Consider the following 72,089-nt stretch of genomic DNA (forward strand, 5'->3'; position numbering starts at 1 on the left):
GGATGCCCTACCTGAATCTAGCTATTAATCTAGGCTTACCTGTAGGACCAGGTGGTCTCTAAGGGCTTACAACCACTTTAAATGGGCAACATTTTATTTACAAAGTCCAATATCATCCAAATGCGTCGGTCTTGTTGATTCTTCTCTTGTCCCTCCCTCCTCTCTATGGCCCCGCTCACACATCTGTGTGTGTTTTTTGCTGTTGTGTGACATCATAGGGCAGCCCGTTTATTTGAATTGTCCTTTCTGCACGCCAAAGTAGCTCCCGCACCTTTATTTGGGCAGCGATCGCGTCTCCTCGCTCTGTTTGGGGTGTGACGATGCCACCAAAAAAACGCGGTGAGCAGTTTCTCATGTGTATCCGGGAATGCGTTTTGCGTGCATTCCTAGAGCGCACAGAGGTGTGATTGGGCCCTGTGGGTCCAAAATGTGTTATTGTGATCTGAACAGGCGGACCCCTCCACTTAGGGTTGCCACCTCATCCCTTTAAACCTGAACACATAGTAATTTCACAGGTTCTGGGGCTAATTTAATGTCGATAAGGCACCAAGTGAGTTTAATTAGCACCTTAATCAGCCAGAGAAACTGTGTAATTAATATGTTTTCGGTTTTAAAGGGATGAGGTGGCAACCCTACCTCCGCTGGCAAACACCATCTGAAAAGTGACCCACTGCAGATTGTTTTTCGGAGGGTAATGCTGAAATAAATGAGCCCTGACCCAGTTCATTCCAAGGCTGGTGGTTCGTTCTGGCGACACGCAAACCGGGGCGGTTGTATGCGGCCTGTCACAGAGCAATGCTGTGTCCGGCGGCGGAGTTTAGCCCGCCTCGGGTCAGACCACCACAGCGATACAATGCACGCCACATAGGCCTCAGCCCCTCCTCAGCTGTACACAGACCCTGGGAAATGTTTTTCAAACACTGAACACCCGGACACCTCCATGCCCTTCACTTCAGTTCAATAATTAAAAAAAAAAATCTCCTCAGAGACTTTCTACTGTCAACATGGCTGCCACAACCAAGATGGTGCCCGTTCTCCGCTGTCCACGTCTAGTCCACAGCCAGGCTCCATTGCAGTGGGCTGGTAGACCTAAGCAGGGACAAATATATCCTGTAATAGGAGAACGTTTCCGGTATAACACCCGAGACAGCGAGGATTTCAACATATAGTTTGCCACAACCAAGATGGCGGCCAGCGGCGGGACGCCGTGTGTGACTTCTGGAGGTTACCTGACATGAGATCTCGCGAGGACAGTCACATTCAGCTCCCATTGTTTTTTTACAACACCGGGTCACATGACCCGAATTTGCGCCGCACTGTACGTCCTGACGTTGGTGTCACGCTAGTGACGTACAGGGAAGCGGGAAAGCACGGAGTGTCTCCTGTCTTCTCCTCACACACGGAGAGATGGACCCCCGGATGTTTTCCGCCCGATCCGGGGCCGTCCTGAAGGTCCGCCCGGGGAAGAGCCGATCCCAGCGGGCTCGGCATGCCGGAGCGAAGAGAAGGAAAAAGATGAGCGGCGAGTCCCGGCCGTCCACCTCCCAGGAGAGCCCAATCCCCCCTATGTCCGCCGTGCTGGCCGAGGAGGGAGTGTGTGTCCTGCTACTGGGGCCCGGACAGGTGTGTGACTACAAGTCCCAACATCCCCCCTCCCTGGAGGACTACAAGTCCCAACATGCACCTCCCTGGAGGACTACAAGTCCCAACATCCCCCTCCCTGGAAGACTACAAGTCCCAACATCCCCCTCCCTGGAGGACTACAAGTCCCAACACCCCCCCCTCCCTGGAGGACTACAAGTCCCAACATCCCCCCCTCCCTGGAGGACTACAAGTCCCAACATCCCCCCCTCCCTGGAGGACTACAAGTCCCAACATCTCCCCCCTCCCTGGAGGACTACAAGTCCCAACATCTCCCCCCTCCCTGGAGGACTACAAGTCCCAACATCTCCCCCCTCCCTGGAGGACTACAAGTCCCAACATCTCCCCCCCCCCTGGAGGACTACAAGTCCCAACATCTCCCCCCTCCCTGGAGGACTACAAGTCCCAACATCTCCCCCCTCCCTGGAGGACTACAAGTCCCAACATCTCCCCCCTCCCTGGAGGACTACAAGTCCCAACATCTCCCCCCTCCCTGGAGGACTACAAGTCCCAACATCTCCCCCCTCCCTGGAGGACTACAAGTCCCAACATCTCCCCCCTCCCTGGAGGACTACAAGTCCCAACATCTCCCCCCTCCCTGGAGGACTACAAGTCCCAACATCTCCCCCCTCCCTGGAGGACTACAAGTCCCAACATCTCCCCCCTCCCTGGAGGACTACAAGTCCCAACATCTCCCCCCTCCCTGGAGGACTACAAGTCCCAACATCTCCCCCCTCCCTGGAGGACTACAAGTCCCAACATCTCCCCCCTCCCTGGAGGACTACAAGTCCCACCATCCCCCCCACTGGAGGACTACAAGTCCCAACATCTCCCCCCCTCCCTCCACAGGAGGACTACAAGTCCCAACATCTCCGCCTCCCTGGAGGACTACAAGTCCCAACATCTCCGCCTCCCTGGAGGACTACAAGTCCCAACATCTCCCCCTCCACAGGAGGACTACAAGTCCCAACATCTCCCCCTCCACAGGAGGACTACAAGTCCCAACATCTCCCCCTCCACAGGAGGACTACAAGTCCCAACATCTCCCCCTCCACAGGAGGACTACAAGTCCCAACATCTCCCCCTCCACAGGAGGACTACAAGTCCCAACATCTCCCCCTCCACAGGAGGACTACAAGTCCCAACATCTCCCCCTCCACAGGAGGACTACAAGTCCCAACATCCCCCCCCCTCCACAGGAGGACTACAAGTCCCAACATCCCCCCCCCCTCCACAGGAGGACTACAAGTCCCAACATCCCCCCCCCTCCACAGGAGGACTACAAGTCCCAACATCCCCCCCCTCCCTGGAGGACTACAAGTCCCAACATCTCCGCCTCCCTGGAGGACTACAAGTCCCAACATCTCCGCCTCCCTGGAGGACTACAAGTCCCAACATCTCCGCCTCCCTGGAGGACTACAAGTCCCAACATCTCCGCCTCCCTGGAGGACTACAAGTCCCAACATCTCCGCCTCCCTGGAGGACTACAAGTCCCAACATCTCCGCCTCCACAGGAGGACTACAAGTCCCAACATCTCCGCCTCCACAGGAGGACTACAAGTCCCAACATCTCCGCCTCCACAGGAGGACTACAAGTCCCAACATCTCCGCCTCCACAGGAGGACTACAAGTCCCAACATCTCCGCCTCCACAGGAGGACTACAAGTCCCAACATCTCCGCCTCCACAGGAGGACTACAAGTCCCAACATCCCTCCGCCTCCACAGGAGGACTACAAGTCCCAACATCCCCCCCCTCCACAGGAGGACTACAAGTCCCAACATCCCCCCCCCTCCACAGGAGGACTACAAGTCCCAACATCCCCCCCCCTCCACAGGAGGACTACAAGTCCCAACATCCCCCCCCCCCTCCACAGGAGGACTACAAGTCCCAACATCCCCCCCCCCCTCCCCAGGAGGACTACAAGTCCCAACATCCCCCCCCCCTCCACAGGAGGACTACAAGTCCCAACATCCCCCCCCCTCCACAGGAGGACTACAAGTCCCAACATCCCCCCCCCCTCCACAGGAGGACTACAAGTCCCAACATCCCCCCCCCCCCCTCCACAGGAGGACTACAAGTCCCAACATCCCCCTCTCCACAGGAGGACTACAAGTCCCAACATCTCCCCCTCCCTGGAGGACTACAAGTCCCAACATCTCCCCCTCCCTGGAGGACTACAAGTCCCAACATCTCCCCCTCCCTGGAGGACTACAAGTCCCAACATCTCCCCCTCCCTGGAGGACTACAAGTCCCAACATCTCCCCCTCCCTGGAGGACTACAAGTCCCAACATCTCCCCCTCCCTGGAGGACTACAAGTCCCAACATCTCCCCCTCCCTGGAGGACTACAAGTCCCAACATCTCCCCCTCCCTGGAGGACTACAAGTCCCAACATCTCCCCCTCCCTGGAGGACTACAAGTCCCAACATCTCCCCCCTCCCTGGAGGACTACAACCTTCCCCACCGGAGGCCAACGAGTCCCAGCCTTCCCCACCGGAGGACTACAAGTCCCATCCTGCTCCAACTACAACTCCCAGCATTGCCCCCCTCCTCACCGGAGGACTACAAGTCCCAGCATTCCTCACCGGAGGACTACAACTCCCAGCATTGCACTGCCCCCCCCTCCCCACCGGAAGACTACAAGTCCCCAGCATTCCCCAGCATCCCCCCAACTACAAGTCCTAACACCTTCTCCCGACTGAGTCCCGGCATCCAACCCCCCCACTATGATTGTGTGAGAGTTGTTTTATTTTGTGTTGTAGAAGCTGACCTTCTCCGGGAAGTGCCTGGTGACGTGTCTGTATGGAAGTGTTGAAGTCCTCGGCCTGACCATCAATTCTAATGAGACCCCATATGAAGTGTTCTCCCCGAATACTCACTCTCCGCTCACCATCACAGCGCTGCGACCAAAGAAAACGCACAAGACTCGCAAGGAGAACCGCAGGGAGGCCGTCGTGTCACTGCGAGGATATCTCTCTCTGGGTAATGGAAACAACCAGTCATACTACTTACCCTCCGGGAAGTGACCAGAAGTCCTCATTCCCTCCTAGTTGTGTCACCATTCACCTCTCCACCTTCCAGGAACGTGCGTTTTCTATTCTATGTGTATATATATAATCCTTTGACACCCCCACATCAGGTCACATAATGTCTGTACATAGACAGCCCTCTGGGGGGGAAATATATGGGTTATGGGGGGTGATGATCTCAGAGCTGTAGAAATATTTGGTGTCTAGTAGTATTTTTAGCATCCATTTATTTTTTTCTCCTTCCAGAACGCAGACGCGCGGTGATGACCAACTTTAAATCTTCATGTTCTATTCTACTGATGGAGCGTTTAGAAGAACCGACCACCAGCTATATTCAGACTCATCCGGAGTACGCCAAGATCTTTTCTGCCAAGCCGGTATGTGAGTGTGGATGGGGTGTATACAGGCGCCTAAGGCCGTGTGTGTGTATATATAATATATATCTTTTTTTAGAAACTCGAGAGAATAAAATGACGGTCGTTGCAATACTTTGTCACACTGTATTTACGCAGCGGTCTTACAAACACAATTTTTTTTTTTTTTTGGGTGGGAATAAAAAAAAATAAGAAAACGGTAGTTTTCTTTTATAATGTAATGTGAAAGATAATGTTGCGCCAAGTAAATTGATACTCGCCATATCCTACTTCAAAATTGCGCCCGCTCATGGAATAGTGACAAACTTTGACTGTTAAAAATCTCCATAGACGACGTTTAAAAATGTCTACAGGGTACCAGTTTTGAATTAGAGGAGGTCTGAGTGAGTGAGTAACTTGTATAGCGCAACAAATGCGAACTAAATCGCCTCAAGGTGCTTTGCATCCAGTGTTGTCCTGATCCATTAGAAGAGGTGGGGCTTTAATTTTTTCCTAAAAGCCCAATGGTTTTCTTCCAAGCGGATGGTCGTGGGTAGAGCGTTCCAGAGCCGGGGTCCTTGAACTGCAAATTGACCTTCTCCCTTAGATTTGTAGCGGGATTTAGGGATTTGGAGAAGGTTTTGGTTGGTTGATCGGAGCACGCGCTTGGTGACGTAAGGTTTTATTTTCTCGCTTAAGTATCGAGGAGCGTTTCCTTGTGTACATTTGTGGGTGAGGCAGAGCGTCTTGAAAGATTTAGGGCTAGAATTATCGCTCTAACGGTTGCGGTGATACCTCACGTGTGTGGTTTGAACAACATATACATACGCTGGTGTTACTTGCGTATGCTTCTGCGCGCGAGCTTGGTGGGACGGGGTGCTTTAAAAACTTTTTTTTATTTATTTTTTTAAACTGCCTTTAAAAAAAAAAAAAAAAAAAAAAAAATCCATCACTTTTATACCTATTACAAATAGGGTTGTACTGATACTAGTATCGGGACCGATACTGAGCATTTGCGCGAGTACTGGTCCCGATGCTTCACCGATACTTTTTTTTCCCCCTTCCTCTGAGAGGGGGCGGAGAGTGGTCTGAGAGGAGATTGGGAGGAAGGCGGAGAGCAGAGCAGTCTTCGGGTATGTAAAACATGCCACTGGAGGAGAGGAGAGCTGCTGTCGCTGCCGCTGTCTAGTTGATCGGCGCTCAGGGAACATAACCGCTTTCATTTGAATTGCCGTGTGTTCCCCCCTGCGCGTTGTCATATATAGCCCCTCCCCCTTGTCCAGGCACTTTGATAGACAGATCACCCATCCCAGGATTGGACGGGTGATCTGTCTATCAAAGTGCCCGGACAAGGGGGAGGGGCTATATGTGACGACGCACGGCAGGGAACACACAGCTATTCAAATAAAGGCTGTTATGTTCCCTGAGCGCCGATCAACTAGACGGCGGGGGGGATACCTACACAAGGCTGCATTTGGGGGAGACGCAAGTCTGCATTTGGGGGGGAGACACACAGCTGCATTTTTTCAAAAAAGTATCAGTATCGGCGAGTACATGAAAAAATGTATCGGTACTTGTACTCGGTCCTAAAAAAGTGGTATCGGGGACAACCCTAATTACAAAGAATGTAAACATCCCTTGTAATTGGGGGAAAAAAAGCATTAGAGGTCCTCTTTAGGCTTGGTTCACACTAGTGCAATATCGCATGTTATCCGCACCACAATTCACATGCGATGTCCATAAAATGCTATTTCGGCCATACAGATAGTATGGCTGATATCGCACCGCATTCGGACCAACGCGCACAGGACTCTTCTTTTTTTTTTTTTTTGTCTGCACCAGAATCGGATCGCATGGGTGTTTATATCCGATTCCTGTCCGAACTGTCAGTTCTCAGTGCAACTCCACACATTAATGCAAGGCTTTCTCCCTGGTGTGGAGTGTTGTGTGAGCTGAAATGGGGGTGATGTTAACGTATGACACTCCCCAGCAGTTCGCATATGGCAGTGTTAACTGGCGTGTGAGTTGGGCGCGATGCGCGAACCCGCAGTGGATTCACAGGGTTCCCACATCGCATCAGTGTAAACCTGACCTGACTGTGAGATCGGGGGTCAAAAAGACCTAAAATCTCACATTTACACTTGAATCCAATAAAAAAAGTGTCCCTTTTTAAGGCCGTTGGGCAAAAATTGATGTTTGACGTTGCTTCCATCATCACTGAGTCAGGTGGGGGGGGGGGGGGGGGCATCTTTTCCTCTCTCAACTCAGTGCCTCTATCTAATTTGTCTCTGCCGCTGCCGACGGCTCTGGTAAGCTGCAGTGACTACCAGAATGCGGCGGAAGGGGGAACACCGGGCGCCGATAAAAGTGATCTTGCATCGAATCTGCCGCATAGACCACTTTTATCGTAAAGCGGACCACCCACCGTTTAAGAAAATACCTGGGTTATGGCAGCTATTTGCTGCCATAACAACGGTATTTAACATCAAAGTACCGGCGTAGAATGACGGCTGGCGGTCCAGAAGTGGTTAAACATAAAATGAGTCCTAGCGTTTAAAGGGGTTGTAAAGGTACAATTTTTTCATTTATTTTTTTCCCCCTAAATAGCTTCATTTACCTTAGTGCCGTCCTCCTTCACTTACCTCATCCTTCCATTTTGCTTTTAAATGTCCTTATTTCTTCTGAGAAATCCTCACTTCCTGTTCTTCTGTCTGTAACTCCACACAGTAATGCAAGGCTTTCTCCCTGGTGTGGAGTGTCTTGCTCGCCCCCTCCCTTGGACTACAGGAGAGTTAGGATGCCCACTAACACACAGCTCATTTCTCTATCTGCAATGTAGAGCGTCCTGACTCTCCTGTAGTCCAAGGGAGGGGGTGAGCACGACACTCCACACCAGGGAGAAAGCCTTGCATTACTGTGTGGAGTTACAGACAGAAGAACAGGAAGTGAGGATTTCTCAGAAGAAATAAGGACATTTAATAGCGAAATGGAAGGATGAGGTAAGTGAAGGAGGACTGCACTAAGGTAAAGGAAGATATTAAGGGAAAAAAAATTGTACCTTTTACAACCCCTTTAAGATCAATAAATGTATATGCATTTAGGAATGCATGCAGTCGCATGTCTGTGAGTGAGGTGTAAGTTTGTACAGCTGAAAAGATGCAGATGAGGCAACCAAGGTAATGCATGTCGGTGATCTAATCTCCATGTTTCTTCAGAGTGACAAATACTCCTCCATATTGGATGACTCGGTCCTGCTGTCTGCTGGAATCGAGAATCGTGATCCTGATTCCGCGATTGTCATGCCGGAAAAAGCCGCGTCGGCAGCACAGACATTGGTTGACGCTTGCCTTGGTAAGTCTAAAGCTGCCTTTTTATTACCACTTCAGCCCCGGAAGATTTTACTCAAATCCGGAAAGGTTCCCGTGCTATTTTTTATTTTTTTATTTATTATTTTTTTTTTTCATTGCGACTTGCATTGACTTCTGTTAAATGAAGTCGCAAGCTTTGAAATTGTGTGGAACTAGCACGATTTTGAAGCTGCATTGGTGTGAGAATGAGCTAAAGGTGGAGAAAATGCAGATTTTATCTTGGTGTGGATATTGTTTTTTTTTTTTTTAAAACCCTTGCATTTTTAGAGGGGGTGTTTTTAGATGTCTTATCCACTGTAAACGCATCGGGTTTGCAGATCCTGTGATGATTTCTTTTTTTTTTTTTGCAGAGGAACATGACGGCTGTCCAGTCATTCTTGTCTGTGGTCCACAAAATGTTGGAAAATCAACATTCAACCGGTATCTCATTAACCAGTTGTTGTATAAGTAAGTTGTTTCTTTTATTTCCGTATTTATCTTGCTATAACGCGCCCCGGCGTATAGCGCGCACCCCCGAACTTGAAGGAAAATTCCTTAAAAAAAAAAAAAATACTTAGTTTGGATGCCCCTCGTCGGTGTCTTGCCCGTCGTCCATTGCGTCCTGCCCGTCGTCCATCGGCGGCCTCGTCCAGTCCGGCGGCCATCGTGGTGTCCTCTCCGCTCGATCCCCGCTTCCCGCGCTGTTTGAACCACTGCGCCGGGATATACCGAGCGCAGTATAGTCGGGCAGGCTTGGCTCCTCTTGCGTAAAGGATGTACAGGACGCAACTGTGAGAGGAGCCGAGCCTGCCCGACTATACCCGAGTGTACTGCGCTCGGTATATGCCGGCGCAGTGGTTCAAACACAGCGCGGGTATCGGCGTATATCGCGCACCCACGATTTTGCCCTGATTTTTCAGGGCAAAAAAGTGCGCGGTATACGCTGATGATAAATACGGTAATTTTTTTTTCTCCCGTTTCATCATTCTAAAGGCCAAGTTCACCACCTTCCAACCCCAATTAAGTGGTCACTTTTCCAGTAAGTGATCTCGCCAGCGGATTCGCCACAAGATCACTTTTGAGAGGTGTGTCCGGTTGTTTTCAATCTTACTGGAGCCATCCATTAAGTCCAAAAAAACACTATCTAATGTGTTCAAGTGAGGGCAAGATGGCACTCATTATGTGTGTGTGACATATATATTTGGTATCCTTTTGACCCCCGATCTCTCAATAAAGAGGACCTTTCATCCTTTTTTCTATTACAAGGGATATTTTCATTCCTTGTAATAGAAATAAAAGCAAACAAAAAATGGTAATATGAGAACTTTTTTTTTTTTTCTTTTTTTTTTAAAGTGCCCCATCCCTCAGTGTTCACATCACACATGTGAGGTATCGTAAAGCGAGAGCCATAAGCGTTGCCTATGGAGATTTTTAAATACCATAGTTTGTCGCCATTGTGCAATTTCAACCGTGACATGTTGGGTATCTCTTTACTCGGCTTTAATATTTTTCACATTATATAAAAGAGAGGGTAACTTTGGTGTGGTTTATTTAAAAAAAAATTCATTAAAGCTGACTTTTTCTAAACAAATTTGTGTTTGAAAGACTGCTGTGCAAAAACAGTGTGACACAAAATATTGAAATGATCGTCGTTTTATTCCTTAGGGTCTCTGATAAAATATAGATATATATAGATATATAGATATATATATATAGATATCTATATCTATAGATATATAGATATCTATATCTCTCTAGAGATATTATTTGTGTGTGTTTTAAGTAATACTGATTTTAACTTGTAAGCAACAAATGTCAGAAAAAGGCTCGGCTGTACTGAAATTCACTGCAGCCCAAACCAATCGGCGAGTGCCAGCTGCTGACTGGATGCCTAAACACCAGCAGGAGGGCTCTCTTCTAGCAGCAGAAATGTGCCCCTTGATCACCCGAGAGGTTAACCCCTTCCCAGCCAGTGTCAATGCATATTAGTAGAACTGATCACTGTATTAGTGTCACTGTTGGTGCCAGTGTCAGATTGCCCAATGCACATAAGCACTATAAGTTGCTGATCACCACCATTAGTAGTGTATGTGTTTTTATATATATATATATATATATATATATATATATATATATATATATATATATATATATATATATATATATATATATATATATACATATTTGTGTGTGTGTGTGTGTGTGTGTGTGTGTGTATATATATATATATATATATATATATATATATCTCTAAAAAGTTTGGCTAACTTTACTGTTTAATTACTTGAAGTGTAATTTTTTTTTATTTTCCCCCCCCCCAAAAAAAATATTGCAACGATCGCCTTTTTTTTTTTTTTCCATGGGGTCTCTGCTTAAAAAATGTGTTTTTTAAATTTTATTTTTTAAACATTTTTATTTTTACTCCCCTTCAGCATTCCATGTGTTGGCTATCTGGAGTGTGACTTGGGACAGTCAGAGTTTACACCTCCCGGCTCTATATCATTGCTGAACGTAACCAAGCCGGTTCTGGGTAAGTGTCTTACAAGTGGGCTTTGTTTTGCTTTGCTATCTTTACTTGAACCATTACAATCCTTGGGCAGGTTAAACAGCTCCAACATATGTATTCGTGTGTGTGTGTGTGTTTTTTTCTTCCCCGCCCCCATTACTTTGTTTTCTTTACTTCTTTTCTGTTCTTTCTTCTCATTTTTTCTTTTCTGTTCTGTCTTCTCCTTTTTCCTGTTCTGTCTTCTCCTCTTTTTTTTCTTTCCTGTTCTGTCTTCTCCTTTTTTTTTTTTTCCTCTCTTGGGTTCATTAATGGACACAGGCTCTTCTTTATCCATGACCAAACAGAGTTTTATAGCCCCACCTACAGGTCACTGATAAATAGGATGTGTCCGTCAATGAATTTGGAGAAAGGGATTTTACAATAAAAAAATGTTTTTTATATTTTTTGCAGGTCCTCCATTTACACATCAAAGTGATGTCCAGAAGATGGTCTTCTTCGGAGACACGTCATGTGAACAGGAGATAGAACGGTTCATCGAATCTGTGAAATACGTCATCACATCTTACAAGAGGGAGCAGCCACTCATTGTCAACACCATGGGATGGATTAAAGGTGAACCATTGGATGTTTTCAGTTGTAAAGGCAAAGGGATTTTTTTTTTACCCTAATGCATTCTGGTGCATTTGGGTAAGAAAAAACTTTTAATGATGGCCCCCTCCCCAAAAGTACTTCAGCCAATCTAAATCCAGTTCTGTGCACGTCTGCAGCAGCTCTTCTGCCCTCTTTCCACTCTCGCTTAGCTGATAGCAGTGAGCCATTGGCTTCTGCTGTCAGTCAAAAGCTGTGAGCAGGGGCGGGGCCAAGTCAGGCTGTGTGTCTGAATAGACACAAACAGCCCAGTGCGGAATCGAGTATAAACGAGTGACCCAATAGGAAGCGGCTACCCACAACCCGCCCCTTCATCAGGGCTAGAAAAGCAACATAAAGACATGTCCATATCAGTAGAAAATCAAAGTATCCCCTCCTTGGGGGTCATAGTTGCCCATTAGGCAGTAGTAACAGATGTATGAAAAAAGTCGGGTTACCGTGAATAAATTACTAATCTTCAAGAACCTCAGACAAATATGAGTCTGTATAATACAACATACCATTTCCAGTTTCAATGGATGGTGTCGGTGTGTTGAAGCAGCGCATTGCGTGCGGTATAGCCGCAATGTCCCATTAATTTAAGTGGAGGAGTGGTAAACGCACCGCTCCAAAGACGTGGCTAGCAGTACTTATTTTTTTATTTTTTTTTACCGTCTTGCCAGCGCAACGCTCCAGTGTGAAAGCCCTCGGGCTTTCACACTGGAACATCTGTTTGAGGGTGGATTGCAGGCGCCATTTTTAACGCTAAAGCGCCTGCAATATGCCCTCAGTGTGAAAGGGGGCTAAACATGAGTTTTATTGTGATTGCTTAATTATGCACACCGCTACATCCCCAGTTATAAGAGGGTGTGCACACTTATGCAACCACGTTATTAAAAAAAAATATATACACCTTCCCTTTAAAAGATTTCAGTTGGTTCTTCCATTGAGTTGTACGGTTTATAGGTTACATTAAAGGTAAAAAAGTTTAACGGGGGTGTGTAGACTTTATATATCCACTGAAGCTCGTAGTTGCCTGATGGGTGTTGCACAGTTTTTGGGGGCAGTATTGGGTACGGGGGATGTACCATTCGATGAAATGTCAATATTCTCACTGCTCACATTCCTGGATTATGCTTACGGGGAGGAAGGGGTGCTGCAGCAGCAGCAACAACCAGCTAGACATTGAAAGCATCACAATGTACATCTTGGCCAGCACACCACGGATCAATCGGTTGAATCGCTGAAAATTTTATTGTAGAATGATCACATCACATTAGATAAAGTGCAACACTCGAAGGGGCTCCAAAATTTTGCACTTTGTCTACTGTGATCATTCTACAATTAAACTTTCAGATGGTAATCTGATCCGTGGTGTGCTGGATAAAGATGTACATTGATTGGGGTGTAGCATTAGAACACTACGTGTTAGCTGGCTTTTTTTAAATTCTAATGAGCATTTCAAAAATAATTTATCCAGGTCCGCCAAATTATTATTTTTTTTTTAAAAGTCACAGCTACAAATACTGCAGCTGCTGACTTTTAAAATACGGAGACTTGCCTGTCCCTCGCACCCATAATGTCGGCAACCAAGGCCGACCCGTGCCTCGGTCCTCGGATGCTGCCGCCGCCGTTTTTTCCGTAAGGGAATTAGGAAATTAAGCCTTGCGGCTTCACTTCCCGGTTCCCTACTGTGCATGCGCGAGTTGCACTGCGCAGTCAAAATGGTAGTGGCGTAACCCCTGCGGGGGTCTATGCCCAGAAGTGGGTGCAAATACTTGAGAAATTATACCGCTCTAAAAATTGCTAATCCCTTGGCTTTGCTTCCGTCCCACTAAACCAAAAGGGTGCTGGCTATACACAGGTGCATTGGATAGAAAAAGGTCCTGGAGGGCGGCACTACTTAAAACAATGTCTTTATTATACAAATAAAATCCAAAAAACAACCAAAGCGATGCAGTCAAAATGAAGTGAACAAAAGGAAAAAGGTGGCTAAGCTACGAGTAAGCATCACATGATGTGAAACATGTCAGCCACCTTTTTCCTTTTGTTTACTTCATTTTGACTGCATCGCTTTGGTTGTTTTTTGGATTTTATTTGTATAATAAAGACATTGTTTTAAGTAGTGCCGCCCTCCAGGACCTTTTTCTATCTGGTGCAAATACTTGTATTTTATCTAGGTATCTGCACCCCCTCTCCCCCCTGAAAGGGAAAGGTGCCAAATGTGACACCAGAGGGGGGGGGGGGGAAGAGGGGGGTTTCCGAAAAGCGGAGGTTCCATTTTTGTGCGGACCTTCGCTTTAAGTTACCAAAGATCTACCCCCTTCATGACCAGGCTCTGTTTTACTATCAGGCACTGCGCTACTTTGAGTGGTAATTGCGCGGTCAGGCAATACTGTGCCCAAACACAATTTGTATCTTTCTGCTTTTATTTTTTTATTTTTTTTTCACAAATTGAGCTTTCTTTTGGTGATATTTTGATCCCCTCTGCGTTTTTAAAAACAAAAATACACTTTTGCGATTTATTAAAAAAAAATGTCTTCTGCTAGAAAAAAAAGTCTTCAGAAATTTTGGCCAAAATGCATTCTGCATGTCTTTAAATCATTTTTTTTTTTTTTTTTTTTTTTTTTTTTTTAAATAAGTGTATATTGATTGGTTTGTGTGAAAGGTATAGCATCTACAAACGATGAAATATATATACTGTAATTTTTTTTTTTATTCATGATTTATTTTTTAAATTCTAGTAATAGCGGCGATCAGCGACCTTATAGCGGGGCCTGCGACATTCTGACACCAGCTGACACTTTTGTGAGAACCAGTGACACTAATTCAGTGATGAGTGCTAATGAATATGCACTGTCACTGTACTAATGATACTGGCTGGGAAGGGGTTAACTGTGTGCCTAGCCAGTGTTTGTGTACTGTGGGGGGTGTTTTTTTTTTTACTAGGGGAAGAGATGGATCCATGTCTCTGCTTTGCAGGCACAAAGGATCAACACCTTCCCTACTGACAGAATGGGTTTTTGCCTTGTTTACATTGGCAGACTATCGTTCTGCCTCTGTAACGAACGATCGGCGGGTGATGAGGGACATCAAGTCCGCGGTATCCGCTGATCAGCTCCTCCTGCGCATAATTGCTGCGGGAGCGCGCGCACATGCCTGAAACCCAAGAAACGGGCAGAGATGTACGGGTATGCCTGTTAAATGAATAGGCTGCCCTATCGCAATGCACAGTATCGCGCAAGAGCAAATTGCAGCAACACGTATGTATTGCCGCACTGTATACATTACATAGTTAAGTAGAAAAGACACAAGCCCAGCTATTTCAGGGGTAGGCAACTAGTAGTCCTCCAGCTGTTGTGGAACTACATTTCCCAGGAGGCATTGCAAAGCTTGCAATTGCTCCCAGGTGCATGATGGGACTTGTAGTTCTGCAACAGCTGAAGGGCCCCAGGTTGCCTACCCCTGATCTAGTTCAATCCAGAATGTGGATTAAACCTTTATGGAGAAACTTCTCTTGGGGGTGGGGGATGGCGATGGCAACATCCTACGTCTGGTTGGAGTTGCCCTTTAATATTTACATCCTTGCTATGTCTTTATTTCCCCACTCCCTCAGGGTTTGGATTGCTACTCCTGATAGACCTAATCCGCCTGCTGTCCCCCAGCCACATCGTACAGATCATCGCAGAGGGAGGAGACCGCATGGAGCCGCTCACCCCTGAGTATGTAAAGAGTGCGGCTGGATACATGACGAAGGCCTCGTCTGAAACAAAGTTCAAGAACCAAGGGCTGGACGACTCCGACGAAGAGGAAGACTCTGACTTTCACTTTAGGCCTTCATCTGGACATGAGCTGCTTCACGTAGAGAACGGTTTTAGTGGAGCTGGAGGGACGGAAACAGTGTAAGTAAATTCTGTTAGGGTTTGGTGTCTGAAATTAGCAACTTTAAAGGTAATCCAGTTACTAGACCCCTGGTGCCCAACATGACGCCCGAGTGGCTGAGGGGTGCTAGTCACTGAAACGCTCTCTTCCAGCACCGGAGAGATACTACTGTGGATGGAGTTATTTGGTACTGGTCTGCGGAGGAGGAGAGTGAGGAAGGAGCGTGTGATCTGTTAAGTGGGATGGAGGAGGCAGGTTAAATTATTCACTGCGATGGCCAGCAATTAAAGGAGAGGAGGGCAAGTGACTTTCTCTGCCATGCCCAGCAATGGGGGTGTGAACTTTCACCACCACTAACCTCCAATGCAGAGGATGGCAGTAAATTTTACTGCCAGTAACCACAAACATTTGGGGGTAAATTTTGCCATTGTAGGGGGGAGATGACTCGCTGCCATTACCAACAATGGGGGTGGGAGGGGTTTAACTTTCACTTCCATGGACCACTAGTGCAAGCAGGGGTTTAACGAGTTGAATTTCATGGCTAGTAATCCTCATTGCAGAGTGGGGATGGTTTAAATTTCACTGTCCCGACCACCAATTCAGGGGGGATGGGGGCTAACGTTCACTGCCACTGACCATCAATATGGGGATGTAATGGTACTGACGGCAGTGCTGAAGACTATTTCAGTCGCTGACACCAATTATTGTATTCACTAATGTCACGGGTGGTGCTTATTATTGCATCCACTGACACTAAAAGCTGGTGGTTATTTGTCTATTGACGAAGCTGGAGCTGTTTGAATCCACTCACTACAAAGTTGGGGTTATTATTGCTTCAACAGACACCAATGCTGGGCTTATTGCGTCCACTGGCGGCAGTGATGAGGGATAATGCTGGGGCTTATTGCGTCCACTGGCGGCAATGACGAGGGATAATGCTGGGGCTTATTGCGTCCACTGGCGGCAATGACGGGGGATAGTGCTGGGGCTTATTGCGTCCACTGGTGGCAATGACGGGGGATAATGCTGGGGCTTATTGCGTCCACTGGCGGCAATGACGGGGGATAATGCTGGGGCTTATTGCGGCCACTTTCGGCAATGATGGGGGATAATGCTGGGGCTTATTGCGTCCACTGGCGGCAATGATGGGGGATAATGCTGGGGCTTATTGCGTCCACTGGCGGCAATGATGGGGGGATAATGCTGGGGCTTATTGCGTCCAGTGACCCCAATAATGGGGGTGATAATACTGGGGCTTATTGCGTCCACTGGCGGCATTGATGGGGGATTATGCTGGGGCTTATTGCGTCCACTGGCGGCAATGACGGGGGATAATGCTGGGGGTTTTTGCGTCCACTGGCAGCAATGATGGGGGGGAATAATGCTGGGGCTTATTGCGTCCACTGGCGGCAATGATGGGCGATAATGCTGGGGCTTATTGCATCCAGTGACCCCAATAATGGGGGGATAATACTGGGGCTTATTGCATCCACTGGCGGCAATGATGGGGGATAATGCTGGGGCTTATTGCGTCCACTGGCGGCAATGATGGGGGATAATGCTGGGGCTTATTGCAACATAAGTAGGGGTTATTGTTGCGTCCAATATCCATTGATGACATCGGGTGAGGTTATTGAGTCCACCGACACCAATGCTAATGGGTTATTATGAGCAAAATGGGGGACATTAGTACTGTACATATTTCATGTAATGGCAAGTGCTGTATAAGCCGGCTTTTTCTCAGCTTTATTTTTTCCCTTTCAGACGTTGTCACGGCTGGATCCTGAGAGATCTCGCCATGTTGGGCTACATTGGCAAGTTGCAGCATTTTGAGCAAATCATTCCTCTTAACAGCTTCGTGCCTTACGAGGTCAGTATAGAGATCCTGGTAAATGACAATTTTTCCTTCCTTCCTTCCAATTGAGGCAGAAGTAGAGCAGTGCCAGCAGATTAAATGAGATTAGTAGATGCAATTTTATTCTGGGCTGATCAAAGAAACATTCTTCTATTCATACAAGTGAGGTGGATGGAGGAATCTTCCCTGCTGTATCTATGTATGTTTCTTTGCATAGACCCTAGAGCAGTGGTTCTCAACCTGGGGTCGGGACCACCTTGGGGATCAAATGATGATTTGCCAGGGGTCACCAAATCCTGGGCTGTTCTTAAACCCCGCACCACTCTCCCAGCCTTCTTGCGTCTTCCCAGCAGGGCTGTCTCTGGAGCCCATGGCCGCCCACTCGGCCTCTTTGCAGCCGCCTTTTCAGTTCACGGCATGGCTGGGGGGGCAGAGACTAGAGGTCCGCTGACTGGTGAGGTGGGAGGTGCTGGGGGAGACCCTATCTTCTGATTTTAGCATAGGGGTCACTGCTATGAGACACCACAAAGTTGGAGACACACTGGGTAACACTACCTGTGATTATAATTGCCATTAAAAGTCCCCACTACAGTTCTCAGATCAGCAGTTGACCTTGATCAAGAGCACCTAAGTTGGCTGATCAAAACTCCCCCCCAGCATTGCCACTCATCCTATTCCCCCTCAACCAAGAAGTAAGAGAAGGAATACAAATAGAGAATTCATGGAAGGGAGAGGAAGAAAGAAAAAGGGAGAGAAAGAATAAGAGAAAAAAACAAGAAAGACGGCTAGAGAGAGGGATTGGGGGAAAAAACAAGAAATTAGGATAGCGAGAGATAAAAGGTAAAGAAAGGAGAACAAAGAGAGTGATGCATCCTTAAATCTACCATATGAGGTTTTAATACTGTACGAGTGGAGAGGACTCAGGGAGCGTTACATTTCCGTGGGTTAAGGGCGCAAATTTCTTGTCTTGCCTTGGGTGCGGACAGCACACGCTACGAAAATAATTTTACTGTTAGGGGTCCCCCAAACTTGGGAAATTTTATCAAGGGGTCACGGCACTAAAAGATTGAGAACCACTGCCCTAGAGAATCAAATGGTGGGTGTCATGCATGTCAGGTTTTAAAATTGTGTGCGCCCATGGAGTGGCGCCAAACTACGCTACCTTAAAAATCTTGATTGGTGACGCTGTAAAAGTCTTTACAGCAGGGGTCTCAAACTGGCGGCCCTCCAGATGTTGCGAAACTACAAGTCCCATGAGGCATTGCAAGGCTGACAGTTACAAGCATGACTCCCACAGGCAGAGGCATGATGGGACTTGTAGTTTCGCAACAGCTGGAGGGCCGCCAGTTTGAGACCCCTGCTTTACAGGTTACCAGTTTAGTGTTGAGCTAAAATTATTGCTCTTGCTCTGACGTTTGCGGCAATACCTCACGTGTGGTGCGATCACCATTTTACATATGCATTTATATGAAAGCATGGGTGGGAAAGGGCGCTTAAAACCTTTTTTTTTATATATCAACTTTATTGCTTTAACAATAGATGAACAACATCCCTTGTGAATGGGTCGCCAGAGATCCAAAGTCCGTTAGACCCCCAGATCTCTTCTTTGGGCTCCATGCTGCCGATCAGAAACAGATCGTTGTGATTGGCTGCTTCCCTGCCCAGTAACAGCCATGTAAATAGCATAACCGGAAGTGACTAAGATCTCGTTGCTTTTCTGTTTCTGGGGTCACCAAGCATGAGGAACAATGTCGGTTCCTCTCTCTGAAGTGCTTCCGATTGCATCGCTCTACTTCTGCTGACATACACATAGGAGTTGGAGATTTGTAAACCAGAAATGTATTCTATGGCAAGTCGACAAACTTGTATAACTTAGAGTGTGTGCCCTTGTGTTTTCTAGGTGCCGTTTAATGCTGTGGCACTTCGAGTCATCCATGCCGATGTCGCTCCATCACACATCTTGTACACAGCCAACGCTAGCTGGGTCGGCCTGTGCCACATTCTGGATGATGTTGGCAGCCAGAGCAACGGCCCGGTGATCCTCACACAGACGCCAGTCTGTGACTGCCTGGGGTTTGGTGAGTTGGGACAGAAAACTATCTACATGGCTAGTCATAAAAGTCAAATGCCCATTTGGGCTCCTTTTTGTTTTATTTCTCCAGGAAAGGAGGGCGGCCAGTTATTTGTTACGTTGACCAATTGTTTTTGTCTCACCAGGTATTATTCGGGGAATTAATATGGAGAAAAAGGTCTACCACATCCTTACACCCATCCCTCCAGCTGCTCTGCGATTGGTGAATTGCCTGCAAATTGGAAACATATCTATACCCCACAGCATCTTCAAGAACCAGGTATTGTCTCTTTTCAATCAAGGGTGAAATAAGAAACCATTTTCAGGCCTTAAGGACATACCTGTTCATCATCGTCCGAAGTGGTTATACCAGGATCTGCAGCCATGATCCAGGTGTCACTATTTGCATCTGGTGTTGGGCTTTCATATAAAAGGGAACAAAGTGTCTCTCTAGCCGCCCTCTCAGCACCGCAGTTCCCCGGGCTTGCTATGGGGGGGCACTTGTGGGAGCTCGCTCCCAGCTCTTACTAGCTGTGATTGAGAGTAGCAGGAGCTGTACACATAATGCTATCTAGCCTAATGTTGAAATTGCATTAGGGTATAAAAACCTTCTAGAACAAACATTATAATTGCGCTAGTCCTACCTTACTATGTGCAGTGCATAAATGACGACCAAAAGCAAAATATTTAAAAAATAAATAAATTGTGCAGAAGAAAAAATCATTTTGATAGGAACATAGTCCAAAAATTCTTTAGAACAGGTAATCCTCCACCAAGTAGTGATGCAGGGCTACTTATGACACTCCATACCCTATAAGGGACACTTACCAAATGGTATGGACCACCTATCGCTAGGATGGTCAGAAAGGCAGGCAGAAATAACCTCTGCAGGGTATGTAGGACCGAAAATCCTCTGGGACACTTCAATGATCCAGATCTTCTACAGTAGTCTTGCTCACAGCGAAATCACAGCGGTATCGGTACAACCAGAAATGGACCATATAAAGAGAAACTCCAATAGTGTGATGCCATTTAAAATATTGAAAGGAAAAGCCAATTGTCTACTTGGTGTATCAAATTCAATCTCGCATAGCTAAAGTCTGCTGACAAACACAAAAAACAATCGCCTGCACTTCCGTGTCACATAAGGCACAATGGAATCGGCACGTAGCTCTTCCCGGCACGTTTCCTCACACGTGACGTCTTCTTGGGATAACCTACCTTTAGAACCACGCAGATCCTAAAAGAATTGAGCCCTGTAATTTCAAAGCCATTCTAATTTTTAGGGACTCATTAATGACAGGAATAGTACCACTGGATTGGCATAGGGCCAATGTGGTGCCCATATTTAAAAAAAATCAGTCTTTACCAAGTAACTATAGACCTGTTAGTGTAACTTCTATAGTCGGAAAATACTGGCGAGTTTAATGAAAGACCACATTTGTAAATGGATATAAAACTGTCTAATAGACAGAATTCAGAGAGTCGTGGTTAATGATTATTACTCTGAATGGTCTAAGGTTATCAGTGGTGTACCCCAAGGTTCAGAGGTGAGACCCTTACCTTTTTATAAATGATATTGGGTCTGGGATTAAAACTGATTTCAGTCTTTGCAGATTACGCTATGCAGTGGAATAACATCCTCACAGGATGTCTCCAATTTGCAACTAAGTGGCAAATGAGGTTTAATGTTGCTAAATGTAAAGTTCTGCATTTGGGGGCTAAGAATATACATCATACATACTAGGGGGAGTACAACTGGGGGGGTTCCGTAGTCTAGAAGGATCTGGGGGGGATCCGTAGTGAAGGATCTTAAAGTTTTGGTTGATCATAAACTCAATAATAACATGCAATGCCAAGCTGCTGTTTCCAAAGCGAGCAAAGTTCTTTCTTGTATTAAGAGAGGTATGGACGTCAGAGAGAAACATTTTCCACCCTGTACAAATCATTAGTAAGACCTCATCTGGAATATGCAGTTCAGTTTTGGGCTCCAGTTCTCACAAAGGATATCGGGGAACTGGAGGAACTCGGCTATGAGGAAAGATTAGAGGAACTGAATGTATTCTCTCTTGAAAATAGGAGATTAAGAGGGGATATGATCTCCATGTATAATACATAAGGGGAGATATGATCGCCATGTATAAATACGTAAGGGGGATGTGATCGCCATGTATAAATAAGGGGGGGATATGATCGCCATGTATAAATAAGGGTGAGATATGATCGCCATGTATAAATAAGGGTGAGATATGATCGCCATGTATAAATAAGGGGGAGATATGATCGCCATGTATAAATAAGGGGGAGATATGATCGCCATGTATAAATAAGGGGGAGATATGATCGCCATGTATAAATAAGGGGGAGATATGATCGCCATGTATAAATAAGGGGGAGATATGATCGCCATGTATAAATACATATAGTGAACTTGGTGTTGAGTTATTCACTTTAAGGTCATCGGAGGACAAAGGGGCGCTCTTTACGTCTAGAGGGAAAGAGATTTAATCTCCAAATACGGAAAGGTTTCTTTACAGTAAGAGCTGACTCCCTGCAGAGGTGGTTCTGGCCAGCTCAGTAGATTGTTTTAAGAAAGTCCTGTATTCTGTAAATGTACATAATATAACTGGATACTGATATTTATAGGTAAAGTAGATCTGGAGAAAATCCGATTGCCTCCTGAGAGATCAGGGAGAAATTTGTTCTCCTTCTGGAGCAAATTGGATCATGCTTTTATTGGGTTTATTTTTTATTTATTTTTTGCCTTCCTCCTGGATCAGCTGTGGGTATAGGATTGTATAATTTTATTTTCCCTTCTATTGGTTGAACTGCTGGATGGACTTGTGTATTTTTATTTTTTTTAAACCAGACTAACAATGTGCAAATGTCTCCCCATGCTCGCGTGCAAATGTGAACGTACATGTAGACACGATGATTTCACCACACTTGAGGTATCAACGTGAACGTCAGAGGGATTATTTTTTTGTAATTGGAGTAACATGCATGTAAGGCTTGGTTCACACTCCTGCGACTTGGAATCCGTTGAGACCCTCAAGTCGCATGACATGTGAAATCCCATGTTAATAAATGAGCTTGGTCTTAATTGGCACTACTGAAGTCGCTCTGACTTTAGAAAAGGTTCCTGTACTACTTCTATCCATCTTGTGCCCATAGACGTTAATGGAAGTTACCTCCAATTCAGATCCCCATCTTAATGGATGTGATCCGGATCTGACGTTACAAGATTACACAGTTTTTTTTTTTTTTTTAAGTTGCTTCAAAATCGTGCCAAAATGTAGCACTAAGTAGCATGGACCAAGCCGAAATGCAACATACATGAAATGGAAAATGTCAATTCAAGGTGCAGAAATATGCAAACATGACAATATATAAGGGCATCCCCTAGGTATATCTAAGAGTCATGAAAATGAGGGAATGTGGTCAGCCCCACCGTTTCCGGTCTCATACAACAATGCATGTAATATACTTGACCTTATTGTGACAAAAAGTATTTCAGTATATTTATTTATTTAGATCATCAGTAATATTCGTGCCAAAATCTTTTTCCCACTGTAGCAATAAACTGGGAAACGGACTTGGCAATGTTTGCTCTTTATACATCGCGAGAGACATCTTGTAGACTGCGTTCTTTTTGTTGCAAAGTCTCATTCGACTGAGTTCAAATCCTTAAAGGAGTGGATGGGTTTTGGGAGAGTGACGTAAACAAGCGTGTCTCCATTTATCCATGAGTGCGATTCTTCTGCAGTCCATGGTTCCCTCTAAGGGAATTATCATCAAGTGCTTAGTAATGTGATGTAGTAAAAGTGACATTGGTCTAGTTCAGTCATCACTAAACTGCGGCCTCTATTTTTCTCCCACTAACACCCATGATGGGGGGGAGGGGGGGGGGGTGTTTGCATGCTGTTCCTGCTGACACCTATGGGGGTGCTGTTCCTCTTGCTGAGACCTATAGGGGGGTGTGGGCTGTTTTTCCTACTAATGCCCACGTTGGGAAAGGGGTGCTGTTCCTCCTGCTGATGCCCACAATGGGGGGCATGTTCCTCTCGCTGACGCCCACAACGGGGAGGGCACCCCCCTTCCTCCTCACAATGGGGCCTTTTCTACTGTCAGTAGCTATAGTCTGGCCCCTCTGAAGGACAGCAAGATGGCTCTTTTTGTTTATTTTTATTTTATATTAGATCAGGGTTCTCCAAACATTTTAAAGTAGGTATAACCGAGTAAAGGAATAATTAGGGAGTTATAGGACCATCCCAGACGAGTATGGAAATTGTCCCAGAGCAATAAAGTTTACGAAGGCAGAGGCTTTGTTCATGTTGAGAGTTGGCGGTATTTTTCGGAATCCATAGGAAAAATGGTTGTGCTTTTTGACAATCATCCTGCCTGCGCTAGTTCCAGGGCGGGACCTTCAGCGAAACCTAGAGGTCAGATTAGTGTGCTGCTCAGGAATTGAAGAATGCCAGCTTTAGCCTGAGGCTTCTCACACAGGTATTTTGACAGTTTTCTCTGTAATAGTTGTCTTTCTGGAGCTGGAACCCGTTACATCAGCTCCCCCCCCCCCCCCCCCTTCTTTTTTTTTTATTTTTTTTTTTATTTTTTTTATTCAGTGGCCAGTTTAAGATTTCATATCTAAGCATTACTCTTCTCTTGTTTTCCAGCCTGGAATTAATGGGGAGATTCCCTACGTCACCACAGACTATGACTTTACAATCTACGGCTCGGGGAAGATGAAGAGAAAGAAACACCTCAAACGGCGCGAACATCTCTAAGTTCTTTTGTTATTTCCCTTTTGTTTTGCTGTTGTGTTTTATTAAATTATTTTTGTTACATTTCAGACCATTTTTTTTAAAACGCGTAAAACAAAGTGAGCCCAAACAGCTGGCTTTTACGAGAAAAAAAAAAAATATACAAAAGATAAAAAAAAATCAGGCGTTTAAATTGCATCAGTGTTACAAATAGAGCCAATATGGCCAAGAAGGTGCACCCAGGCAATGTGTCTCACACTAGGAATACACTCTACCAGTGTTCCAGATTCAAATAGTCAATGAGGTATCAATCTGTCTCGCTCTAATACAGTCAAGAAAGGCGCTCTCAACCAATGTGTCCCAGACGTACGGTCAAGGAAGGTGCAGTCCTCCAATCTGTGCAACACTAACAGTGTCAAGGCACGCCCAACCAATGTGTCCCAGATGTACGGTCACGGAAGGTGCAGTCCTCCAATCTGTGCAACACTAACAGTGTCAAGGCACGCCCAACCAGTGTGTCCCAGATGTACGGTCAAGGAAGGCGCACCCAACCAATGTGTACAAGATGTACGGTCAAGGAAGGCACGCCCAACCAATGTGTCCCAGATGTACGGTCAAGGAAGGCGCACCCAACCAATGTGTCCCAGAGATGATCAAGGAAGCCCCGCCCAACCAATGTGTCCCAGAGATAGTCAAGAAAGGCACGCTCAACCAATGTGTCCCAGATGTACAGTCAAGAAGGTGCACTTGCCAGTGTTCCTGATACTTATACGGTTAACAAGGCACACTCATCCATTGTGTCCCAGACTAATACTGTCATAGAATGTGTGCTCAACCAATGTGTCCCAGACTAATAGTCAAGGAAGGTGTCATCCAATATGCTCCAGGCTTAGTGCATTGTAATCGTAATAACATAAATAGAAGAGAAAGCGCTCATGTCTTCAGTGTCCTTGCAATATGTCCATCTAACTCACTATCCTCAAAACGGTAAACGTCACAATCGCCTTCCAGATTTTTTGTTTACTGTGTATGTTATAAAATGTTTCTTGTAATAAAGAAATGACCACAATAATAAGACTTTCTACAATGTAGTTTCAGGAGTTAATAAACAAGGATAAAATGGAACAGAGCAGTGGTACGTGTATTTCATTTACCCAGTGTGTGACCTTTGTCCAAACAATAAGGGCCCTTTTCACACCAGAACGCAGTTGCGGGAAAGCCTTGTTTTGTGCACTTTTCCTGCACAGTGTTCAACACACTGAGTCTTGGTGTAATCCAAACGCAGCCTTAAAAATAGAAATGAGATTTCAAGTGAAAATGTTCTAACCTAGTCTTATGGAGACGTCTGCTTCATGGACCTTGAATAAACATCTGAGGACAAAATCTCCAGGGGAACTAAATTATAAATTTTAAATTTTTAAAATGGTGCATACCCAACATCGTATTTTCCTTCAAGGTGGTCGGTGTCATTTCTAGACACAACACGTGATCTATATTATAGGACTATTTGCTTTTCTGTAGATCAGAGGTCTCCAAATGTTTTAAACAAAGGGCCAGTTTACTGTCCATCAGGCTTTAGGGGGGCCGAAATGTGGTCAGCGTGAATATAAAATGTTCCAGCATCCCTGGTAGTAAACACTGCCTTTATAACTGGTTTTAACAGGGGGAACAGTTACCCCAGTGTTGGTTTTGGCAGGAGGAACAGTGCCCCATGTTTGGTTTCAATGGAAGGAATAAAGCCCCATGGTTGACATCAAGGGGAGGAATAGTACTTTAGTGTCAGTGGGAGAAAGAATGCCCCATCATAGTCTTAGCAGGAGGAATAGTGCCCTATCTATGGTGCCTCCTCATTTTCATTAGGAGGAATAGTGTCCCAACGGCCAGATAGAGGCAAGCAAAGGGCAGCAGTTTGGAGACCACTGCTGTAGATGACATTCACATAATATGTTGTACGTCTTTCCATAAAATCACTTATCGGAATATGCGCAAGCTTTTTAGTCATGGCTAAGCACTGATCTATAGTGTGAAACGCGTAGGCTACTATTATCCATTTTTTTTGCTGTATTTTGTAGTGCATTTTCCACTCGTTTTACAATACAGACAACCTAAAGTTTTTTTGGAGTGTGGCCGTCCATTTTTTTTAGCCTCTACAATTTTCCTTGTGCATTGCCGGTACTCCTGGATCTCCTGAGAAGTCACTGATTGTTCAGCATACCCACCTGGAGCGGTAACTCCCTTTTATTGCTATTTTACAGGCACCAATGTAAAACGCCTGTAATCTGCCAAAAAAATAGCTATTTTTTGCGCGACGGGCGTTTTATTTTAAGTGTCAGAACGCTCAGATGTGAACAAAGACCTTTGAAATTATTTGGGATTTGTCTTGAGTTTTTTTTTTTTTTTTTTTTTAGAGTTGAGGCTTTGAGAAGAAAAATGCCTAGATGTGGATGGAGCCTTAAGAGTAAATTAAGGGGACGTTTGGCTGTACATTTACATGATTAGCTGTAGATTTAAATTCAATAAAGCTATGTCGTCGTCCGTCCCCCCCCCCCCCCCTCAGTACTTTATGATGCACAGGGATGACCTCTTCAACCGTTGGCTTTTCTATTTTAAATAAGATTTTTGTATGTTTTCTTCAAATATTTTAAGTGACACTGGAATTTTAGAAACGGTTGGGTTTATACTGCCACCTGCAGGAGGCTGGGACACTGGCAAACAAAAAAAAAATTGCAAGCCAGACCCCTGTATTAAACCCCTTCTACTCAACAGGAGAGTGGGAAAATATAGAGACACAGAAGGGTGAGACCTGTGTCCCTCAACAAACTTGAAGACAAAGTCCCGGATTCACAAACGGCGGCGCATATTTATGCCGCCGTAGCGTATCTTCTTTACGCTACGCCGACGCAGCGCAGAGAGGCAAGCACTGGATTCACAAAGCCAGTGCTGTCAAATCTGCGCTGGGTTTCCTAGGCGTAAGCTGGCGTATGTGGAAGTAGGCGTGACCCATGCAAATGATGGGCTGAGTCTCAGACAGATACGTATAATGAACGGCGCATACGCCGTCCCGTGGACGCATCCCAGTGCGCATGCGCAGTATCACGTCGGATCTACTCCCTAAGATACGACGGATCACTGCCTACAACATGAACGTAACCTACGCCCAGCCATATTCACGTCCAACGTAAAATACGACGGCTCAAGTTCCCTGGTGCAGACCTTTTGCATGTCTGCTGCTGAGTTACACCTCCTTTATGGGGAATAACTTTACGCCGGATATACGACTTAGGCCTTGTACTCACGGCAGGACATGTCCGATGAAAACGGTCTGCAGACCGTTTCCATCGGACATGTCTGGCCGGGGACTGCCCGGGGACTTCTGTTCGATGGCTATACACACCATCGAACAGAAGCCCGCGCGTAAACATTACGCGGGGCGTGTCCGCGGTGTCGCCGCGTCGATGACGCGGTGTCGCCGCGACAATGACGCGGCGACGTGGGCGGGCCGCCTTAAATATGCTTCCACGCATGCGTCGAAGTCATTCGACGCATGCGAGGGATGCGGGCGGCAGGACATGTACGGTAGGTCTGTACAGACGACCGTACATGTCCGGGCGGACAGGTTTCCAGCGGACTGTTTTAAAACAAGTCCGGGAAACAGTTGTCCGCTGGAAACCTGTCCGATCCGTCCCAAAATGGTCCGCTCGGGCCAACACACGGCCAAACATGTCTGCTGAAACTGGTCTGCGGACCAGTTTCAGCAGACATGTTTGGTCGTGAGTACGGGGCCTAACGCAAACCGCGTATAGCATGCGCCGGGCACACGTACGTTCTTGAATCGACGTATCTCCCTCATTTCCATATATGAATAGAAAATCAATGGGAGCGCCACATGCGTCCAGCGTAAATATGCGCCCACTCTACGCCAGCGTAGACAAGTTACGTCGGTCGGATGAAGCCTGTTTTTAGGCGTATCTTAGTTTGTGGGCACGGCGCATAGATATGACGGCGCATATTTGCACTTACGTCGGCGTAAGTGCTTTGTGAATCCGGGCCAAAGATTTTACAGTAAGTACAAAAATCTTACTTTCTCCTTCATCCATCAATAGACACAAGAATTCAGAAAGAATAGGAATGTCCTATACCAGTCCAATGGAGAACTGGGCAACAGCCTTCGACATGGTATTAGAAATGGTTAGGAACACAAAGGGACCAATACCCTAACTGGGAACTGGCAAGACCAAGGGGAGACCACAGAGGATCAAACCTGGTGCTCCAGACCAGGACAGAGATGCTACCACTAAAGGTAATGACGATACCTAAAGAACATTGAGCCTGTGTCGGCACAAGGCTGTGGGAACCCATCAGCAATCCACCAAAATATTTTGAACAACATAACCTGAAAAAAGAGCAACAACGAGGTGTGGTCGACAGAAAAAGGCTACTAAGCCAATTCTCAGAATAACAGAACCCCAAAGAAGAATTTGAACAATCAAAGAACATGTCCCAAAGGAGAAAAAAACAGACCATCTGATCTGACAGAAGGACCAAGCCACATTACTCCTACGCTTTGGACCCAGATAAAGGAGTTTCCATGGTTGGAGCAGATAATGGATCCTAAGTCAGGCAAACTATCTCTCAGCAAGATGCCAATAAAAGCATGCTATCCCAACAGATGCCCAAATAACCCGTAGAACTAGTAGAAGAAGAAAGTGTAAGAGTAGCCCTTCACACTGACTGAAGAAGGAGAATAATGGAAAAAAAAAAAGACACCCTTACAAAGGCTGGGATGAGGGCATGCCACAACCCCGTCTGGTGCACAAGATGCCAGAGAAACAAAAAGACGAGCAAGAACCCGTATATACCATAGTTTGTGGACTCTCCTACAGACTAAATAATATACACTGATTTGGGTCATTTTCCCGCAATAAATGAAGCATAATACGGATTTGCCTAAATTTATGAAGAAAGATTATTTATTTGCAAAATTTTATAACAGAAATGAAGAAAAACTCATTTTTTTTTTTTTGTTCCTCACAATTTTCAGTCTTTTTTATTTTTTCAAAATTTTCAGTCTTTTTTTTTTTTTTTTTTTTAACAATTTTAATAATTTTTTTTCATTTATTCAGCAAGAAATAAATAAACTCAGTGGTGATTAAATACCACCAAAAGAAAGCTCTATTTTATGTAAACAAAAGGATATACATTTCTTATTTATACAGTGTTACATGAGCATGTGCAAGTGTGACAGCGCCCAAAGTGGAATTTGGCCTGGGCAGGAAGAGGGTGAGGCTAACTGGTTAAACCCCTATGTACAGGGCCGCTCGTAAGGCAGTACAGTCAGTTCTCCTGTACTGGGCTCGGGCACCTGTCGAGTAGAAGGGCCAGCTGTACTGCTTTATTGTCAATAGTCCTGCAGCGCTGTCAGCTTCTCCTACACTTTTTTTCCCCCCTCTTGCTGCACTGCGGGGGGATCATTATCTTTTCCTCCTATGACCCTGTTGTCTGGGCCCCCCTTCCCTGCCAGCTCCCCTCCTCGCCTACTGGCTGCTGCTGCAGGCACATGAGGGGGGATTGTTTCAGAATAGAGAGTGGGGGGGATGTAAATATGCCCTATTTACTGGTCCCTTCCTTTCTGAATCAACATAATGAGCGATCGGTAGAAATCTCTCCTGTGTCCATTTATCACGGAAGCATAGTCAGTTGTGTTTACTATGCTTCAGTTTGGGAATAAACAGGAAGCCTCAGCGACTCCCTATTCATTTTATCTCCAGCGTACCTGAGGCAGAAGAGAAAGGGACTGAGGAATCTCTATCCTCAATCTCAAATATGAGACATCAGGGGTCTTTTTTGACCCCTATCTTACCGAAGGCGTGGGCCCTGTCAGGTAGGCTGTATGGGGCCCCATGATTTTTAACAACAGCCCTGCATACAGTATGTATACTTACATTGGGCCAATCTGGACCAATGTAAGTATGCTGAAAATATAATTATCCCTATTAAGCTTTACAGCCTCAGTTTTTGGGCACTTGCAGCAGCTGATTTAATCACTGAATATGCAGCTCCTTTATCATATTGTTTCTTGTTTAAGCTGGTGCCATGACCACTGCCTGTTCCAGGGTGGCTCCTTTCTCTTGCGGAATCGTATGGAGCAACTCCTTGTATGCGGGGACTAAAGCTCTGCTTTCCTACACTGTGTGCATCGGTAGAAACACACAGCCCGATAGACTAGAATGGCAAGGCACTCTCTTATTATTCTCAGTGTGTTAAACTAAAAAAAAACGAAAAAACTCTAAGAATCTGCTCCCTAAGTGGTTAATAAACATATATAAACAGATACATATTGGGATTGATTTACTAAAACTGGAGAGTGCAAAATCTGGGGCATCTCTGCATAGAAACCAATCGGCTTCCGGCTTTTATTGTCAAAGCTTAAAGGGGTTGTAAAGGTTTGTTTTTTATTTTCTAAATAGGTTCCTTTTAAGCTCGTGCATTGTTGGTTCACTTACCTTTTCCTTCCATTTCCCTTCTAAATGTTTTTTTTCTTCTTTGTCTGGATCTCTCACTTCCTGTTCCTTCTCAGTAAGCTTGTCCCCATCATCCGAGCCGTTCTGGCTGGGGGTTAGTCAGCCTGCTCACCCCCTCCCTTGGGACTACATCCTGTGAACAGGGCTGGACTGGGACATAAATTTGGCCCTGGACTTCATCCAGACTGGCCCACTTTGACAGGTCTCTCCCATGGCAGCCTGACAACTCCCGCACCCCCCTGGCCACCCAAGCCCCCTCTCCCCCTTCACTAGCCACTAGCCGTTCTACTTTATTAGCGTAGAACGGCTGGTACTGGTATTCTTATAGGCAGTACCAGTGGGGAGGCTAGACATTATTTCACCCGGGGGAAAGAATCAGTTTGGTGCCCCCCCTTATGGTACAAGATTAGGCAGAGGTGAGAAACTCCCAGGCCATAGCTGTCTGTCCCCTCCCCCCATGCTCCTCTGGTCCTCCCCCTGCTTCTTTGTTTCCCCCAGGTGAGCGCTGCGGGGAGGGAGAGACAGAGGAGCAGAGGGGGGTGGTAGTACGCTGTCACTGAAGCCAGCCCACTGAGTCATCGGCCCACCGGGAAACTCCCTGTAGTCCCAATGGCCAGTCCATCCCTGCCTGTGAACATTCACAGCGTCTCCCCGCAGGGATGTAGTCCCAAGGGAGGGGGCAAGCATGCTGACTAACCCCCAGCCAGAACGGCTCGGATGATGGGGGCAAGCTTACTGAGGAGGAACAGGAAGTGAGAAATTCAGACAAAGAAAAAAAAACATTTAGAAGGGAAATGGAGGGAAAAGGTAAGTAAACCAACAATGCACGAGATTAAAGGAACCTATTTAGAAAATAAAAAACAAACCTTTATAACTCCCTTTAATTTAACAAGCTGAAGTTAGAAGCTGATTGGCTACCATGTAAAGCTGCACCAGATTTTGCACTCTCCAGTTTTAGTAAATTAACCCCTTTTATGTCAACACCCTAATATGTAATACTGGGCTATTCAATAAAGCTAAAAAAAAAAACACTACAGCTGGAATGTGATTGGTTGCTCTATGACAGTTTCCTCCAGCCCCAGTTTTCAGATTTTCTTTTAATTTTACAAACAATGCTTTTCTAGGTAGTCAGTCTACATCAGGGGTAGGCAACCTGGGTCCCTCCAGCTGTTGTTGAACTTCATTTCCCAGGAGGCATTACAAGGCTGGCTGTTACAATTACTCCCAGAGGCATGATGGGACTTGTAGTTCTGTAACAGCTGGGGGGGCCCCAGGTCGCCTACCCCCTGCTCTACATAGTTCCATAATCATCAGCCCGATGGACTTAGTAATGCTCCTCTGATCATTACTCATGTGCGGACTGTTTCTTGGTGTAATCTTGGATGGCACTCTGGAAATGTTCCGTAGTGTTCATTCCTGGTCTGAACAGAATGATGTAGCATTTCGGAGTGAAATATCCAGCTAGGATCCCAAAAACACTGAAGAGCACGGCACCAACATTGACCACGGCAAGGTACTTCCCTTGATAGACGATGTACGTGGTGAAGAACCCGATCCATGAGATGAAGTAGACCAGTAAACTGAATGAGATGCACTTGGCCTCGTTGTAGTTTGCCGGTAAATCTTTCCCCATGTAGCAGAAGATGAAACATATCATGCTGAGGAAAGCAATGAAAATAATTTCAGCGATGGAGCCGACAGACACGGTCTCGGAACATTTCAGTATGATCTGATCCGGGAAGGTGGAATAATCTGCTACAGGCCTTGGAGGCTTCACCACGATCCACACAACGGAGATCAGAACTTGGATGGTGGAACTGACGGCAATGAAGACGTCCGAGCCGTTCTTCTTCACCCAGATTTCGTAAACTCTAGGCATTTGGGAAGCCATCTTGAAAATACACACGATCTGAAAGGCATGGACCACGATACAAGCAAAGCAGACGGTGAAACTCACGGCAAAGATGGGTTGCCTCACCATACACGTGATAATTCCAGGCTTGCCAAAATAGCAGTATATTGTGCAAAGAGAGAGAGCTAAAGACGTTAACATCCCCAGACACATCTTCCCTCCTGCAGATTTCACTACCGGAGTGTTTAGATTGATCACGAATATAACGGCTATTGCTATGGTCACTAAGAGCAACAATGTAACAAGAGTGAGAAGAACGAGGGACAATGGGTCAGTCCAAGGTAGGTATTCCACTGTTCGGTTGTAACAGATGTCACTTTTTATTGGTGACCACTGGTCAGTTCCACAAGGTTGACACAAATATAGATCTGGAGAACATAAATGTTGATTTTGTCATTTTGTTTACTTAAGTAAAGTTATATTGTAAATCAAAAGCCCCAAGCTGACCCAAAACTAATTTTCTCATAGACACTAGGAAATGTATACACTTGAAGTGATCTTGATATGTACAGTTCCTTCCATATAACTTTCCTCTGTCTACTTTTTCCAACCCAGTTCTCCACCAGGGAAAGGGATATAATGCTCCAGGTAGGTCAGACAACAGTAAAGCCCTGTACACACGATCGGTTTGTCTGATGAAAACGGACCGATGGACCGATCGTGTGTGGGCCCCATCGGTTTGTTTTCCATCGGTGAAAAAAAATAGATCATGTTTTAAAATGTTCCTATGGATAAAAAAAACGATAGAAAAAAATGATCGTCTGTGTGGAACTCCATCGGAAGAAAAATCCACGCATGCTCAGAATCAAGTCGACGCATGCTCAGAAAGATTGAACTTAATTTTTCTCAGCACGTCGTAGTGTTTTACGTCACCGCGTTGGACGCGGTCGGATTTTTGACTGATGGTGTGTAGGCAAGACTGATGAAAGTCAGCTTCATCGGATATCCATCGAAAAAATCCATCAGATATCCGATCGTGTGTACAGGGCATAAACCTCTCCTCCAGTTTAGAAGCCACAGGTGCTGGCAATGCATATATCAATGATATAGGAAGAAGTTCTGGACAGTCGCACTCCAAAAATTGCCTTTTATTAAAAAAATGGGATCAAAAATACATGCCACAGCAGAATGGACAGAAGAGCTGACGTGCTTGATAGTGTGAAACGCGTCAGCTCTTCTGTCCGTTCTGCTGTGTCATGTGCAGTATTTCTGATCCCATTTTTTTAATAAAAGGCACTTTTTGGAGTGTGGCTGTCCAGATCTTCTTCCTATCCCTGTTCTCCACCAGAACAGCTACTGATCTACAGTAGTGGTGTTCCGTGGCAGTTGTTATTTTTTCCTATATTCTTTTGGGGATTCCTATGGAATCTCCTTTCTGGGTCTTACAAGAAATTTAAAGCAGAACTTCAGCCACACAGCTAAACATATAGGATCAATTTACAAACTTTACTGTTTTATCTGCCAGGAGATTAACCACTTAAGACCCGAACCTTTAGGCAGCTAAAAGACCCCCGACAGTTTTTGCGATTCGGCACTGCGTCGCTTTAACAGACAATTGCGCGGTTGTGCGACGTGGCTTCCAAACAAAATTGGCGTCCTTTTTTTCCCACAAATAGAGCTTTCTTTTTGTGGTATTTGATCACCTCTGCGGTTTTTATTTTTTGTGCTATAAACAAAAATAGAGCCACAATTTTGAAACAAATTCAATATTTTTTACTTTTTGCTATAATAAATATCCCCCTAAAAATATATATATAAAAAAAAAAATTTTTCCTCAGTTTAGGCCTATACGTATTCTTCTACCTATTTCTGGTAAAAAATATCGGTTGGTTTGCGCAAAATTTATAGCGTTTACAAAATAGGGGATAGTTTTATTGCATTTTTATTATTTTTATTTTTTTACTACTAATGGCGGCGATCAGCGATTTTTTTTCGTGACTGCGACATTATGGCGGACACTTCAGACAATTTTGACACATTTTTGGGACCATTGTCATTTTCACAGAAAAAAATGCATTTAAAATGCATGGTTTACTGTGAAAATGACAATTGCAGTTTGGGAGTTAACCACAAGGGGGCGCTGAAGGGGTTATGTATGACCTCATCTGTGTTTCTAACTGTAGGGGGGTGTGGCTGTAGGTGTGACGTCATTGATTGTGGTTTCCTATATAAGGGAACACACGATCGATGACGGCGCCACAGTGAAGAATGGGGAAGCTGTGTTTACACACAGCTCTCCCCGTTCTTCAGCTCCGGGGACCGATCGCGGGACTCCAGCGGCGATCGGGTCCCGCGGTCACGGAGCTTCGGACCGGGTCCCACGGCTGGGCACTTAAAGAGGACGTACCTGTACGTGCTTGTGCCCAGCCGTGCCATTCTGCCGACGTATATGTGCAGGAGGCGGTCCTTAAGCGGTTACAATTTTGTATGACCAGTCTTGATTAGAGACGAGCCAGGGATTCTTTCCAAACCTAGGTCATGGCCAATGGTCATATTTGTTCAACACTGTCACTACTATCCCCACCTCTTCCTTTATAAGTCAAGCTGAACCATCCAGATTGGCTGTGTGTACGGGGTTTGTTGGGTTTTTTATTTAGTTGTCAGCCGGCATCTTTATTGATGATAGATTAAAAATGAGGGACATTTTTTTTTCCTTGTCAGATATTTGGGTGTTATTTCTAGGTTCAATTTTTTTTTTATGTATTCTTTGTTTTTATGTGCCTCTTACTCATTAAATTTTGGTATTTTATTTAAAAAGTGGGCTTCCAATTCTGATAAGCCCCAGGCCAGGGTTATGGGGATGAGGCCTTTGTCCTCATAAATATGGTGAAAAGGTGTTTTGCTAGGCGAGTTCTCACTGGGATGATGTTGAGGGCATTTGGCCTAGTATGGTTTAGGATGGGGAAGCCGCATGCTCCCCTCGTCCCTCCTTTTCCTGACCAGCTAGGCTGCATGCACGGATTAAGGGTCTGGTATGGATTTTTAGAAGGACCTCATGCATTTTTTTCTTTTTTCATAAGGATTCACAAGTCTTTTTTTTGCATGGGGCACCCCCTCAAATACATATCGGACTTAAAGCTCCCCGCCAAAAGAAATTTCTTTAAAAATATATATTTTTTTGGACTGGCATATGTTCCCCAGTACAGCGCCCACCCCCTGCTATTTTTTTGAGAAACCTTTTAGCCCAGAAAATGTTAATTTTTGATTTGAAAGATTTGGCTCCCATTGATTTCAATGGGATTTGGGTTTGGTATCCAAGCGTCTTTAACGTTTGCAAATACTTACCTCCCCAGCAACAGTCCAACATCCTCAAAATCCCTTGCTGGTTCTAGTACCTTTTCTCCTACCTCTTCAAGTTGCCAGGTCTTTGGCCATTTTGATTGGCCGGCACAGGATGACGTAACTCCTGCATATGCACAGGAGTTCATTCTGGCACCAAACACTCCATGCCGAGAATGTATCCTAAACTTCTCACCACCCGTGAGGGCAATCCCTGCTGTAAAGATCATGAAGAATCTTTAGAAATTGACACATTTCTAGGAGTGTCTATTTCCTGGTCCCCCGCTGTGGTCACTGGTACAGTCCTCCAGCCCCTTCGTCACTACTTGTATGCAAAAGCCAGCACTCGTTAATGGGCTGTACAATCTTCTTTATTTGATCACAGGATTAAAGTGCTTACACATTTTTGCCAGACTAAGACCTTTTCTGGCTTAAACGCGTTAGCACTGTCCTGTGGTGTTTTTATCCTGTGATCTAATAAAGATTGTTCAGCCCATAGCTGAGTGCAAGCTTTTGCATACAATATGTTGGAAAGGTTTACAGGGGCCTTAGCCGCAGCACCATCGCCTTCACAATTATACGGGATCCACCTGGTTGAGCACAGTTAGTTCTTTTCTTCTCATGCTGTCATCACTACTGTGTCCTCCAGTTATGTAGCAGCTGGCAGGAGTAACCACTTTGAACAGGGGGAACTAGGAATCCAACATTTCCAGAAGTCTTGGATTCTGAAGATTCTTTGGATTCTATGTTCCACATAGGGCATAGCAACACATTTGCCTTCTTGCACTCTCCCCCTTAGCAGCACATACTCCTCCTTCAACCATGGGGCAGTGATAATATTTAGTACTTTCAGATATGGAGGAACATGTTGTTCAGTTCCATTTCTCTCATGTGATGGAATAAATACTTGGTGAGTTCTAGCCCAGGACTGTCTATGGGGGCAGAGAGACAGTCCAGTAAAAACATCCTGTAAGAAAATGTCTTAAGACAACTCCAGATGTGTACCAGAAACACCTCCTAATATAGAATTACAAGAACTGGACTTTATTTTTTTCTGAATGGTCATATATGTAAGTATAGTTATTAGTAACTCACTGCTTGTGTTGAGAAAACTCATTTTCGGGCAGGGGATACATTCAAAGCAGCAGGTGTGGGACCCAGTCTGGACCCTTCTTTCTCCTTTTCCACATTCTTTAGAACAAACTGATTCTGGTACCTGTGTGCAAAGAGAACATGAAATGGTTGGTTTACTTTGAAATTGAACCTTGAGCTACGGCTAGTCCCCATTCAGCCTCTTGTTATAACTTTGTTATTAAGACTTGTTTTCAGAACCAAAAGTGTTGAGCTCCTGGAGCTCAAAATCAAAGAACACTATTGAACATCCTTCCCAACGATTAAGTTAAGGTGTTTGGCCATGAAATGTTACACAATAGCGTGTAATAGTTTGGTGAAGACCCTTTACTGTTCCAGCATGAATGTACCCCTGTGTACAAAGCCAGGTCCATAAAGACATCGTTTTACCAGTTTGGACCAGCTCCATAAAATACATGGTTTGACCAGTTTGGATCACCTCCATAAAAGGTATGGTTTTTATCAGTTTGGACCATCTCCATAAAGACATGGTTTGGACCACCTCCAAAAATATTTGGTTTGGCCAGTTTGGACCAGCTCCATAAAAGATATGGTTTGACCAATTTGGACCAGCTCCATAAAAGGTATGGTTTGATCAGTTTGGACCATCTCCATAAAGACATGGTTTAACCAGTTTGGATCGCCTCCATAAAGTAATGGTTTGACCAGTTTGGACCACCTCCATAAAAGATCTGGTATGGCCAGTTTGGACCACCTCCATAAAGACATGGTTTAACCAGTTTGGACCAGCTCTATAAAACGTGGTTTGACCAGTTTGCACCACCTCCATAAAGATATGGTTTGACTAATTTGGACCAGCTCCATAAAGGCATAGTTTGACCATTTTGGACAAGCTCCATAAAGACATGGTTTAAACAGTTTGGACCAGCTCCATAAAGACCTGTTTGGACCAGCTCTACAAAGGCATGGTTTGACCAGTTTGGTGTGGAGTAACTCAGGGGTTTTGTACAGAGCTCTAATCTCAACCCTACTGAACACCTTTGGGATGCATTGGAACCCCACTGGTGAGCCAGGTCTTCTCATGCAACATCAGTATCTGACCTCACAAATGGACACAAATTCCTACAGACACCCTCCAAAATCTTGTAGAAAGCCTTCCCAGAAGATTAAACAATGTTATAGCCACAAAGGAGACCCTTCCAACGCCATAATAATGCCAAAGGTTTTGGAAAGGAATGCCCAGTAAGCTCATATAGGTGTGATGGTCAAGTAACCGCAAAGCTTTTTGTAAATAGTGTATCAAACAAACCTCACTGTAATGGGGGCCCTTAGTATATTATCTATTAAATATCTCTGCCTGCCTTCATCTATACCACCCAAATGACACAGAGGTTATGCTTTAATCGCAGTGACCACACACTTTAAGGCCACAGAGAAAATTTTCTTAAAGCAGATGTAAATTACAACGGTTCCATTCGGTTTGCTAATGCACAATTAATCATAAACAACTGGAAATGTTTTGTTAATAAAACGCCTTTGCCTCTATTTTTTTCTTCATTGCTTCTCCATACCATTGATCTCCTGCAGTCTCTTTACATCCACATCTTGTAAGCATGCACTCCAGTGATGCTCGGTATTTTTCAGGGTGGGTTTCCTGATGGAGACCACCATGAAACATGTGGGTTTAATTTGCCAGTAACCTCCATTGGAAGTGTTTTTGACCAGGTGGCAACACAGCAGAACAATTGAGAGACCGGGCAGAGCATTATCACCCCATAATACAAAGTATTACCTAGGAGCTTCATGCTAAGATTGCCATGTATTTTTTTTAAATAAAGCTGCAGGGTTAGTAGTACTGAAAATAACTGTAGACATTACATCGACATTATAACCCCCTCCTGCCCAGCCCCCGGCCTCCCCTTTAACTGGGATATTACACCCAGGGAGTGCAAGTTTTTTTCTGATCATGTGACCACTACGATTGGCTGTCACAGTGGTCATTTGATGGGCAGCTAGTCCTGCCACCTCCCAATTATTACCTGAGACCGGGAGCTGTGCTGGGAGTCGGCATGCTCTTAGCACCGAAAGATCTGCCGCCCATTGAGGCATATGTGCGGCCTGTGGGCGTTAAGGCCTACCCATTAAAGTTGAATTCCAGGCTATGGCCTAATTATACTTAAACATGCGGCCTTCCCCTTCCAAAACCTATTCTAACTACCTTGTGAAAGGAAGATACTTATACTTACCTCCGTTCTGGTCCTGTTTTTGGCTGCCAGCGGCAACTTCAGGGGAAAGGAGGGACAGCCAACAATGGATGCCCCATAGTAAGTCTATGGGTGACTGCACTGCACAGGCATTTCAGCCATTGTTGGAGATCTCTCCTCTCCCTGAAGCTGGCCACAGGGGAGATCTCAATGAAAGCGCGCTCAGAAACGGTAAGTATATGCAGTTTCCTTCCATGGGGTAGTTAGAATAGAAGTTGGGGGGGGCGGCAGATTTAGGCATAGTTAGGCAAAAGTGTGAAAAATCACTTTACCAGTACTCTGTGCCACATGGAAAAGGGCAGTCAACCATAAAGAGAACATAATATATAGCGATTACCCAACCAGCTCTGAAAGGGAGCAATACAGACTGCCCACATATGGGATGAAGGTTAGAAAAAAACTTCTTAGACCTTAAACCAACTCACGGTATTGTCCTTGGTGTGCCACTGGAGTTTGTCATTCAACTGCAACCTCTGTGAAGTTTTACTGTAGGAGCCAATGACTTTGATGGTTGGGGTGTCGCCACTCAAGGACCACATGACTATGTCATAACCAGTGGCTGGGTCTCCATTACTGTCGAAATTAATAGTCTTATTGTAGAAAGTGAAATTCACATTCTTCACTTTTTGCAGAAGCTATGGACAAAAACACAAGAATTTAACCAGTGAACAGTAAAACCTCAAGGTGCACCACTCAACGTGTTTGATTGCTTTGTAGAGATTGGGGAAGTGTGAGGCCCCGTACACACAACCGAGTTTCTCGGCAGAATTCAGCCAGAAACTCGCTCGGAGCTGGATTCTGCCGAGAAACTCTGTCGTGTGTACACTTTTCAGCGAGAAAGCCGACGAGGAACTCGTCTGGCCGAAAAGAGAACATGTTCTCTATTTCCTCGTTGTTCAATGAGGAAAGTCGGCCCGCCGAGATCTCGGCGGCTTCCACACTGAACTCGACGAGGAACTCGATGCGTTTGGCACGTCGAGTTCCTCGTACGTGTGTACGGGGCCTTAGACTCTGCTCTCTGTGACCCTAATAGGGAGATGTTGCTCTCTGACTGGCTTTCTTCACAAGCCCTCCCAAAGCGTGACCCAACCCCCCACTACCACCACCACTGCCTGCAGTGGTTCCTGGGCTCTACTGTCTAGGGAGCCCAGGACTGCTGTTAGGGCCCTTTCACACGTGCGGACCGTATGTCCACATTTTCATCCATCCGTTGCGGATGAAAACGGGACATACATTGGTCCCTATGTGATTGCGGGTGTCAGCGGATGACTATCCGCTGACACCCGTAATCGTCTGCCTCCGCAAAGATCCGATTTTTCGGGCGGGAAAAAAATCATATTTTTCTTCCGTCTGCCGGATCGGATGAACATGGACATATGGTCCGTGTTCATCCGATCCCCCATAGGGGAGAGCGGAGGAAAGACAGGGCGGTCCCTGCACAGTGTGCGGGGACCGCCCTGTCAGCTGCCAGCTCAGCTGGGATTTTACAGAGGATCCCCGCTGAGCTTTTGCGGACACACGGAGCGGATCATTACTGAGGAACATTTGACCGGGAGCTAGGATTTAAGGATTGACATGTTTGGTATCCATTTATTCAAGGCAACCTCATATTTAATATTTTACCAAAAAAAAAAAAAATTGAATATGGTAAAATATTAAAATTGTGCTTATGTGCAGTAAAATTTACAGTGGAACCTCGGATTACGAGCATAATCCGTTCCAGGAGAATGCTTGTAATCCAAAGTATTTGCATATCAAAGCGAGTTTCCCCATTGAAGTCAATGGAAACAAAAATAATTTGTTCCCCATTGACTTCAATGGCATGCAATACCGCATGCGGCCAGAGGCGGAGGTCACCGGAGAGCCTCGGAAATGGCTGAAAAGGCCCGAGGACACCTCGGCAAACCTCGTAAAGACTTTGTTTTCGAGATTTGCCTAGGTCAGCCGTGCTGTCCTCGGGCCTTTCCATGCATTTCCGAACGGCGCTGATTGGCGACGTTCGGCTCGGTTCCGGCGCCCCCCCCCACCTCAGGCCAAACACGGTACTGCACACCACTTTGGCCTGAATCATGCTCGTTTTGCGAGACAACAACAACACTCGCAAACCGAGTTACGATTTTTAAAACTACAGTGCTCGTATTGTGAAACGCTCGTTAACCGCATTACTCGCAATCTGAGGTTCCACTGTAATTCAATGTAATTACATTTTTTACTGAAAATATGTATTTGATGAACATGTGCGCTAATATGTTACATACAAAATTTAAACTATCGCTATTTTTTTCTCCAGGGTCTTCCATCTTCTCCCGGTCTTTCTTACGGGTTCTGTACCTTCGGCCACTTTGCTTGGCCGGGCTGCGTTGATGCCACTCCCACGCATGCTCATGCACATCCTCTCTATCTCTCATCCTCCCTCCTTTACCCCTCACCCCTTTCTCATCCCCCTTCTCCTCCCTCTCTCTTTTTAAATTTAATTTGTTATAACAACATTTTTTTTTTTTATAAAAATCCCCACCAAAATCCTCAGCACCAGGCCCATGATGTTCTTAATCCGGCCCTGGGATGAGCTTTACATATATAGGGCTGTATTCACAAAGAGTTACGCCGGTGTATCAGTAGATACGCCGACGTAACTCGGAATCTAAGCCCGTCGTAAGTTTAAGTGTATTCTCAAACTGAGATACACCTAAACCTAGCTAAGATACGATGGCCTGCGCCGTCGTATCTTAGGGTGCAATTTTTCCGCTGGCTGCTAGGTGGCGCTTCCGTTAATTTCGGCGTAGAATATGTAAATTACTAGATACGCCGATTCACGAACGTACGCTTGCCCGTCGCAGTAAAGATACGCCGTTTCCGTAAGAGATACGCCGCGTAAAGATAAAGCTGCCCCCTAGGTGGCGTAGCCAATGTTAAGTATGGCCATCGTTCCCGCGTCGAAATTTGAAAATGTTACGTTGTTTGCGTAAGTCGTCCGTGAATGGGGCTGGACGTAATTTACGTTCACGTCGAAACCAATACGTCCTTGCGGCGTACTTTGGAGCAATGCACACTGGGATATGTACACGGACGGCGCATGCGCCGTTCGTAAAAAACGTCAATCACGTCGGGTCACAAATCATTTACATAAAACACGGCTCCTTTATCCTCATTTGAATTAGGCGGGCTTACGCCGGCCCCATTTACGATACGCCGCCGTAAGTTAGGAGGCAAGTGCTTTGTGAATACAGCACTTGCCTCTCTGACTTAAGGCGGCGTAACGTAAATACGCTACGCCGCCGTAACAATGCGCCGATCTACGTGAATCCAGCCCATAATGTGTAGGGGTTTAATTAACCCCTTCCCGACCGCCGCATGTATATGTACGTCGGCAGAATGGCACGTACAGGCACATTGGCGTACCTGTACGTCCCTGCCTTCTAGCGGGTGGGGGGTCCGATCGGGACCCCCCCCCGGTACATGCGGCGGTCGGATTCCCGCGGGGAGCGATCCGGGACGACGGCGCGGCTATTCGTTTATAGCCGCTCCGTCGCGATCGCTCCCCGGAGCTGAAGAACGGGGAGAGCCATATGTAAACACGGCTTCCCCGTGCTTCACTATGGCGCTGCATCGATCGAGTGATCCCTCTTATAGGGAGACTCGATCGATGACGTAATTCCTACAGCCACACCCCCCTACAGTTGTAAACACACATTAGGTGAACACTAAATCCTACAGCGCCCCCTGTGGTTAACTCCCAAACTGCAACTGTCATTTTCACAATAAACAATGCAATTTAAATGCATTTTTTGCTGTGAAAATGACAATGGTCCCAAAAATGTGTCAAAATTGTCCGAAGTGTCCGCCATAATGTCGCAGTCACGAAAAAAATCGCTGATCGCCGCCATTAGTAGTAAAAAAAAATTTTTTTTTATAAAAATGCAATAAAACTATCCCCAATTTTGTAAACGCTATAAATTTTGCGCAAACCAATCGATAAACGCTTATTGCGATTTTTTTTACCAAAAATAGGTAGAAGAATACGTATCGCCCTAAACTGAGGAAAAAAAAAATTTATATATGTTTTTGGGGGATATTTATTATAGTAAAAAATATTGCATTTTTTTCAAAATTGTCGCTCTATTTTTGTTTATAGCGCAAAAAATAAAAACCGCAGAGGTGATCAAATACCACCAAAATAAAGCTCTATTTGTGGGGAAAAAAGGACGCCAATTTTGTTTGGGAGCCACGTCGCACGACTGCGCAATTGTCTGTTAAAGCGACGCAGTGCCGAATTGTAAAAACCCCTTGGGCCATGAAGCAGCATATTGGTCCGGTCCTTAAGTGGTTAATATTCAGGCCTAGATCATGCATTTTATTGCATGTGCAAAAAATCCTAAAATGTCTCTGGCAGCAAAAAAGGGTACTTACTTGCCATGGGTAGAAAGTATTTTTACTGCACTGTCCAGACTCACAGTCGAGTAGATTGTGTAAGGCATTTGCTATGGCGTACACTGCCGAATAGGCATTGAAAGAAGAAGACATGGCAAACTGAGTGGCGGTGGGCATAGTCTGCAGTGTGAAGGCCTGACAGTCCTGGCAGACTTGGTTGCAGCCATTCTGGCCCATGGTTTTCATTTTTGGAGATGTGACATATTCCGTTTCAAATTGGAGGATCTTTGGGAAATAGACCTGATCCACTGAAACTCCTAATACCGAGCCGATTCTTTTGTTACTGGTGAGTGCTAAGATTTGAGTGTCCATTGACCAGCTTTCACTCCCGATCCAGACAAAGTCGGTGATGTTGGCATTTATGACTTCTTGAAAAAATATCCTTGCGTTTAAAAAGGCTGAGAAGACCACAGTTGCCTTGACTCTGGTCTGGATAATGTTGGCCACCATCTTCTTAACCACAGTTGTGTCTGTGCTGTACGGGATCAGGCCCTGGTATGCTATGCAGATGCCATTCTTGCTCGCCAAGTTATTCAAGTCTTTCACGCCCTGCCGGCCATAGACGTCATCACTGCCAACTATCGCCACCCACGTCCACTGAAACCTCTGTAGCAGATTTAAGATGACTTCCACTTGGAGCTTGTCGCTGGGGATGGTGCGAAGGAAGGATGGATAGATCTTCTTATCGCTGAGCTGCTCATGAGAGGCCGAGTAACTTATCTGAAAAAACAAATCAGATGTTTTGTCAATAATACAGTATTCATTTCCGGAATTACTTATTAAATGTTATTCCTGAAAAGATTAGTCTAGGCAAGACTTGTCAATGGAACAAAAGGGCATTTGTTCTTTCTACATATCCTCAACAAAACAAAGACGGTAAGAAGAACTCTATCCAAAAAAACAGTTGGCCATTTAGTATAAAATATGCCTGCTTACCTCTAAGATCATTTTCTTTAGTGGCTACATATTCTCATTAGTCCCCAATGTTTTTCCATCAACTGATATCTACCCTTTCACCCTCTAGGCCAGCCTTTCTCAACCAGGGTTTCTCCAAAGATTGCTAAGGGTTCCTTGAGCAGTGAGATTGAGCTATTGAGCTTGATGGTGCCTGCATAGTTGCAACACCAATAATACTATGTAGAGCCAGTTGCTTGGGACCAATGGCTACTGACCACCAACAGGCATTCTACCAAAGCAACTGATATCTACCCTTTCACCCTCTAGACCAGCCTTTCTCAACCAGGGTTTCTCCAAAGATTGCTAAGGGTTCCTTGAGAAGTGAGATTGAGCTATTGAGCTTGATGGTGCCTGCATAGTTGCAACACCAATAATACTATGTAGAGCCAGTTGCTTGGGACCAATGGCTACTGACCACCAACAGGCATTCTACCAAAGCAACTGATATCTACCCTTTCACCCTCTAGACCAGCCTTTCTCAACCAGGGTTTCTCCAAAGATTGCTAAGGGTTCCTTGAGCAGTGAGATTGAGCTATTGAGCTTGATGGTGCCTGCATAGTTGCAACACCAATAATACTATGTAGAGCCAGCTGCTTGGGACCAATGGCTACTGACCACCAACAGGCTTTCTACCAAAGCAACTGATATCTACCCTTTCACCCTCTAGGCCAGCCTTTCTCAACCAGGGTTCCTCCAAAGATGGCTAATGCCGCGTACACACGATCGGATTTTCCACTCAAGCTTGGCTTGCATACACACAGTCACACAAAAGTTCTCTGAACTTTTTGACCGTCAAGAACGCGTGACATACAACACTACGAGCCGAGAAAATTAAGTTCAATGCTTCCGAGCATGCGTCGAATTGTTTCCGAGCATGTGTCGGAATTTTGCTCGTCGGAATTGCTACAGGCGATCAGAATTTCCGATTTGGAATTTTTTCCGTCTTAAAATTTGAGAACCAGCTCTCAAATTTTTGTTGGTGGAAATTCCGACAGGAAAAGTCAGATGGAGCCTACACACGGCCGGAATTTCCGACCAAAAGCTCACATCGGACTTTTCTTGTCGGAAATTCCGACCGTGTGTACGGGGCATTAGGGTTCCTCGAGCAGTGAGCAGTGAGATTGAGCTTGATGGTGCCTGCATATTTGCAGCCTCGATAATACTATGCAAAGCCAGTGGCTCGAGTATATATGGTATTTTTTTTTTTTGGTAGAGTTCAAATACAGTATATACAAATGTATATATATATATGAAGAAAAAAAAATAAAGCGGCGCCTCCAAAAACACAAGGTTTGTCAAAGAACAGACAATTTGTAAGTCAGGTCTTTAAACACCAGGGGGCAGTGTTTCTCTTAATAAAAGCTTAATTGTACAGTAAAACCTTGGATTGCGAGCATAATTTGTTCCAGAAACATGCTTGTAATCCAAAGCACTTGTATATCAAAGCATTTTTTTTACAGGGTATAAAAGAGAAGAGAGGCATCTCTAAGTGTAGCAATAAGTTGCTAAATGTTGTACCTTCATTAAATGTAATCATATTGTTACACTTAGAGGCGCCTCTCTTCTTTTTTATACTCAGTTGTGACATGAAGCTACTCTTATATCAAGACATCGCTTGTATATCAAGGCAAAATGTATTAAAACATTTTGCTTGTCTTGCAAAATGCTCTGAGACCAAGTTACTCTCAAACCAAGGTTTTACATGTACATTAAAAGAAGAGAAATCCACTTCTCAGCTCGCTGCTCCTTTGCAGGATGTTGCCTTGTGTGCGGCAAAATCCTTGCATGCTTCCCTCTTTCCTCCCTGATCGCAGTCTTTCCAGACTTTTTGTAAAACCTTTCTTTGGGCACATGTGACACATTTAGGTATTGGCAGCTGGTACATAATCTGCTTTGTACTTTTAATCAATACTTTGGTTTCATATGCAAAGAAGAATGGGCAAAGATGCAGTAGGGTTGAGGTCAGGACTTTCAAGTTCCTCCATACCAAACTGTGGGTTTAACATCCTCCACTCTTCTGGGGGAGGCGCCCCACAAGATTTTGGTGTGTTTGTGGGAATTTGTGCCCATTTCTGAGGTCAGGTACTAATGCTGGATGAGAAGACCTGGCTCACAGTTGTCATTCCAGTTCATCTCAAAGGTGTTCAGTAGGGTTGAGGTCAGGGCTCTGTGCAGGACACTCAAGTTCCTCCACATCAAACTGGTCAAACCATGTCTTTATGGAGCTGAGTTTGTACACAGGGGCACAGTCTTGTTAGAACAGAAAAGGGTCGTCACCAAACTGTTACAACAAGGTTGGAAGAGCACAATTGTCTTAAAGGGGAGTTCCAGCCAATATTTATGTTTATTAAAAGTCAGCAGCTACAAAAAGTGTAGCTGCTGGCTTTTAATAAACAGACACTTACCTGCTCCGGCGTTCCAGCAACGCGCCGGCCGGGGCTCCGCTCCTCTCCCCCCCTCCCCGGCCGGCGTCTTCATTGTCACTGTGGGCACCCGGCCGTGACAGCTTTCGGCTTCACGGCCGGGCACCTACTGCGCATGCGCGAGCGGCACTGCGTGCGCGGCGCAGCCCTGCGCTGCGCTGTTTGATTGGACAGGCAATCGCCTAGGACCTGTCACGTGTCCTAGGCGATCGCCTACAGGGAGGGGCTGCCAAAAGGCAATTAAGCTTAATCGCCTTTGCAGCCCCTCGGCGGAAGGAGGAAGTGGGACAGGAAGTCCCCTTCTCCTGAAGCCCCCACTCCCCCCCCCAAAAAATTACATGCCAAATGTGGCATGTAAGGGGGTGAGGAGTGGGATAAGCGGAAGTTCCATTTTTGGGTGGAACTCCGCTTTAAGTACCCTTAACTAGAGACGACAGATCTCAATCCTTCGAAGGGAATCTAATTGCTTCCAGCCATTTACTGTGGGTGAGGCATGTACAGTGGACCCTCGGATTACGAGCATAATCTGTTCCAGGAGAATGCTCGTAATCCAAAGTACTCGCATATCAAAGCGAGTTTCCCCATTGAAGTGAATGGAAACAAAAATAATTGGTTCTTCATTGACTTCAATGGCATGCAATACCGCATGCGGTGAGAGCCTCGGAAACGGCCGAAAAGGGCCGAGGACGCCTAGGCTGACCTCAACAAACCTCAGAAAGACTTTGGTCCCGAGATTTGACGAAGTCAGCAGAGCTGTCCTCGGGCCTTTGTGTGCATTTCTGAACGGTGCAGATCGGCTCTGCTCAGCTTTGGTGCCCCCCCCCACCATAGGCCAAAAGCGGTACTGCACACCGCTTTGGCCTGAACCGTGCTCGTTTTGCGAGACAACACTCGCAAACCGAGTTAGGATTTTTAGAAATACAGCGCTCGTATTGTGAAACGCTTGTTAACCGTGTTACTCGCAATCCAAGGTTCCACTGTACTGTACTTGAGATCCTAAGATTGCGACCATCATGCATTAAAGTGGTTGTAAACCCACTTAAAAAAAAAAAAAAAAAGAAAACAACTAACACCTGCAAGACAGAGGCATAATGAGCTAGTATGCATAGCATATAGCTTACTTGCTCATTATGTAATACTCACCTGGGATCGAAGCCCCCGATGCGGTGCCCGACACAGCACCGGCCGGCGACATGACGTCCTGGAGTTTCTTCCGGGTATCGCGGCTCCGGCGCAGTGATTGGTCTGGAGCCGCGATGACGTTACTGCTGCGCAGGTGCACGCAGCCGCCAGTCACGGCATGACCTCCTTTAGAAACGGCACAATCACTGTTTCTAAAGTGCGCCTGCGCATTGTCTACGGCGAATGCGCAAGTCTCTATTGTAAATAGTCCCTAAGCCGTGGAGGTTTATGAGATATTTCCAGCACCTACACGTAAGCCTTAATCTAGTCTTACCTGTAGGTGAAAGCGGTTGTACAGGGTGTACAACCACTTTAAAATATAAGTAGCTCTACTGAAAAATCTTTATCTTATTAATACAGCATGGTGACAATGATAAACAGATCTTACCAGGGGAACAAGAAACTTGCCCAATATGCTGGCTGCAATAAAAGCAGAACTACTGCTGGATGGTCCGACCACAGCGATGGATTTTGTCTTGTAGTTGGTGAAGTTGTTCTGCATCTTCAAATAGGGCTCTTCAGGCTGGTAGAGGTTCCGCAGGACTCCGTAGATGTTGGTGGGGTCGGAGCAAGTGTCATATAGCTCATAGCCCAGAGTGACATTGGGGAGCAGCGTGCTGGAGTTATTGATCTCCTCTATGGCCATTCTTGTTGTCATGAGTAAGTGATAGCCCTGGGTATTAAAGGCGGTGCTGAAAATGCAAGAAGGAGAAGTGTGAAGGTTATAAAATGTCATTTACAAACTGGATTGTGTAAAATAGATTGTGAAGTGGATCCAGCATCAGATAGATTTATATCATGCTAAGTACGGTAAATGCACACTAAAGGGGTCTACTTATACACCTGCTGACCAGGCCTTTTCTGACACTTTTTGTTTACAAGTTTAAATTAGTTTGTTGTTTTTTTTTTGTTAGAAAAGTACTTAGAACCCCCAAACATTATACAGTGGGGCAAAAAAGTATTTAGTCCCCACCAATTGTGCAAGATCTCCCTCCACTTATAAAGATGGGAGAGGCCTGTAATTGTCATCATAGGTAAACCTCAACTATGAGAGACAAAATGTGGAAACAAATCCAATCACATTGTCTGATTTGGAAAGAATTTATTTGCAAATTCTGGTGGAAAATAAGTATTTGGTCTCCTCTACAAACAAGCAAGATTTCTGTCTCTCACAAACCTGTATCTTCTTCTATAAGAGGCTCCTCCTCCACTCATTACCTGTATCTTCTTCTATAAGAGGCTCCTCCTCCCCCACTCATTACCTGTATCTTCTTCTATAAGAGGCTCCTCCTCCCCCACTCATTACCTGTATCTTCTTCTATAAGAGGCTCCTCTGTCCTCCACTCATTACCTGTATCTTCTTCTATAAGAGGCTCCTCCTCCTCCACTCATTACCTGTATCTTCTATAAGAGGCTCCTCCTTCTCCACTCATTACCTGTATCTTCTTCTATAAGAGGCTCCTCTGTCCTCCACTCATTACCTGTATCTTCTTCTATAAGAGGCTCCTCCTCCTCCACTCATTACCTGTATCTTCTATAAGAGGCTCCTCCTCCTCCACTCATTACCTGTATCTTCTTCTATAAGAGGCTCCTCTGTCCTCCACTCATTACCTGTATCTTCTTCTATAAGAGGCTCCTCCTCCACTCATTACCTGTATCTTCTTCTATAAGAGGCTCCTCTGTCCTCCACTCATTACCTGTATCTTCTTCTATAAGAGGCTCCTCCTCCTCCACTCATTACCTGTATCTTCTTCGATAAGAGGCTCCTCCTCCTCCACTCATTACCTGTATCTTCTATAAGAGGCTCCTCCGCCTCCACTCATTACCTGTATCTTCTTCTATAAGAGGCTCCTCCTCCTCCACTCATTACCTGTATCGTCTTCTATAAGAGGCTCCTCCTCCTCCACTCATTACCTGTATCTTCTTCTATAAGAGGCTCCTCCTCCTCCACTCATTACCTGTATCTTCTTCTATAAGAGGCTCCTCCTCCTTCACTCATCACCTGTATCTTCTTCTATAAGAGGCTCCTCCTCCTCCACTCATTACCTGTATCTTCTTCTATAAGAGGCTCCTCCTCCTCCACTCATTATCTGTATCTTCTTCTATAAGAGGCTCCACCTCCTCCATTCATTACCTGTATCTTCTTCTATAAGAGGCTCCTCCTCCTCCACTCATTACCTGTATCTTCTTCTATAAGAGGCTCCTCTGTCCTCCACTCATTACCTGTATCTTCTTCTATAAGAGGCTCCTCCTCCTTCACTCATCACCTGTATCTTCTTCTATAAGAGGCTCCTCCTCCTCCACTCATTACCTGTATCTTCTTCTATAAGAGGCTCCTCCTCCTCCACTCATTATCTGTATCTTCTTCTATAAGAGGCTCCACCTCCTCCATTCATTACCTGTATCTTCTTCTATAAGAGGCTCCTCCTCCTCCACTCATTACCTGTATCTTCTTCTATAAGAGGCTCCTCTGTCCTCCACTCATTACCTGTATCTTCTTCTATAAGAGGCTCCTCTGTCCTCCACTCATTACCTGTATCTTCTACTATAAGAGGCTCCTCCTCCTCCACTCATTACCTGTATCTTGTTCTATAATAGGCTCCTCCTCCTCCACTCATTACCTGTATCTTCTTTTATAAGAGGCTCCTCCTCCTCCACTCATTACCTGTATCTTCTTCTATAAGAGGCTCCTCCTCCTCCACTCATTACCTGTATCTTCTTCTATAAGAGGCTCCTCCTTCTCCACTCATTACCTGTATCTTCTTCTATAAGAGGCTCCTCCTCCTCCACTAATTACCTGTATCTTCTTCTATAAGAGGCTCCTCCTCCTCCACTCATTACCTGTATCTTCTTCTATAAGAGGCTCCTCCTCCACTCATTACCTGTATCTTCTTCTATAAGAGGCTCCTCCTCCTCCACTAATTACCTGTATCTTCTTCTATAAGAGGCTCCTCCTCCTCCACTCATTACCTGTATCTTCTTCTATAAGAGGCTCCTCCTCCTCCACTCATTACCTGTATCCTCTATAAGAGGCTCCTCCTCCTCCACTCATTACCTGTATTGATGGCTCCTGTTTAAACTTGTTATCAGTATAAAAGACACCCGTCCACAACCTTAAACAGTCACACTCCAAACTCCACTATGGTGAAGACCAAAGATCTCCAAGGACCAGAAACAAAACTGTAGACCTGCACCAGGCTGGGAAGACTGAATCTGCAATAGGCAAGCAGCTTGGTGTGAAGAAATCAACGGTGGGAGCAATAATTAGAAAATGGAAGACATACAAGACCACTGATAATCTCCCTCGATCTGGGGATCCACATAAGATCGCACCCCGTGGGGTCAAATGATTACAAGAACAGTGAGCAAAAATCTCAGAACCACACGGAGGAGGGGCCTAGTGTATGACCTGCAGAGAGCTGGGACTAACGTAACAAAGGCTACCATCAGTAACACACTACTACGCCGCCAGGGACTCAGATCCTGCAGTGACAGACGTGTCCCCCTGCTTAAGCCAGTACATGTCTGGGCCCGTCTGAGATTTGCTAGAGAGCATTTGGATGATCCATAATAGGACTGGGAGAATGTCATATGGTCAGATGAAACCAAAGTAGAACTGTTTGGTAGAAACACAACTCGTCATGTTTGGAGGAGAGAGAATGCTGAGTTGCAACCAAAGAACACCATACCTACTGTGAAGCATGGGGGTGGCAACATCATGCTTTGGGGCTGTTTCTCTGCAAAGGGAACAGGATGACTGATCCGTGTACATGAAAGAATGAATGGGGCCATGTATCGTGAGATTTTGAGTGCAAACCTCCTCCAATCAGCAAGGGCATTGAAGATGAAACGTGGTTGGGTCTTTCAGCATGACAAAGATCCCAAACACGGAGGAGTGGCTTCGTAAGAAGCCTTTCAAGGTTCCCGAGTGGCCTAGCCAGTCTCCAGATCTCATTCCCATAGAAAACCTTTGGAGGGAGTTGAAAGTCCGTGTTGCCCAGCGACAGCCCCAAAACATCATTGCTCTAGAGGAGATCTGCATGGAGGAGATCTGGGCCAACATACCAGCAACAGTGTGTGACAACCTTGTGAAGACTTACAGAAAACGTTTGACCTCTGTCATTGCCAACAAAGGATGTATAACAAAGTACTGAGATGAACTTATGATATTCACCAAGGGTCAGATTCACAGAATAAGTACGCCGGAGTATCTACTGATACTCCGGCATACTTTCAAATTTGCCGCGTCGTATCTTAATTTGGAATTCACAAACAAGATACGACGGCTTTTGGCAAAGATCCGACAGGCGTACGCCTTCGGATCGTAGGTGTAATTTTCCGGCGGCCGCTGGGTGGAGTTTGCGTCGTTTTCCAGCGTCGGGTATGCAAATTAGCTGTTTATGGCGATCCACGAAGGTACGCGCGTTCGTTACATCATCGCTAGTCGGTTTTTCCCGTCGCAAACATAAGCCTGCTTTTTCATGGCTTACATTTAGACCAGCCATGTTAAAGTATGACCGTCGTTCCCGCGTCGAATTTCAAATTTTTTTTTTTTGCGTAAGACGTCCGGGAATACGAAACGATGTAACGCACGTTGCCCTTCAAAACATTACGTTGGGGCGACGTCATTTTGCGCAAAGCACGGTGGAAAATTTTTACACGGAGCATGCGCAGAACGTTCGGCGTGGGAGCGCGCCAAATTTAAATGACACACGCCCCATTTGAATTAGGCGGGCTTGCGCCGGACAGATTTAGGTTACGCCGCCGCAAGTTAACACGTAAGTGCTTTGTGAATCAAGCACTTACGATGAAAACTTGCGGCGGAGTAACGTAAAGGGGATACGTTACGCCGCCGCAATTTTTCATGAATCTGGCCCCAAATACTTATTTTCCACCATAATTTGCAAATAAATTCTTTCCAAATCAGACAATGTGATTGTCTGGATTTGTTTCCACATTTTGTCTCTCATAGTTGAGGTCTACCTATGATGACAATTACAGGCCTCTCTCATCTTTGGGAGATCTTGCACAATTGGTGGCTGACTAAATACTTTTTTGCCCCACTGTATATATATATATATATTTTAGCAGAGACCCTAGAGAAGAAAATGGCAATCATTGCAATTTCTCATGTCACATAGTATTTGCACAGCGTTTTTTCAAACGCAATTTTTTGGGAAAAAATAAATTTTAATGACTAAAAAAAAAAACACAGTATACACCCCAATTTTTTGGTAAAATATGAAAGATGATGTTAAAGGGGTTGTAAAGACTCGTGTTTTTTCACCTTAATGCATCCTATGCATTAAGGATGAAAAAAACACCTTGCACTCTCCGGCCCACCAAGCCTCCGTTTTACTTACCTGAGCCCCGAAACTCCGTGGGCACGATCCCGCATTGCTATCCCCCAGCTCTTGTGGGCTCTTCATTGGATGATTGATAGCAGCGCAGCCATTGGTTCCTCTGTGTCAATCAAATCAATGATGCGGCAAGCCAGGGAGGGGCCGAGGGATACACTCGGCGGCTATGGCCACCGAGTGTATCACATGGGAGCGCGCCCGCAAGATAACCACCCTTGGGAAAGCCCTTCCCAGAGGGGGGTTAGCTCTTGCGGGGAGGAGCCGAGACAGCCGCCTAGGGACCACGGAAGACGAGGATCTGTGCAAAACAAACTTCACAGTGGAGGAAAGTATGACATATTTGTTATTATTTTTTTTTTTAAACCTTTACAACCCCTTTAAGCCGAGTAAATAGATACCTAACATGTCACACTTTAAAATTGCACACGCTCGTGGAATTGCAACAAACTACGGTACTTAAAAATTCTCCATAGGCGACGCTTTGAAGATGTTTATAGGTTACCAGTTTACAGTTACAGGAGGAGGTCTAGCACTAGTATTAGTGCTCTCCTTCTAACAATCGCGGCAATACCTTACATGTGCGGTGCGAACACCGTTTACATATGCGTGTGCGACTTACGTGTGCATTCACTTCTGCACGCAAGCATGGAGGGATGGGGGCGCTTCAATTTTTTTTTTCTTATTTGTTTTTTGTTACACTGTCCCTTTAAATGTTTTTCTATTTGTTGATCACTTTTATTCCTATTACAAGGAATGTAAACATCCCTTGTAAACAAAAAATTGTTTACTTCCTAGACCGGACGTGACATCATGGCGTCTTTCCGGGTTCTCCAAGGCCCTAGAGGCAATCAGAGACGACCTAGTCTTATCGTTTCTCGGGCTACACCGCTGCTTTTGAAAGCGATCCTGCGGCTCATTAGGTTCCCCCTTACAGCAAGCAATGCCTTAAGGGTTCGCTTCACTGGAACTAAGGGGCCAAGTCCAACCCCTGAAAAACAACCCCCACACCATAATCCCCCCTCCCCCCACCATAATACCCCCTCCACCAAATGATTTGGACCTGTGCACAAAGCAGGTCAGTCAAGTTCCTCCACCCCAAACTCGCTCTTCCATGTCTTTATGGACCTTGCTTTGTGCACTGGTCCAAATCATTTGGTGGAGGGGGGGGGGGGGGGGGTTATGGTGTGGGGTTGTTTTTCAGGGGTTGGGCTTGGCCCCTTAGTTCCAGTGAAGAGAACTCTTAAGGCGTCAGCATACCAAGACATTTTGGACAATTTCATGCTCCCAACTTTGTGGGAACAGTTTGGGGACGGCCCCTTCCTGTCCCAACATGACTGCCCACCAGTGCACAAAGCAAGGTCCATAAAGACACGGATGAACTAGTTTGGGGTGGAGGAACTTGACTGGCCTGCACAGAGTCCCGACCTCAGATCGAACACCTTTGAGATAAATTAGACCTTCTCCTTTAACATCAGTGCCTGACCTCACAAATGCTCTTCTGGAAGAATGGTCAAACATTCCCATAGACACCCTCCTAAACCTTTTGGACGGTCTTCCCAGAAGAGTTGAAGCTGTTAGAGCTGCAAAGGGCGGGGCCAACTCAATATTGAACCCTACGGACTAAGACTAGGACGCCATTAACCACTTCAACCCTGGAAGGTTTCACCCCCTTCATGACCAGGCATGTCATTAAAGATCGTGTGCGTGTAAAGGCAGGCGTCCCAATACTTTCGACAATATAGTGTATACAAATCCGACCAAAATGAGGAGGAAAGAGAGACAGAGGGACTTTGTTCCAAATCAGGGACAGTCCCTTGAAATCAGTGACAGTTGGGATCTATGCAGGTTTGCTTTACGAGGACGTTTTCCAGGCTTCTCTCACCTGTCGCAGTAGTCGAGCCTCAGCAGTGAAAACTGCGACGTATCGGCTTTATGAACAGGGAAGAGGCCGCCGATGACGTAATCCCCGGCCAGTCTAAATTCTGATTTATAACTGAAGTTTTGGAAGCCCAACGCGACGTAAAGGCGGAGAAAGAGAATGAAGAAACAATCCAACGACGATACGACCGCCATGGCGCCAATGTCACCGACGGACGAGGATGGTGACGGGCGAGGAAAGTGGAGGAGCCGGAGCGCCTTCTATTATTAGAGGTATTTGTTCTGCGCAGGTGATTGTCTGCTGCGTAAATACATTCCCCGTGTCCGCCCACAGGATCAGCGCACACGGCGATTTGTATATATGGGAAGATCTCCACCTGTTGTAGCGACGAGAAGATTACCAAAGGAAAAATTTTAAGTGAAATACTAATCTATGTAAATCAGAGCGCGCCTAGTTTAAGTCTGAGCTCTGCCTGGATCAACGGCTGCAAGAGTTAAAGCCATTAACGGCGGAGCCGAGAAAAGCCGTATTCAAATGTACGTCGCTGGCCGGACAGGCGGCTGAGTTACATAAACGTTCACAAGAAGAGAAACGAGAACCATTAACACTCTTACGACACCAATACAGGGTGGGGGCCTTGACACAGAAATAGGCCCAGATTCATAGAGAGCGGGCACACATTACGCCGCCGTAGCGCAAACCAATGTACACCACGCCGACGCAGCGCAGAGAGGCAAGCATGGAATTCAGGAAGCCAGTGCTCCCCACGCTGCGTCGGCGTGGTGGAGGTTTCAAAGGCGCAGGCCAGCGTAGGTGGAAGTGGGCTTGACCCATGCAAACCCATGCAAATGAGGCGTGACCCCATGCAAATGATGGTCCGAGCGCCAGACAAGTACATTTAACGAACTGCGCATGCGCCGTGACGTGGACGAATCCCGATGCCCATGCTCACAACCACGTCGGAACAACTGCCTAAGATACGCCGGATCACTCCGTACGCCATGAACGTAACCTACGCCCAGCCAGACACACGTCCAACGTAAAATACGCCGGCTTGTGTTCCCTGGTGCAGACTTTCGCATGTCTGCTGCTGAGTTACACCTCCTTTATGGGGCTTAACTTTAAGCCGGACGTACAACTTACGCGCACCTCACGTAGCCTGCTTCGGGCGCACGCAGGTTCGTGAATCGCCGTATTTCCCTCATTTGCATGTTTGAATGACTAATCAATGGGAGCGGCACCATGCTCCCAGCCTAAATGTGCGCCCACTCTACGCCGGCGTAAGCAAGTTACGTCGGCAGGGTGAAGCCTATTTTTAGGCGCATCTCTGTTTGTGGGTCTTGCGCACAGATACGACGGCGCACATTTGAACTTACGTCGGCGTAACTTGATATACGTCGGCGTAAGTGCTTTGTGAATCCGGGCCATAGTGTTCTTAATTGATTTGCATTTTAATGAGTGAAATAAGTATTTGACCCCTTCGCCAAACATGACTTAGTAGTTGGTGGTAAAACCCTTGTTGGCAATCACGGAGGTCAGACGTTTCTTGTAGTTGGCCACCAGGTTTGCACACATCTCAGGAGGGATTTCGTCCCGCTCCTCTTTGCAGATCCTCTCCAAGTCATTAGGGTTTCCAGGCTGACGTTTGGTAACTCGAACCTTCAGCTCCCATCACATATTTTCTATGGGATTAAGATCTCCAGGACTTTAATGTGCTTCTTCTTGAGCCACTCCTTTGTTGCCTTGGCTATGTGTTTTGGGTCATTGTCATGCTGGAATACCCATCCACGGCCCATTTTCAATGCCCTGGCTGAGGGAAGGAGGTTCTCTCCCAAGATTTCATGGTACATGGCCCCCCTCCATGTATGACGGTGGGGGATGGTGTTCTCCATGTATGATGGTGGGGGGTGGTGTTCTCCATGTATGATGGTGGGGGGTGGTGTTCTCCATGTATGACGGTGGGGGATGGTGTTCTCCATGTATGATGGCGGGGGATGGTGTTCTCCATGTATGACGGTGGGGGATGGTGTTCTCCATGTATGACGGTGGGGGATGGTGTCCTCCATGTATGACGGTGGGGGATGGTGTTCTCCATGTATGACGGCGGGGGATGGTGTTCTCCATGTATGACGGTGGGGGGTGGTGTTCTCCATGTATGACGGTGGGGGGTGGTGTTCTCCATGTATGAAGGTGGGGGGTGGTGTTCTCCATGTATGACGGTGGGGGATGGTGTTCTCCATGTATGATGGTGGGGGATGGTGTTCTCCATGTATGATGGTGGGGGGTGGTGTTCTCCATGTATGACGATGGGGGATGGTGTTCTCCATGTATGATGGTAGGGGATGATGTTCTCCATGTATGATGGTGGGGGGTGGTGTTCTCCATGTATGATGGTGGGGGGTGGTGTTCTCCATGTATGATGGTGGGGGGTGGTGTTCTCCATGTATGACTGTGGGGGATGGTGTTCTCCATGTATGACGGTGGGGGATGGTGTTCTCCATGTATGACGGTGGGGGATGGTGTTCTCCATGTATGACGGTGGGGGATGGTGTTCTCCATGTATGGCGGTGGGGGATGGTGTTCTCCATGTATGACGGTGGGGGGTGGTGTTCTCCATGTATGACGGTGGGGGGTGGTGTTCTCCATGTATGACGGTGGGGGGTGGTGTTCTCCATGTATGATGGTAGGGGGTGGTGTTCTGAATGTATGACGGTGGGGGATGGTGTTCTCCATGTGTGACGGTGGGGGGTAGTGTTCTCCATGTATGACGGTGGGGGATGGTGTTCTCCATGTATGATGGTGGGGGATGGTGTTCTCCAGGTATGACGGTGGGGGGTGGTGTTCTCCATGTATGACGGTGGGGGATGGTGTTCTCCATGTATGATGGTGGGGGATGGTGTTCTCCATGTATGATGGTGGAGGATGGTGTTCTCCATGTATGATGGTGGGGGGTGGTGTTCTCCATGTATGATGGTGGGGGGTGGTGTTCTCCATGTATGACGGTGGGGGATGGTGTTCTCTATGTATGATGGTGGGGGGTGGTGTTCTCCATGTATGATGGTGGGGGGTGGTGTTCTCCATGTATGACGGTGGGGGATGGTGTTCTCCATGTATGACGGTAGGGGGTGGTGTTCTCCATGTATGACGGTAGGGGGTGGTGTTCTCCATGTATGACGGTGGGGGGTGGTGTTTTCCATGTATTACAGTGGGGGACGGTGTTCTCCGTGTATGACGGTGGGGGATGGTGTTCTTCTTGAGGTCATAGGCAGCATTCCTCCTCCTCCAAACACGGCGAGTTGAGTTGATGCCAAAGAGCTTGATTTTGGTCTCATCTGACTACAGCACTTTCACCCAGTTCACCCAGAACCTGCTACTTTCCTCATTAGAGCCCTGCAAGTGCAGCAGCCGATTGATAATTAAAAAGTCACTCCCATTCACATTCACTGGACACATGGACATTCTTCGGAATAACAAAAGGCAGGAATCTGCAACAAAGTTTGTTACAATCCCTGCAATGTACAGAGATCACCCAACAAAGGTGAAGTTACTCTTTAAGAACTGCACATGCGGTTTCCCTGTGAGAGCGCAGGGCCAACACAGTCAAGGAGATCATTGCGACACTGATAGGCACTGATTGGTGGCACCTATGGGCTCTGGTGGCCCGTAGAAACGCTCGTTGTCGCGCTAGACGCTTGAATCGAGCGTTTCCATTTGTTTCGATTGGAGTACAAACGTTCAAGAACGCCCAAATCAGCCCAATTCGAGCGACAAAAAAAGGGTCCAGAACTTGTTTGGGCTTCAGGCGTTTTGGAGTGGAGATGTGAACCATCTCCATTGAGAATAATGGATTTTTTCCCCTCTAGCGTTTTATAGCTTCAGTCTACAAAACGCTCAGGTGTGAATGGGCCCTAATGGGCAATAATAGGCAGCACTTATGGGCACTGATAGGTGGCACTGATGAGGAGGCACTGATTGACAATACTGATTGACATCAATCATGGGCACTGTTGGAGCTGTTTCTTCAGAGTACTAAAAGGTAGGAATCTGCAACAAAGTTTGTTACAATCCCTGCAATGTAGAGAGATCACCCAACAAAAGTGAAGTTACTCTTTAGGAACCCGGCACATCTGCACATGCGGTTTCACTGTTTGAGCGCAAGGCCAACACAGTCAAGGAGGTCATTGCGGCACTCATGGGCACTGTAACGGAATGGCCCGTGACACCCAGAGACCTTTGAAGGATGTGGGGTACTCCTGTGCCAGCGTCACTAATGACTCTTGGGTCTAGGATCATCCTATGCCCCTTTTGGGCATAGGATGGCTGAGAAATGATGGTTCATGTATTGCAGGATATCTGAGAATATTACAAGTTGTTCCTTATTAACAGGTCAATAGACTCCTAAGATATTCCATTGTCCATTGTGTGATGCTAATACTGTTTTGTGTCTATTGTACTAATTAAGTCTGGAAAGTTCAGATGTCTAACTTTGAGGTGTTAAGTGAGTCTGGCTTCTGAAAGACCTTTCATTGTGGATGCTAATGACACTGTATGGTGTGAAAAGTCTATTGATGATCAGGTGTGAATAGCTTATTGTCGGAGACAGAACGTCTGACATAGGAATGTGTATTATGCAGGTGAATCGCTTATTGTCGGAGACAGAACGTCTGACATAGGATTGTGTATTATGCAGGTGAATCGCTTATTGTCGGAGACAGAACGTCTGACATAGGAATGTGTATTATGCAGGTGAATCGCTTATTGTCGGAGTCAGGACGTCTGGGGGATAATTAACTCAACTAAATGTCATTATCTAAAAGAATGTGTATGAAGCCCCATTGTGTGATGTTTTGGGGGTGGAGAGTTTCATTGTCCCTGTAACATGCTTTTTGGTTGTGAACTGTATAAAAACCTGAGTTTTACCATTAAAGAAGCATTCATTTTGGAACCAGTAACAGAGCTCTGTCTCGTTATTTCTGGGGGAAAATCCAATGGGTCCTGTCTGCTGGATTGTGGAGTGTCGGATAAGCTGTCGTTGTTGGTGGAATGGAAATAGTAAACGGTGGTGACCGTTACAGGCACTGATAGGCGGCACCAAGGGGCACTGATTGGCGGCACTGATGGGCAATAATAGGTAGCACTGGTGGGTGACACTGATGAGGAGGCACTGATTGGCAGCACTGATTGATATCAATGATGGGCACCAATAGGCAACACTTATGGGCACTGTTGGAGCTATTTCTTCAGAATAACAAAAGGTAGGCACCTGCAACAAAGTTTGTAACAATCCCTGCAATGTACACAGATCACCCGGGGGGGGGGGGGGGGTCCTTAATAAATTTGGAGTTACTAAATTGCCCCTCTTTCTATACAAAGCTGTGGGAAGGTGTCTTGCTCTGAGTTTTTCCAGTTCATGGTCAGCTGCCTCCTCGGGGGTTTTCCTATGTTGTCTGCAAACATTCGATTTGTTTCAGTAAATCAGATAGGACTTCTCTGGGGAGGGGGGGTTTGTAGACCTTTCCATGCACATTCCTCACCCTCCTCTGCCCAAACTCTTGGCCGAGTTCCTCTCTTCATCCAAGATGCAATATCCTTTCCTCCGGCCAGTGGATTCCGGGAACGCTGCACTCATCACACTGCCGTCTACTGAGCAGACAAAAAAACGGGAGCGTGCACGCGGCGCACACAATGGCTCGCAATGTTGATTCTCAGCGAGCTGTGTTGGCACCGGACAATGCCAGCTAAGCAGACCTATAGGACCATTTACAACCCAACGCTGACTATGCCAGATTTAAAAGGGGTCTGCTGTAGCTTGTGTATCTATAAGATAATAAAAGGTGACTAAACCCCACATCTTCCCCTTTAACATAAGAGGAAACTATAGATAAAAATTAAGTCACATTGGTGCAACGCATTCAATCCCAACATAAAAAAAAAATAATTAAAGAGCTATTAACTACTTGCCGACAAGCCGCCGTAGTTCTACGGCGGCAGGTCGGCTCCCCTGCGCGAGAGCCCGTACAATAACGTTGACTCTTTAAGTGGCCACTAGGGGCTCGTGCGCGCCGCCCGCTCGTCCCTGACTCCCGTGCACGTGCCCGGCGGGTGTGATCGCCGCCGGGCACCCGCGATTGCTCGTTACAGAGCGAGGACCGGGAGCTGTGTGTGTAAACACACAGCTCCCGGACCTGTCAGGGGAGAAATGCTGATCTTCTGTTCATACAATGTATGAACAGAAGATCAGTCATTTCCCCTAGTGAGTTCCCTCCCCCTCTACAGTTAGAACACACCCAGGGAACATACTTAACCCCTTCCCCGCCCCCTAGTGTTAACCCCATTCACTGCCAGTGGCATTTTTATAGTAATCCAATGCATTTTTATAGCACTGATCGCTATAAAAATGCCAATGGTCCGAAAAATGTGTCAAAAGTATCCGAAGTGTCCTCCATAATGTCGCAGTACCGAAAAAAAATCACTGATCGCCACCATTACTAGTAAAAAAAAAATATTAATAAAAATGCCATAAAACTACCCCCTATTTTGTAAACGCTATAACTTGTGCGCAAACCAATCAATAAACGCTTATTGCGTTTTTTTTTTACGAAAAATATGTAGAAGAATACGTATTGGCCTAACTGAGGTGACATTTTTTTTTTTTATATATATTTTTGGGTGATATTTATTATAGCAAAAAGTAAAAAATATTCATTTTTTTCAAAATTGCGGCTATTTTTTTGTTTGTAGCGCAAAAACAAAAAACCGCAGAGGTGATCAAATACCACCAAAAGAAAGCTCTATTTGTGGGGAAAAAAGGACGCCAATTTTGTTTGGGAGGCACGTCGCACGACCGCGCAATTGTCAGTTAAAGCGACGCAGTGCCGAATCGCAAAAAGTGCTCTGGTCTTTGACCAGCAATATGGTCCGGGGCTTAAGTGGTTAATGGACCCTGGTAAATTCCCTTCTTTTTCTCTTGGTCTCCTCCAAATCTTAAAAATTCATTTTTTTTGCTGCAGTGATGTCACTTCCTGTTAGAGGGTGGCTACGTTCATTCTTGGTGCCCCTGTATGTCGGAACGTAGCCACCCTTTCTTGCTCACTCCCAAGATGGACTCTGGGATTGCTTGTGTGATTGGCTCTTTTTTTGGTGATATAGTCCCAAAGGGAAATCACATCTTGGGGAGTTTCACTCCCGATAGGTGTCCCCAGTGATGGAAGATTTCCCTCCCCTCACTTTTGTGGAAAATCCTAACATTTTTAGATTTCCTATATCCGGTACAATTATGGCAGTGAACCCTCCCAAGCAGGGACACACAAAACTTGATGGAGGGTCAAATTCTCCTCCGACTTTTTCCAAAACGACAAAATAAATGCCTACAGACACGCATTAAGTGGGTGGCAGGTAGATGGCACTGCCATTCCAGTGCAGCCATTGTTGCGCCCTGGACACTCATGGGGTTAATGGCCGTTCCCCTGGACTTGGAGCACGGCTGAATGACTGTCCATTGTGCTTACTATGCTAATGCATTCCTCCTAGGCAATAAAGAGCCCACCAGATTCCAAACCCCTTTGTACTTTGTTGCACAGTTATCTAAAGGCATGCCAGGGACTGTCTATAGCCGGCTCTAAAGGGAACCTGTCTCTCCTGGCGCTCCCGATCTGCTCCAGGGGCTGCTGTTGCTTGGAGTGTTTCCAGTTTTTTTTGGTTGCTCTTCTCCCTTCACCTCAACTTCTGTAGTTCAGGGCCAAGGCCGGGGTTCAAACCGGTGTACTGCGGTTTGGTGTACAGTATCTATGGTTTTAATCAGGGCTTTTTTCACCAGGAATGCAGTGGGACACAGTTCTGGCACCTCCAGCTCTGAATGTATGTAATGGCAAAGGGGTGCTGGGGTGTACTGCAGGGTCTATTAATTACTGGCTGCTGGGGGATCTATTGTTGCTGGAGGTGATCTATTTTTACAGGGGAAAGATTTATTGTTGCTGGAGAGGTCAGTTGTCACTGGTAGGGGATCTATTGTTCCTGGGAGACATCAACTGTTGAGGGAAGGGTCTATTGTTGCTAGCTGTTTAGAGTCGATTGTTGCTGGGGGAGCTCCATTGTGGGTAGGTGTGGAACCAAGGAATGGTGCTCGGAGGTGGGTAGTGTGTGGAACCAAGGAATGGTGCTCGGAGGTGGGTAGGGAGTGTATGTAAACAGCTTCCCCGTTCTTCACTGTGGCGGCGTCATCGATCGTGTGATCCCTTTTATAGGGGGACACAATCGATGACGTCACACCTACAGCCACACCCCCCTACAGTTGTAAACACACTTGAGGTCACACATAACCCAACAGCGCCCCCTTGTGGTTAACTCCCAAAATGCAATTGTCATTTTCACAGTAAACAATGCATTTTAAATGCATTTTTTGCTTTGAAAATGACAATGGTCCCAAAAATGTGTCAAAATGGTCCGAAGTGTCCGCCATAATGTCGCAGTCACGAAAAAAAAATCGCTGATCGCCGCCATTAGTAGTAAAAAAAAAAAAAAGATAAAAATGTAATAAAACTATCCCCTATTTTGTATACACTATAAATTTTGCGCAAACAAACCGATAAACGCTTATTGCGATTTTTTTTTACCAAAAATATGTAGAAGAATACGTATCGGCCTAAACTGAGGGAAAAATATGTTTTTTTTTAATATATTTTTTGGGGATATTTATTATAGCAAAAAGTAAAAAATATTGCATTTTTTTCAAAATTGTCACTCTATTTTTGTTTATAGCGCAAAAAATAAAAACCGCAGAGGTGATCAAATACCACCAAAAGAAAGCTCTATGTGTGGGAAAAAAAGGACGACAATTTTGTTTGGGAGCCACGTCGCACGACCGCGCAAATGTCTGTCAAAGCGACGCAGTGCCGAATCGCAAAACCTGGCCGGGTCCTTTAGCTGCATTTTGGTCCGGGTCTTAAGTGGTTAAAACTCGCAAAGTCTCAGGACTTTCATGTGGCTGCACAGAAGAGACTTGGCTCCTTATCAAACCACCAGACGCTGACTGTAGCCAACATGGAAGCCATATTTAAAGGAAAATAATGGAGTGAAGCCCAAGGGCCCACTTAGCCATGTCTGCTCGGGGCTGCAGACAACAACACAGGAGCAAAAAAAAACTTTTCACACACCAGAGTTGGGAACATTCCCGCTCGGTTCTACGTCCGCGCTGACTCAGCATGCCAGCGACTGGCCGTTGATGCGCCTTGGCTTCAGAAATGACAGTTACCATGCCGACAATTCCACTTCTGATGTTCATACGGATGGAGAGGGCCGTTTACATGGACTCTGAACATTCTGTACCGGAGGAGGTTGGATGGAGCCATGTAGGTGACGTGTGTTGTCCTCTTCTGTTAGGCTTTTGTGCCGCTTTTTATTATTTTTTTTCCCCCCAGTACATTAAAAAAGACCCATTTTAAATTTAAACACAGAAGGGAAAAATAAAAATAGTTATTTAATTTTTATTTATTTTTTTAACAAATAAATATGTGAAAAGTGTGGCGTGTATTTGTATTCAGCCCCCTTTACTCTGATACCCCTAACTAAAATCTAGTGGAACCAAATGCCTTTAGAAGTCACCTAATTAGTCAATAGAGTCCCCTCCTGTCATTTAATGTCGGCATAAATACAGCTGTTCTGTGAAGTCCTCAGAGGTTTGTTAGAGAACCTTAGTGAACAAACAGCATCATGGAGGCCAAGGAACACACCGGACAGGACAGGGATAAAGTTGTGGAGAAGTATAAAGCAGGGTTAGGTTATAAAAAAAATCCCCCAAGCTTTGAAGATCTCACGGAGCTTCTGTTCAATCCATCATCGGAAAATGGGAAAGAGTATGGCACAACTGCCAACCTACCAAGACATGGCCGTCCACCTAAACTGACCGGGCCGGGCAAGGAGGGCATTCATTAGAGAATCAGCCAAGAGGTCCATGGTAACTCTGGAGGAGCTGCACAGCTCAGGGGGGAGAATCTGTCCACAGGACAACTATTAGTGGTCTCTCCACAAATCTGCCCTTTATGGAAGAGTGACAAGAAGAAAGACATTGGAGAAAGAAAGACATAAGAAGTCCTGTTTGTAGTTTGTGAGAAGCCATGTGGGGGAGGGGACACAGCAAACATGTGGAAGAAGGTGCTCTGGTCACATGACAACAAAATTGATTTTTTTTGGCCTAAAAAAAACCCACTATTAGCCAGATTCAGTAAGACTTACGACGGCGTATCAGTAGATACACTGTCGTAAGTCCGAATGCGTGGCGTCGTATATGTAAGCGTATTCTGGAAACCAGATACGCTTAAATTTGGCCAAGATACGACCGGCGTAAGTCTCCTACGCCGTCGTATCTTGGCTGCATATTTACGCTGGCCACTAGGGGCGTGTAGGTGGATTTACTCGTCGAATATGCAAATGACCTAGATACGCCGATTTACGAACGTACTTGCGCCCGATACGCTGTTTACGTAAGCCGTTTTTCCGGGGTAAAGATAAACCACCAAAAAGATGGCGCAGCCCATGCAAGGTATGGACGACGGAACAGCCTTCGAATTTTACGTCGTTTGCATAAGCGTACGTGAATGGGGCTGGGCGTAGGTTACGTTCATGTCGAAAGCAATGAGTATTTGCGACGTGATTCTGAGCATGCACGCGCATGCGCCGTACCAACGGCCCTCATTTACATGGGTTCACGGTTAATTTAAATGAAGCCCGCCCACTACATGCCTACTTTGAATTAGGGGGGGTTACGCCGGGCCATTTGCGCTACGCCAACGTAACTTAGGGAGCAAGTGCTACGCTATATTACGTCGGGATAGTGCAAATGGGATGCGCTACGCCGGCATAAAGATACGCCGCCATACGTGAATCTGGCTATATGTGTGGGGAAAACTAACACTGCACATCACCCTGAACACACAATCCCCACCGTGAAACATGGTGGTGGCAGCATCATATGGTGGGGCTTTTCTTCAGCAGGGACAGGGAAGCTGGTCAGAGTTGATGGGAAGATGGATGGAGACAAATACAGGACAATCTTAGAAGAAAACCTGTTAGATTCTTCAAAAGACCTTCCAGCAGTACAACGACCCCAAACATACAGCCAGATCTACAATGGAATGGTTTAGATCAAAGCCTATTCATGTGTTAGAATGGCCCAGTCACAGTCCAGACCTAAATCCCATTGAGAATCTGTGGCAAGACTTGAAAATTTGGGGGCTGACAAAAAAAAAGGGGAATGCCATCTGGTCCCTTTTAGAGGTCGAGGGGGGGGGGGGGGGTCTGGGGGCTGACAAAAAAATTATTACCGTATTTATCGGCGTATACCATGCAAAATCGTGGGTGCGCGATATACCGATACCCGCTTCCCGCGCTGTGTTTGAACCACTGCGCCGACATATACCGAGCACAGTACACTCGGGTATAGTCGGGCAGGCTCGGCTCCCCTCGCGGTGACGTCCTGTACGTCCTTTACGCGAGAGGAGCCGAGCCTGCCCGACTATACCCGAGTGTACTGCGCTCGGTATATGTCGGCGCAGTGGTTCAAACACAGTGCGGGGAGCGGGGAGGACACTACAGTGGCCGCACGACGAGGACGAGGCCGCCGATGGACGACGGGCAAGACACCGACGAGGGGCATCCAAACTGTAAGTATTTTTTTTTTTTACAGGAATTTTCCTTCAAGTTCGGGGGTGCGCTCTATACGCCGGGGCGCGTTTTAGCAAGATAAATACGGTAATTAATAAAAAAAAAGGGGGGATGCCATCTGGGCCCCTTTAGAGGTTGGGGGGGCTTTGGGGGCTGACGAAAATAAAAAAGTGGGATGCCATCCGGGCCCCTGGGGACCACTGGGCCCCTTACAGGTGTACTGCCTGTACTCCCCTGCCATCATATATCTAATTTTGTATCAAAATGTTCTCTTTTTTTTTTAATACAACAAATAAAACAGAAATAAAAAATGAAAAGCCACTTAGAACATGTGAAAGTGTTAGAAGGAAGCCAAGGCTCTTCACTTTCCTGGGATGAACAGCTGATTTACTCTGCGAGACCCCCGGAGACAAAAGGGCGATTCAGACTTCATCTCGCTGGGTGCCAGGCGCTCTGTGAATAACGGGAGACGTGAAATGCCCTCTGTTTATATCCACTTGTGTTCCCATGATGGAACGGTAAACACGCCGACAGTTTATAGAGTACAGTCAACCCTTCTGGCCCTTTCTGGGGAGTTTTGAAAGCCGCCCTTAGCATTTAAAGGGGTGGCGGAGGCAAAATATGAAAACAGAAAGGATTAGCTGAGGATTGACAACGCGGTCGGAACATTTTGTTTTGCTCATTTATTAAAGCCGTGTTGGCATAACTCCTCATGCCAGCGTACGGCGAGTTTATTTTCCACCAGAAACAGAAGGATGGTGGATAGATGGGACGCTGCAGAGACGTTACAGTGCATAGGGAAGCCAACATCAGTCTTTGTTACTGTGTGTGTAGGAGGGGTGGTGGATACTATAGCATTGGCTTTTATGCAGCTTGTTTATTCTGTGTTTTGTTCTCACTAGTTAAAGAGGTACTTCACCCTACCTAACTTAAATTACCGTATTTATCGGCGTATAACACGCACCCCAATTTTAGGAGAGGAGTTTAACCGCTTAAGGACCGCCTCCTGCACATATACGTTGGCAGAATGGCACGGCTGGGCACAAGCACGTACAGGTACGTCCTCTTTAAGTGCCCAGCCACGGGTGCGCGCCCGCAACCCGGTACGAAGCTCCGTGTCCGCGGGACACGCGGACCCGATCGCCGCTGGAGTCCCCGGATCTGAAGAACGGGGGAGAACTGTGTGTCAACACAGCTTCCCCGTTCTTCACTGTGGCGCCGTCATCGATCGTCTGTTCCCTTTTATAGGGAAATACAATCAATGACGTCACACCTACAGCCACACCCCCCTACAGTTAGAAACACAAATGAGGTCACACTTAACCCCTTCAGCGCCCCCTTGTGGTTAACTCCCAAACTGCAATTGTCATTTTCACAGTAAACAATGTGGGGCAGATTCACATAGAATTAGATCGGCGCATCGTATCAGAGATACGCTACGCCGCTGTAACTTACTTTTGGCTGGTTCGAATCCTGGAAGAATTCGCGCCGTAAGTTACGGCGGCGTAGTGTATCTCTGGTGGTGGAATTCAAATTGGCGATTAGGGGGCGTGATTCATTTAAATGAAGCGCGTCCCCGCGCCGAATGAACTGCGCATGCTCCGTTTCTAAATTTCTCGCCGTGCATTGCCCGTCTACAAGTCGTCCAGAATACGGCGGCACGACTTGTAACAGGAAAAAAACCCTGGGAATCAATCTCTCCCTCCCTTAGGTCCCTCCACTGGTTGCCCGTAAAATACAGAATTACGTTTAAGGCACTATTCCTGACGCACAAATGGGTTCAAGGAAGTGCGCCCCAATATCTATGTGAAAAATTAAAATGTCACAACCCCAATCGCGTTCTCCGATCTACTCCAGATACCCAAGGCCCGCTACAAGTCCAAAGGAGAACGAAGATTTGCAGTCCAAGGACCTAGACTGTGGAACGATTTACCAACCAGCATCCGATCGGAAGTGAATCACCAGGCCTTCGGAAAAAACTCAAAACCCATCTATTCTGAAGGAAAAATATAGTAGGAAATGGATACCAAGTGCACTGAGGCGATTCAGTTCGCATGTGTTGCGCTATACAAGTTTTTCACTCACTCACTCACAGGTTCTCTTTTTTTTTTTGTAAAATTATTTTTATTCAGTTTTATGACAGGACCTCTTTAATGTGAGATCTGGGGTCAAAAAGACTCAACATCTCATATTTACACTAAAATGCAATAAAAGAATAAAAAATGAAATGTCATTTAAAAAAAAATTCTCTTTTGACCTTGCTTCCGCCCTGCAATGGTATGGAGACGGGTGGGGGCCATCTTCCCCCCACTTGTCTCCAAACCAAGCCAGGGAGAGGATCTGATTGCTTCCGCCGCTACCGATGGCTCCGGTAAGCAGTGGAGGGTGCCGGGGAGCGTCGGGAGGGGGCAATAAATGTGATCTTGCGACAAATCCGTTGCAGAGACCACTTTTATCTGAAACCGGACTGCTCGCTGAAGAAGAGGATATCAGGGTTATTGTAGCTAGCTGCTGCCATAACAACGATATTCCTGTTCTAAGTGCCGACGTATATCGGCATGAAATGGTCCGGAAGTGGTTAAAGCTTCTCCCCTTAAATTGCTATGTGCTGACTTTAGTATTGAAGTGGTATGTGGTAGGGGTGCTAGTAAAAGTGCTATACAAAATTACTATTAACGCTTATCTGATGCCCAACCTCTTCTATGACCTTGAAGCCATCTTCTGGATTATGACTGCCCACTGCCAGCCCTGACCTCGGAACCGTTTCCTGGATCACACATGCTTGTAGTTTGCCCTTACCTTGGACCCTCTCCAATGGTGCCACAGGCCCTGACCGATCTGCCTCTAGACCACAAGTACCTCCTTACCTGTTATCTTCATCCAGTCTCAATGTTTTCTGGCCAAGAGCTATAGCAATGTGTACCAAGACGTGGGGTAACCAAGTATCTGTAGGCTTGGTTGCCTTAAGGGTACTGGGGTTGCTATGGGAAGAAGAAACGCGTTGCTTGGACACCCACCTTGCCTTGTTCCTGGCATCAGGTTATGCATTACAGCTCCTTCTCTATATATTTATCTTTGGTTGTTGAGAATAAAGTTCTAAATTAAAAGGGATCAACATGCCAGCTAAACAGCTATCATTCTCGGGAGAACATGGTTGCCTCTGTGGTTCTTCCATGGTTCTCTCCACGGTTCCCTCCATGGTTATTCCATGGTTCCCTCCTCAGTTCCCTCCATGGTTTTTCCATGGTTCCCTCCTCAGTTCCCTCCATGGTTCTTCCATGGTTCTTCTATGGTTCCCTCCATGGTTCTTCCATGTTTCCCTCCATGGTTCTTCCATGGTTCTTCCATGGTTCCTCCATGGTTCCCTCCATGGTTCTTCCATAGTTCTTCCATGGTTCTTTCATGGTTCCCTCAATGGTTCTTCCATGGTTCCCTCCATGGTTCTTCCATGGTTCCCTCCATGGTTCTTACATTGTATCATCCATGGTTCTTCCATTGTATCCTCCATGGTTCTTCCATGGTTCCCTCCATGGTTCTTCCATTGTATCCTCCATGGTTCTTCCATGGTTCCCTCCATGGTTCTTCCATGAAATTTCGTACATCTGTTCTATAGTCTAGTTTTAGTCTCTGATGGCTATTCCATGATTGTTGTGTCAACAATGAAACCCGGTACATGGGGCATATTGTAAAGTGTGTAAATATAACATTTATATATTTGTACTTTATATACTATATTACAAAATAAGTCTCTTCAGCTTCTTTAAAATAAATCTTGGAAGTTTGTGATGGACAATCGTTGTGTCAATAGCGTTCATTTTTGTCACGCAAGTCTATCCTCAAAATAGTCTGGCATGGCCGCATAGGAAACAACCGTTCAGCGCCAGGATAAGCTCGGCAATCACTGCAGTTGGGTTGTTTAAACTTCAAATAAAGTCATCTCTTGTTAACGAGGCAGAGAATAAAATACTGGACACTTAATATCCACTTAAATGTTGAGCGGCATCCAAACCAGAGTCATAGTCTGTTGAACACAGATCGTTATTGGTGGTTTGTTAGGAATCAACCAAAGATCATTTATAAACAACAGTTTAAAGTGGAACTCAGTCTTTTTTGTCAAATTAGCCCCTCCCCCACCCACCCCCCTTCTCCTTCTCCCTGAAACCCTTTACACCACCCATCTTTTTTTTTATATAAAAATACAATACATACATACTTTCTTTTCCTGCAGTCTTTCGGCTGTTCTGGTTACATCATGGGTCCTTCCTCTTCGCCCTTCTCCTTGGACTGAGTGGCGCTCATGTATTCCAGGAGTGCTGTGAGCCCTGTATGTGAGATGATGCGCCCCACGCTGGGCAATGCCTGTTTGTACAACAAGGTGTAATTGAGCTTTAACCACTTCAATACCGGGCACTTTCACCCCTTCCTGCCCAGCCTAAATATCAGTTTTCAGCGCTGTCAAAGTTTGAATGACAATTGCGCGGTCATTATACACTGTACACATTTGACATTTTTATCATATTTTTGACACAGATGGAACTTACTTTTGGTGGTATTTAATCAGTGTATATTGATTGGTTTGTGCAAAAGTTATAGGCCCAGATTCACAGAGAGCGGGTGCACATTACCCCGCTGTAGCGCAAACAATATACGCTACGCCAACGCAGCGCAGAGATGCAAGCATGGAATTCACCAAGCCAGTGCTCCCAACGCTGCGCTGGGTTTCGAAGGCGTACGCCTGCGCAAACCAATCGATAAATGCTTATTACAATTTTTTTTACCAAAGAATACGTATTGGTCTAAACTGAGGAAAAATAAATAAATTATATATTTTTTGGGGGATATTTATTACAGCAAAAAGTAAAAAAATATTGAATTTTTTTTAAATTGTCGCTTTATTTTTGTTTATAGCGCAAAAAATTAAAACCGCAGAGGTGATCAAATACCACCAAAAGAAAGCTCTATTTGTGGGAAAAAAAGGACGCCAATTTTGTTTGGGAGCCAAAAAGGGGCAAGGTCCTTAACCTGCATATTGGTCCGGGGCTTAAGTGGTTAAGGGCCA

At 45.9% G+C, this 72,089-nt stretch overlaps 2 protein-coding genes across 3 annotated transcripts; one reads left to right on the plus strand and one right to left on the minus strand.

Annotated features, from left to right (window-relative positions):
- Positions 1-1,315: 1,315 nt before the first annotated feature.
- Positions 1,316-25,197, plus strand: NOL9 (nucleolar protein 9). Of its 2 annotated transcripts, XR_005743907.1 has the most exons (13): positions 1,316-1,623; positions 4,405-4,624; positions 4,918-5,048; positions 8,240-8,375; positions 8,743-8,839; positions 10,804-10,901; positions 11,328-11,489; positions 15,121-15,406; positions 17,151-17,256; positions 19,142-19,319; positions 19,459-19,592; positions 23,989-24,456; positions 24,617-25,197. XR_005743907.1 is itself a non-coding variant. In XM_040326506.1 (12 exons), exons 1-12 carry the CDS (start codon positions 1,408-1,410, stop codon positions 24,097-24,099), a joined length of 1,875 nt encoding a protein of 624 aa, XP_040182440.1. In that variant the 5' UTR covers positions 1,316-1,407; the 3' UTR covers positions 24,100-25,197. The 2 variants fall into 2 exon arrangements, 1 of the variants encoding a protein (XP_040182440.1); XM_040326506.1 differs by having other exon boundaries at positions 23,989-25,197.
- Positions 25,198-31,561: 6,364 nt separating this feature from the next.
- LOC120915887 (taste receptor type 1 member 1-like) lies at positions 31,562-53,531 on the minus strand. Its single transcript, XM_040326700.1, has 6 exons — positions 53,497-53,531; positions 48,522-48,825; positions 43,551-44,291; positions 39,569-39,778; positions 36,883-37,003; positions 31,562-32,876 (listed from the first exon to the last, which is right to left on the minus strand). Exons 1-6 carry the CDS (start codon positions 53,529-53,531, stop codon positions 31,942-31,944), a joined length of 2,346 nt encoding a protein of 781 aa, XP_040182634.1. The 3' UTR covers positions 31,562-31,941.
- Positions 53,532-72,089: the final 18,558 nt, after the last annotated feature.

This window comes from Rana temporaria, chromosome 10, assembly GCF_905171775.1.
Source record: "Rana temporaria chromosome 10, aRanTem1.1, whole genome shotgun sequence".
In the NCBI taxonomy this organism is placed as follows: domain Eukaryota; kingdom Metazoa; phylum Chordata; class Amphibia; order Anura; family Ranidae; genus Rana; species Rana temporaria.

Bases quoted from the DNA above. Each gene is read 5' to 3' on its own strand.
- NOL9 (XM_040326506.1), top strand. From the start codon at position 1,408: ATGGACCCCCGGATGTTTTCCGCCCGATCCGGGGCCGTCCTGAAGGTC. The intron at 4,625-4,917 runs GTAATGGAAACA...TTCTCCTTCCAG, and splicing joins GCGAGGATATCTCTCTCTGG to AACGCAGACGCGCGGTGATG. The intron at 8,376-8,742 runs GTAAGTCTAAAG...TTTTTTTTGCAG, and splicing joins ATTGGTTGACGCTTGCCTTG to AGGAACATGACGGCTGTCCA.
- LOC120915887 (XM_040326700.1), bottom strand. From the start codon at position 53,531: ATGCGGGATCGTGCCCACGGAGTTTCGGGGCTCAG. The intron at 44,292-48,521 runs GTAAGATCTGTT...TTGTTTTTTCAG, and splicing joins GCAAGTTTCTTGTTCCCCTG to ATAAGTTACTCGGCCTCTCA. The intron at 39,779-43,550 runs GTAAGTACCCTT...TTTTGTCCATAG, and splicing joins ATACTTTCTACCCATGGCAA to CTTCTGCAAAAAGTGAAGAA.